Source organism: Dreissena polymorpha, chromosome 2, assembly GCF_020536995.1.
Source record: "Dreissena polymorpha isolate Duluth1 chromosome 2, UMN_Dpol_1.0, whole genome shotgun sequence".
Taxonomy (NCBI): Eukaryota; Metazoa; Mollusca; class Bivalvia; order Myida; family Dreissenidae; genus Dreissena; species Dreissena polymorpha.
Genome location: NC_068356.1, coordinates 149308743 through 149380831, shown reverse-complemented (window position 1 = coordinate 149380831; position 72089 = coordinate 149308743). Strand labels below are relative to the sequence as shown.

The 72089-nt window shown below is 35.2% G+C and overlaps 2 protein-coding genes across 2 annotated transcripts; both read right to left on the bottom strand.

The window, feature by feature from the left end:
• Window positions 1-19903: 19903 nt before the first annotated feature.
• Window positions 19904-23827, bottom strand: LOC127869399 (uncharacterized). Its single transcript, XM_052411946.1, has 2 exons — window positions 21905-23827; window positions 19904-21490 (listed from the first exon to the last, which is right to left on the bottom strand). Exons 1-2 carry the CDS (start codon window positions 21980-21982, stop codon window positions 20153-20155), a joined length of 1416 nt encoding a protein of 471 aa, XP_052267906.1. The 5' UTR covers window positions 21983-23827; the 3' UTR covers window positions 19904-20152.
• Window positions 23687-36755, bottom strand: LOC127870195 (uncharacterized). The gene is made up of 6 exons (XM_052412851.1): window positions 36661-36755; window positions 33912-34537; window positions 33089-33247; window positions 32246-32753; window positions 30779-31755; window positions 23687-23728 (listed from the first exon to the last, which is right to left on the bottom strand). The coding sequence occupies exons 2-6, from the start codon at window positions 34446-34448 to the stop codon at window positions 23687-23689; spliced, it is 2223 nt and encodes a 740-aa protein (XP_052268811.1). The 5' UTR covers window positions 34449-34537; window positions 36661-36755.
• Window positions 36756-72089: the final 35334 nt, after the last annotated feature.

Below are 72089 nucleotides of genomic sequence, written 5' to 3'. Positions count from 1 at the left end.
ACGTTACATCATAAGGATAAATTTTATGAAAATGAATTAGACACAGCTGAATACAATTCCACGAAACGTTTTTGATATTTATATAAATGAGAAAATTTAACAGGATATTTTTCGATTTTTGTGTCAACGTGTGAGCATAAGAGTATTGTTATGTGAATTGGAAAATTAACACATATGATTTGAGAATAATGACATTTGATTGAAAAGAAATCATCAATTTTATTGAGTAGAATAGTATTGGGAATAATTAAATCATTATTTAATGCTATTTTACTAGATCGCATACAATTAAGTTGGACTACCGTATTGAAAAAGACTAATGATTCAGTGAATCCGGTTTCGAATCTGAATGAGAGGAATTATTCCATATTTTATGTATATTGGCCTCTTCTGATACAACTGAGAATGCATGTGCGTAACGTGCCATCCCAAGTTAGATTGTGCATTACGCACAGGCTACTCACGGACAACACTTTCCTTTAAGACTGGCTTTTAGTTTAGGATAGACGTCCTTTAAATGAAACATTCCATAAAAGCTAAAATTGTCGTCCCTGATTAGCCTGTGCGGACCCCCATGCTAATCTGGGGAAACATTATAGACACAAGCATTAAGCCCCGTTTTCTCAGAGCGCGGCTGATATCTTTAAGCTATTGGTTGGCTTGAGGCGAGAACATTGTCCGGCTTATCTAAGGCTCTTGTTCTTGGCCGACGGACAATCACTCATATTAAGTGACCATGTACATTCTGAACTTGTTTTTTACATTGCATTTCTCTCATTAATTAGACACGCTCTTCGACAACGGGGCTTACTATACTTGTATGTGCGTAAAATGTCGTCCTAGATCAGCCTGTGCAAGCCGCACATTCTAATCAGAGAAAACCCTCTCCGCCAACACTGGATTTTTGTAGAGTAGACTTCATTTAAAAGATAAATTCCCTAAAAGCTGCCGTCCCTCATGTGCACGCATGGACATCACAGGCCAATATGAAACGACATTGTTTGAACATTCAATACACCCCGTGCTCCCACAGCGGGGCTCATTTTAATTTGAAACTCTTTATTGTTTGATTTAAGACATTGCAAAAAGGCAAACTTCAAAATATGCTTGAACATGTGAACATGTCTATTTGAGTTGTTGCGAACAGTAGCACTTAAATGATTGTTATATTCTTATCTGCAGTTATTTTAAGCATTGTATTTCCAAAGCTTTTATATTTTATTGTTTCTCAAGATAAAACAATAGATATATGTTGCAAGATCTATGATTGGGTTAATGCAATTCGTACAAGGGCTCGTGCCAACACGATTGAAACCCTGCTAAACATTGGGACATTGGTATCTTAAATTAATGCAATGGCAACATGATCTTTCCAAATCGCAAATTTGGAAAGAGACTCATAGCGCAATTCTGTTAATTTATTAACAGTACTGTTCCGGATGTAAATTAAGTAAGAGTTCGAATTTCAATTTTATTTTGTTCGTGTTCAGGTGTGTTTATTTATGTCCATTTTTATGGATCTATCTTGTTCCCTCATTCTTTCATGAAAGCAGATATTCTCAACATGTTTTGTTTAATCGAATATAAGGTACCCTATAGTTTTACGCGTACTAAATGTTTTTTATTACCTAATGACATAAACGCGACATTTTCTATAGCGTGAAATAAGATCCGGTTTAACATGAATAGAACACGACTAGATTACGTAGAAATGTTTTATGTGTACTTTTATAATTAATATTACCCTAAATAATTTATATTGCACTGTACGTACACAACGAGAGTTTAAACATTATTGATGTAATGCAAACATAACAATAAACTTTGTAATTAATTAAAAACTCTATTAGCATTTTTGCAAGCGTTTTCGAATGTTACGATCGTATTAAAACGTCCTAAGAAAAAGAACAGCCGGAATTCCGTTTTAAGCAAATATTATTATTGAGCTGCGCTCTGGTACAACTGCGTTTAATGCATGTCCGTAAAGTCTCATCCCGGATTAGCCTGGACAGTCCGCACACGCTAATAAGTGACAATACTTTCCCCTAGAGTGGATTTTCGTTTAGAACAGACGTTCGAAAAATTCCATAAAAGGAGATAAAATGTCTGCACTGTACTCAAGTTTCCCTAAACCGACTTATTAGTGAATATACATCTGTTTATAGCTACCGCGAGACCTGTGTATTATCATTCATTTAAACACACCACTTAAATGTGTTTTGAGCAAAAAAACGACTTTATTTACCATTTTATGATTCGTGCAACATCTTAATGAAGCGATATTAGTACTTATATATGTTATATTTATCACATGCTATACCCTGTTTCCTATGTAATACAACCATTACATATTTTGTTATATTACACATGTGTAATACAACATTTTTAAGCGTTTTTATTGGCTTAGTTTTCGTGTATTGACCAATCGCATTTTGTTATTTTGCTGAAATGACGTTGCAACGTCAAATGACGTCACGAAATGTAAACAGCATTCGGGATAAATCATTATGTTTGCGTAACTATTTATTTAATTTGCTCATTTAAAAGCATGTGATAAAAAAGATCTGACACTCGTTGTCATATCATACCATATTTTATTTAACTCTTCCAGGAAATTCGTTAGTAAGCTCGCCAAAGGCTCGCTTGCTAACAAAATTCCTGAACTCGTTTAATAAAATTTGGTATGATATGACAACTCGTGCCAGATCCTATATGTATTGATAATGTGATGTGCTTAACGGTAGAACTTCATTCGCATCTAAAATAGTCATGCTTTAAACATTGCAATTATAATAAAACGTTTTGTATTTTCAAATGATTCCAATATCGACTTTTTTAAATAACTTTACGTGCAAACAAAAAGTCAGCGTAATTTAAAACTAGGCACGACAACGCGGTTTTGAATGGCATTTTGAATCGATAAGAAACAATAGGCTCAATCTAAACTCCCAGACAAAAGACATGTTTACTCGACTGAATAATGTGTCATTGTCTTCAAATATTTTGCTGTTCCAATACTATTTCAATAAACTTGTCGCTATACAAATTTCTCTGCGCATGCACGACCGGAAACACGCCCTAGGCGTGGATCCGGCATATCATGTTTACGTAACTTTGCGTCGTTGTTCTAGAATAGCCTCATTTATTAACGAAGTTACCTATAAATTAAACCACTTATAGATACAACAAATATCAGCTTATACATTTGTAGCATTAACAAAATCAATTTTAGTGTATGAGTACTGAACATTTTAAATTTACAGGCAACCCGGACTATTTTATATAAAAGTGACTTGCAAACATCAGCATGGTATTTTTTGACTGTTTGATTCTTGATATGAACACGCGTTTTTGCTAATATTGAGCTAGACGTATTTCTTAGACAATGTGAATTTTCTGTTCTAGTTTAGAGCGATGACGACATCAGAATAATAGCCCTTTAGTCCAACAAACCAATTCAAATATGGAGCGTTCTTTGAAACGCCGAAACGCTATTCGCTTGCTATAGACGATATGTTTGTTGACAATAAAATAAATAATCGAAAATAAACACAAATTTAAGTTTTGTCACGATGTGCAAATCAAACTCTCGTATTTGAAGATCAAAAACTACATTCAACAAAAACGGCTCTTCAATGTTGTTATAACCTTCTGTTCAAATCAAGAAAAGCTGTAGTGTAATAACGCGATGATTGCCAAATATGCACTTCCGCGTTACGCTGACATTGCTTTTTAACAAATGGTAATACACACAATTCGAGTCATTAGTGTAATTTTAAATCCGTAATACATCATTTGAATAATGTCGTCGATTGTAAAATTGGCTGAAATTTAAATTTAGCTTAAATAATTGCAAATAATATAACCATTGACCCCCATATCACGTGTCTTCACATTTTAATATACTTTTGATAACTTTTATTTAAAGTTGTCGACAACATTAAAACAATAGAGAATTGAACTATAGTATCGGATAATACAATTTATATTAATCACTGCACGTGCGTTAAGTGTCGTCCCAGATTAGCATAGGTTGTCCAAACATGTTTATTATTGACGGGACTTTCAGCTTATAATTATTTTTCGTTTATAAGAGACCTCCTTTAAACGACAGATACTTTAAAGCGGAAAGTGGCATCCATAAATAGCCTGTGTGGGTTGCACAGGCTAATCAGAGACACAACTTTTTACACATGAATTATGCTGTTGCTCTCAGAGCGCTGCTAATATCAGACTGATCATACTTACGTGCGTGAGAAGGCACCACAAGCGCCGCCAGCATAGAAACTCCAACAAGTAAAACTGGCTTCCACATTTTTAACACGAAAAGTTTATTTATTTTTTAAATGACATATTATATAACAAATCCAGATTCAATAGAAATGGGACAGTTTCAAGTCCAATTAATACAAAACTATTTTAAAATATGTCTCTGAGAAAAATAAATATTTTTTCTCCTTAGTTATAAGTTCATCAAGTCCTATAGTCTAGATACCGGCGTCTGCAACTAGTCCGGATAAGCACAGGACCAAGATAGAAGCCCAGTCGCGCACCCAACTCTGTCAAGCGTTCTTCTGCGACTGAAGCCAACGCCCTACTGCCTGCAGGTTTACATAAGCCCGCTGTTTGGGCTTACCCGATATCTAGCTTATACCCGTTCTAAATACCCACACACCCAGACCGCCGACCGCTATTGTTCTGAATTGAGGAATTCTTCATGAGATACAAGACAAAGACAATTACCCCTGGTAGAGTTAAAAACAACCCGTATTTAAACATTTAACTATAACCGATAGTTTGAACAGTAGAAATCATTAATTGAACGGGTAAGGCTATTTTTTGCCAATTACGGTAGGTTTACAATGGTATTCCTAATTAAGCGAGTAGCGCTAATTTCAACAGAGGACGTGTTAAACGGGTTTTGTCACACAGTTGCTTACATTGTTAGATTCCTTGTTCAATAATCAGAGTAGTTGAATCGTTTGTTTACTGATCAGTACAGGTTTCAACACATGAATTCCCCTATGATACTATTTATGTTTTTGCGGAAAATGTAGTTAAAGCGAAATGTTCATAATTAGTTTTGTTATATACATTTTCATTGCTAATGTACCATGTACCATACAGATATAATTGTCAACTTCATACCCCTATATTTTTAGAGAGCTTTGTCGAAATGACAATTTTCGTACTGCTTTGTCAAATTCAAATATTAAAACAGTAAAACAAATACTTCACACCAATAGCAAAATATCGCTATTACAAAGACTGGTGTATGTCAGCACAGGCTAATCAGGCAAAAAATTTGTTGTCTTGACTAAATGTTCGTTCATACGGAGTGTAGTCCCTGAAAACCATGTACGGAATTCACAGGCTTATCAGGGACGACACTTTACGTTCATGCAATAAGCCCTGTTTTCACAGAACGAGGCTGAATTAATATTGATAGAGTACGTGGTTTTGACCGAATATTGAACGAATCACATTGGTTGTGGCCCAAGAGATTGAGTTTCCCAAAATTTAACACATGCCTAAATGTATTAAATTGAAATTATTTTTAAGTTATGATTAATATCGTTGAATATTTGTGTTCACCAGGAGTGTTATGAACATGTTATACGACGTTTCAAACGCTACCCTGTATTTACAGATAATTAAATTTAACGCTTGCGTTATTTAAGTTAAGAATTCAGTTATGATTGCCATCGACACCAACCGGTGTACTGTTTAAGTTCATCTTCGTGAAAATCGCAAAAACGAGACTTTCAAAAGATATGATCATCTTCCGATACAGTAAAGAAAGAAGCTTTTATTTTAAGTTGTTGACTCGACCAACAAAATCTGTTAACGAAATATGTCAGATGATTATCATCAGCGAATCATGCTATCGGATTATCCGTTGATAGGTAATTTAATACGAGACTAACATTGTCATTTAATGCTTTTGTAAATCGGTCAATACACGAGATGCAATTCTGATCTGCTGGAATATGACCCAGTGCCAACGTGTTCGTTCAAGTCATTAATTTATAACAAACAAATATTTATTCGCAAGTTAACAGGGATAAAGGAAAATTTATCTCGATTGTTAGATAATAATATATTGTGTCAAAATAATCTTGAGTTTTAAATGAGATGAACATTTACAGTTACTTGCAAAATGTTTAATTTAAAGACTTGTTTGCTTTGTTTAAATCTAAAAGTTGAAGACATGAAATTGTCTGCATAACCATACTTGAACCAAGTGAAGGAATCGATTCCAATTGATTATAAACACAATAAAACACTTTAATTGTCGTTCGAAGCAATGAAATGTAGTTTTCCTATCAATTATTCATTTAACACAGCTCTGATTTACGGCGGCGCTAATCGGGTTTTATGAAGAATGTGACTACCGTACCAAAGATTGTGCAATTGCACACGAGGTTGAATTTTTCCACGAAACATGTTCGTATTTATTGTGTCGTAAACAAAACATTGTAGTCAAATGAATGTGGCATAGTTAAATACAATTGCAGGAGTGGTCTGAAAGAAGTACCTTTGAATTTATTGCGAATTGTTATTCGCTATATGAGGAGTGTAAAATGAAACAAGAGGAATGTGAGCTTCGCAAAGCTTTATTTTTTATTTCAGCGCTGACTTAAATGGCTATTGGGTCTAGCTTCATTGAGATTTTAAGAGCATCGTTATGGAAAAACTGGGCTTAATGAATATGCGTAAAGTTCTGTCTCAGATTTGCCTGTGCAGTCTACACAGGCTAATATGGAATGACACTTGTAAGACTCTAGTTTTGTTCCTGTTAAGTTGTGCTTATGTATTACATCAATATTGTCCTGATCGACTTCAAAACCGATATCGGTGAATCGATTTTGATCCCTCCTGTTTGAATACCTTATTCGTTCCAAAGTAGATATGCCCTTATAGTTATTGTTCCATCTACAATTATCTTCCCTATTATTAGCAGCAAAGAAAGCGCGTGCCCACGATCTTCTTTTCAAAACGGACACAACTTTGATAATTTAAAAACTATTAACCGGCAGAAGTACCAGAACATAAACGAAATTAGAGTTTTGTAAACTTGGAAATAATTTTCTGCAGTACAATGGTAAATTAATTCATGTACGAAAGACATATGCATTACACTGGTTGGTAATCTCCACTCGTCTTTCCCGATATGATCAAATGACACATAGGCATCATTTTTTAGTTTTGCAACAATTTCAACTAATTGTCGACATTGGCGTAAACGTGTCGTTAAAAGTTCGTTGACGTAATGCCTCAGTCACGAATAATCCGGTCGCCGGTCGATTCATCCAATCTCCAGGCATCAGGAAGACTGGAAAAGTCGGAGCCGTCCGCCGTGCGACTGGAGCATCATCATGTAAATCGGACGACAACCGGTCGACATTCGGACGGCTATCGTCGGGGTATCGACCCAGCGCCGCAAGAATGCCGCAAAGTTTTAATGAGTCGAGCGCTGTCCGGAAGGCAAATTTTGCGGGCAACGGCCGTGCTCCTTGCGGGCGAAGGGCGTACACCGCAAGGTAAGTGTGTCGCGCCTTTTGGAAAATGGTGAAATGTATATATTATACGCGTAGTCCATAGACTTTCAGACTTGCAGGCTATTGAATGGTCATGAACAGAGAGCAGTGTCGGACCGTATTTGGTACAAAAACGAATATGTACAAGTTTGTACCATATTCGGCCGAATATGGTACAACTGTCTAATTGTACCATATACGTATCTGCAGTTTTGGGGTAAAATGCCTGACCGAATATGGTACAAACTTGTACCATATTCGGATGAAAAATGTACCACATTCGTTCCGAATATGATACACACTCATCATCGTAATCATCATCATCATCATCATCGTTATCTCATCATCATCATCATCATCATCATCATCATCATCATCGTTATCTCATCATCATCATCATCATCATCATCATCATCATCATCATCATCATCATCACATCAATTATCAACACCCCAATGATCATCATCGTTGTTATCTTTACCAACACCACCATCATCATCACCATCAAAACCAACATCATCATATCCATTATCATGATCGTAATGGTGATCACAAAAGTTTTTTTTGTGATGATAATGACAGCGATGTTTTCGGTCGATAATGAGGATGTTGTGATGATGACGACGACGATGAGAATATCATCATCATCATCGGCCAATAAACATCGCCATCATCATCATCACAAATATTTTGTTATCATCATCATCATTATCATCATCGTCGGCCGATAAACATCGCCGTCATCATCATCTAAAAACTTATCATCATCATTATAACCATCATCATCGTCCGATAAACATCGCTGTCATCATCATCCCAAAACGTTTGTTATCATCATCATCATCATCATTATCATCATCATCATCATCATCACCACAATCATCAAACCCCAATCATCATAACCACTGTCATCATCATCACCACCACCATCATCATCACAATTTTTTTACCATCATCATCATCACAAATGTTTTGTCATCATCATCATCACATATTCATTTTACATTTTGTATTTTATAATTTGTTTCATTCAAGAGATTCAACAAACTTGTACTTTTTTCATTTATTGGTATACTGACAGGATTTTTCAAAGTAATATTGAAGAACATAGAACAGCATTTAAATTTTAATCCAACTGTAGCATTTTGACAAGACATAATATACATATATACATTCATTTTAGTAGCAGCCAAAATATCCCAAATGTGCTTCGTAAAAAGTTACCAGTAAATGAGCAAATGACAACAAATTTCCGGTAGAAGAACATAATCATCAATCACAAAAATAACATAACAGGTTTCCAAACACCGATATACATGTATATTTCACCTGTAATGTCTGTACATGACATCTATGATATCATACCAACCGATTCCACTAACACGCAAACGCAGCCATGCGTTTGCCCATTTTGGCCCCTTGATGATTTCTTTTATTGCCGAAATAAGACCGCTGTTTCTGCCCGCTCTTGTTAATAGGAAACGAACGCTAACAGGATTTCTGTTACTAGTATCTAGTCCAATATCCGGCCGAATGTAAATTCTAGGTGTTTGCAAACTCATTGACCTTATTAAATCTCTAAAGGGTTTGCCGACCTTCGCCAACACAAACTGGATTGACGGGTTTGATTGTATGCAGAACTTAAAAATTTCAACTTGAATGTGAAGTGGTAACATCAGAAATGGAAAAGTCGTTCGCTTCTGTGCCCTCCTATTGTTTATCATATCTTGAAGCTCTTTCAGGGCTGAACACACAGAGACGTCACCGTTGTCGCCAGAGTCACCGTTGTCGCCGGAGTCACCGTTGTCGCCAGACGCAGCGTTGTCGCCGGAGTCACCGTTGTCGCAAGAGTCACCGTTGTCGCCAGACGCAGCGTTGTCGCCAGATGCAGTGTTGTCGCCAGACGCAGCGTTGTCGCCGGAGTCACCGTTGTCGCCGGAGTCACCGTTGTCGCTGGAGTCACCGTTGTCGCCGGAGTCACCGTTGTCGCCAGACGCAGCGTTGTCGCCGGAGTCACCGTTGTCGCCGGAGTCACCGTTGTCGCTGGAGTCACCGTTGTCGCCGGAGTCACCGTTGTCGCAAGAGTCACCGTTGTCGCCAGACGCAGCGTTGTCGCCAGATGCAGTGTTGTCGCCAGACGCAGCGGTGTCGCCGGAGTCACCGTTGTCGCCAGAGTCACCGTTGTCGCCAGACGCAGCGTTGTCGCCTGACGCAGCGTTGTCGCCAGACGCAGCGCTGTCGCCAGAGTCACCGTTGTCATACGACTGTTCTAAGCGTGATATTATGTCCTTGTACACGCGTTGATTGATACGGATACTAACGTAATGCATGCCAAATCCTTCTGGGAAATACCCCAATGCAATTGTTCCAACATCACCATCGAACTTTCCATCTGCTGACACAATTGATGAGTGTTCTAGTCCTCGGGTAGAAACTACCAGGCACTGCAAATTATATTCTCTCATAAGTGCAATGAGCGTGAGGTTGTCGCCGTATGTCCCATTCTTAGACATATTCTTAACGTATTCATCAAATGTTTCATCATAGACAAAAGTTTCATAGAAATATCTGTTTTCTACAATGTGATGGACTGCTTCCTTACGTAAAGCATCTACGTCTTTGTATATACCAATTTTACCAAGTTGATGCGATATAGCAGCAAATTGACAATTTCCATCCGGATTTGGGTCCATGGCAATATTCACCCCATCCAACAACTGCAGATTTTCATGGTGTGTTAAAACATGATAGTACTTAGTTCTGTGATTTTGTTTCTCTGAGCGGTTCTGTTTTAATGAATGTTTTTTAATTTTTCGTTGTTTCTCTAACGCAACAGTTAGGCTAGTCATGTTTTCGACCCCAACCGATTTGCTTACGAATCCAAGTTCGGGTTTGTTCGGTACTTGAAATGACACGATATAAACACCATTTCGTTTTACTTTTTCTACCTTGCCTTCGATAACATATCTTTTGGTTGGCACCCTGGATTTTCAAAAGGGATAGCGAATTAATACTGTCTCTCCTACTTTGTACTTGCTTGGGGAAGTTGCGTTTTTCAACAGCGACCTGTAAGCCTTTTTATTTGCTCGCCGTATGGTTTTCTTTATTTCACGAGAACTATGACGTTCTTTGGTAAAAACATGACTTCTTCCGTAGTAGGCTTCAAAGGGCGTGAGACCCCCAAGAACTCGTTTGAAACTTGTGTTTATGGCATAGGCTAAATCTTGAAGCCCTTCGACCCAGTTAAATCCACGTTTACTTTTTGTTGCAAATAGAATCTTGGCCTTTATAACACTGTTTGACCTTTCACACTTGCCCTGTGATTGAGGATGATACGGCCTACTATTGATCATTTTGATGTTGTACTTGTTCAACAAAAGTTTCATACTAGGGCCTTTAAATTCCAGTCCGTTGTCACATTGGATGATGTCAGGGGCAAGGTTAACCATCAACACGTCCTCTAATGCCTTTGCAACTTCACGCGAACTCTTCGTTTTCAGGGGTTTTGGCATAACGTACCTAGAATAAACGTCCACGACTTGTAGAATATAACTGTATGTGGACCCCTTGTAGCTAACACTTTGATTTTTCATGTTAATTATGTCAATCTGCCATCTTTTGCCTGGTTCCTCTTCTGTAATTGTCTTTGGCTTTGGCTTGTTTGTAAATCTCGGATACTTCTCATGGTAATACTTGCTATTGTACAGTATTTCAAGGATAGCTTGTTCCGAGAACCCCGTGTAATTTACTTTCAGTTTGTTGTAAATAACCCTTGCTCCACATCCTTTGTTTTCCATGAACATCTTCTCAACAAATCTAGGAAGATCTTCTTTCACAAGGACTTGCTTTCCGCCACACAATAAAGAACCCCGGTCACCAAGCTCGAAGTCCTTACGTTTTCTAATCATGGCCAAACAATTATTCTCTTCAGGTGTCCGTTTCTTCACAGGGACATCGAACGATCCGTTTAAACATCTGACAATAATGTCGTACTTCGACCTGGGCAAGCACCCTAATTGCTTCCTTTTTCTCCTAATTGCTTCCTTCATCTGAAATAATATAATAAGTTATTATACATTTATACTTCATTAGTTAATAGAGCTTGTATTGAACACCGCGTGTCGAAAACGAATGTCTCACGACATGAGCTGAGCTAAAATCACTCGTCTGATAGCTCCGCTAAAATTTACAATCCGAACTTCCGGGCAATATGCGCAATGAAAGTAGCAAGTACTTCATGTAAAGTTTCATTGAAATCCAACCGAATTCAAATTCAGGGGAAAAATAGCGGGCAAACTTATGGCGGTCAACGGACAAACGGTCTGTAGAAACCAATGCTACGTGGATGGAAGGGATATAAAGAAGGGGCCCTGGGGGCCTAGGTCGCTCACCAGAAGTCACGACTAGGCAGGGTTCGAAGGTCAAAGACCTATAAACTCCATAAAATTTAAAATGTTCAAATCTACAGATTACAGGAGCTCGATCTGATTTTGGTGGAAAATACACTTTCGAAAAAATGACTGTAGCTTAAATATTTTAGCAGTTTAGGAGTTACGCACCCGGAAGGAATGCCACGGACAATTGGATAGACGGACGGACAACTGCAAATGCACTCTGAGGGGGGGGGGGGGGGGCATAAAACATAAAAATCAATGCATGTTAAAACATCAATGCATATTAAGACAACTGAAAATTAAAATTATGTACAGTACTTACTGTCAAGAATTCTTTTGAAGTTTGAAGAAAGTTTGGATTTCAATTCTTTCTAGTCGAAAATCACAACTTTTCTTGCCGACCGCCAAGTCAAATATGGTTACTGACTTCTGAGTAAGACTCGTGTGCAAAATTCCCGCCTTTTTAAAGCGGCACGTTATCAAAGAAAAAATCGGAAACTTCAAAGCTTTGTCGGCTTCTCAGCAATATGACGTCGGAACGACAAATCAACTTTACAAAGTAATGTTTAGGAATACAGTCACACCTGTCTAAAGCAGCCAGTCAAACATCCTTATTTTTGGAGAGATATATTCATTTAAAAGAGCTCAAAATCTCTTAAATCGGATTTTGGTGAAAATACACTTTCGAAAAAAAAAGTTTTAAAAATTTGAAAATTGCTATTAATGATCTCCACGAAAGTATCTGGCCCGCCCGGGAATCGAACCCAGGCCGCCTGCATGCCAATCTGACGCGCAACCGACTGAGCTAGCCGGCGACACAGTTACACAACCAGCAAAATCCATGTAAAGTGTGGTTAGGTTAGCTGTTTCTGTTACTGCTAGTTACGACGACGACGACGACGACGACGACGATGATGATGATGATGATGATGATGATGATGATGATGATGATGATACTTTTGTCACTTCCAATATTAGGTTAATACAATGTATTTGAGTTTGAAAAAAAGTTTACACATCGGCAGACTATTTCATTTATTAAGAAATACATAATTTATGTACCATATACGTAGGCCATTTTCATTTTTATGAGTTTTTTTGGTATGTACCAAATACGTTTTGGCGAGCATAGAAAAACTTATTCCAACCGAATATGGTACAATGTTTGTACCATATTCGGTCGAAAATTGTACCATCTTCGGTCCGAGTATGGTACATTTGTACCATATTCGGCCGAATATGGTACAAATGTACCATATTCGTTTTTGTACCAAATACGGTCCGACAGAGCAGCGAGTCACAAGGCTGAGGGAGAGGCTAACAATAGGCAGACACCGCCTCAACATTGTAGTTGCTGATATGGTAGCAATGGAAGAACCATAGCGACGTCAAAGACGATGGTGGGTCAAGCCTTGGATTCAGAGACGATCCCTCTACGGACAAAACGAGATCCTTTCGCATGAACTGCGTCTCGAGAACCCTGCCTATTTGATATGCAAATTCTTGGAGGATTGCGTTTCTCTTCGTACTGTCTATGTAATCCTTGAACGTGAGATCATACATAGAGTGTTTTCTTCAAAGAACTGGGTCATTGCTTCAGTTTGCTAAGGATTTATCTGTTGCTGCGATGGCTCTTCTTTCTCTTGGTCATGCTGTCAATCATCGGGCTGATTCAGCTGATCTACTGTTTAGGATGTGGAATTTGCATTGCTGCGACCTTTCTCTTTGGTATCTTGACTTGAAAATGGAAGCTGTGGGTGTTTGGCGTAGAATCTACCCACGTGATCTACCCACGTGCATTAACCGGAATCTTTCGGCCTCATGACAAGCTCCGTCCCGCAGATGTAAATGTCCCTGGGAAATACCTTGATTTTTCCGATACACGTACAATGAATCCGATGTCGGTTGATCGCCGGGCAATAACCGTGCGTTGATCGTCCGATCATTGTTCGAACTCAACTCGATTTTTTCCCAGGCCCGACGTCGGGTAGAATTTTAGGTGAGACTTAAAATTAACCGGAGGCCGCCCGATTCTACAAAATGATACGGTGTCTGTGCGATGTTGGCCAGCCGCCATCCCGATGAGCGGAAAAATACCTCGTCCGCTGATCGGACGGTGATCGGTCTCTATTTGTGACTGACTTATAAACAGCACTTGATTTAATGTACTATAAAACAATAGTTAATTGATTTTGTTTAACATTGTAAATTTTCATGGTCTTGTTTAAGACTGTGAAAAATACATAAAATTTGACATAAACAACATACATTCTGCATTACTCAGCATGAAAACGTTTGAGTCACGCGCTTCAAATGTTCCCATTAAATTTTGGTTCTATAATTACATTTTACTCACTGACATATGAAGAGGAGATCTTGTATGGCGTGTTAAGAAAATATTGGTTAAGTCATACAACGCGACTTTTTTACGTTTAATTGGTCCGTGCTTTTTGGAAACGAATAATTATATTTTACTAGGACGATATACATGTAATGGAAAGACCATGCTGATTCATAGTAAGCATGTTCGTTAAAAGAAAGAGCACGTTTATTTTATGTTTATGTTGGAGCCTCGTTCTGGAAAAAACTGGGCTAAATGCATGTTCGTACAGTGAGGTCCACACAAGCTAACCAGGGACGACGTTTACCGCTTCTATGTGTTTTTTTGTTAAAAAAAATAAAGTCTAGACGGAAAGTAATGTCCCTGATAAGCCTGCGCGTCCTTCACTTTACGCACATGCATTGAACTCGATAAGCATGTGCGGACTTTACAATCTAACTTGGGACGACGACACCTTTCGCACATACATTAAACCCTAAGCATGTGCGGACTTTACAGGCTAATTTGGGGCGACGACACTTTAAGCACATGAATTAAACACTAATATTCATGTGCGGACTGTACAGGCTAAGTTGGGACGACGACACTTTAAGCACACGCATTAAACCCTAATATTCATGTGCGGACTTCACAGGCTAATTTGGGACGACGACACTTTAAGCATATGCATTTAACCCTAATATTCATGTGCGGACTTTACAGGCTAATTCGGGACGTCAACACTCTACGCACATGCATTAAACCCTAATATTCATGTGCGGACTTTATAGGCTAATTTGGGACGACGACACTTTAAGCGCATGCATTTAACCCTAATATTCATGTGCGGACTTTACAGGCTAATTCGGGACGACGACACTCTACGCACATGCATTAAGCCACGTTTTCACAGAGCGCGACTAACATTCATATTACCCTGCGTTTAACATACAAATCTACTTATTCGTTGTAAGTGGTCGAATATTGGCATTAAGAAGAAATATAACGTATATTAAATCGTTCAAATGTAGTCCCATTTAAGTAATTAAAAACAAATGCAAATCGCCAGCTCATTAATGGTATTTCACTTTCACTACCAATAAAGAAAAATCCTTACAGCCGACAAAAGACATGATAACTTGCTTTAAGAATGCGCCATGGTCTGCAAAATAGCTTGCTATTCCGCTACTGGGGAAACACATTTGGGCTTCGTTCTGAGAAAATGGGCTTATTCCATGTTCGTCAAGTGTTATCCTAGATTAGCATGTGCAAAGCACAAAGGCGAGTGACGACACTTTCCGATTTAATGGAATTGTAAGTAAAAAGGAAGTCTTCTTAACGAGCATCCAAATTGGGCGGACAGAGTCGTCCTTGATAGAAAAAGGTCGTCATGAAAACATACCAAAAGAAAATAGGAAGTGTATTTACTGCAATATGAATGCTATAGAAAGCGAATTTCACTTTTTATTAGTATGCCCCCTATATAAAGAACTTAGACAACAATACCTAAAACCATACTTTCGTCATTGGCCAAAATTGAACAAATTCGAAATGATAATGTCATCAAAATCAACAAAGGAACTAAATAACCTATCAAAGTATGTTTATTTTGCCCTCAAACTAAGGTCAAATGTAACGTAGTATAAAATATATGCTGTTAACGCCACCATTTTTGTATGTCTATTAAAACAGATGCAATAATAAGTGAATCGTATTAACTATGAGTTTCATTTCCGTTTGACTACTGTTTAAAATATTAAGGTGATCGAATGACTGTATTGGATAGAGTAAAAGTGATCAACTTGTGCGATTATTTTATATAATGTTGACTATTTGTAATGAAGAAGATCACTTCTTTGTATGATTTTCAAAATTTGAAAATGAAATTGTATTGTGATCTTTATCAATTAGAATATTCTAAAAGTAATTGTTTTGTTATCATTATCAATTAGAATATTCAATTTACATAAAAGAGACAGCAAACATATGTTTAATGCTAAATGATTAAATAAATCTACTCATTATTTTTTGTAATTTTAACATAAGCATTACGTAATAATGTTACTTTACTAAGTCTGTGTAATTGAACAATTTTTAAATTTTTAATTGTATCCAGCATTGAAATCGATTATTTAAACAATGAGAACTTTTTTTGGTAAATGAAATTCACGACCAAAATTATATATTCATTAAGTAAATGACTTATTGATTCTATTATTTGAATGATTTTGACATGCCTTTTTTCTTTTTTTGTTTTACCCACTATTTGTATACATCATTTTGTGTTGTACTTCTCAAATACATGTACCATGTCTTTGCTATCTCAATCACATCCTGTGTTATGCTATAAATTTGCAATATGCTATTTAATGCCGAATAAACGTTATGCTATGTTATGTTATGTTATGTTATGATTAGCCTGTGCGGGCTGCATATGTGACGACACTTCATGCACATGCATTACGTCCAGTTTTCCCTTTACGAGGCTCATTGGGCGACTTTAAATACAGAAAAAAAGAAATAAAAAGAGCCTTTTGTCACGCAGTGCAAACGAAACTGTCGTATTTGAAGATCAAACACAAAAATCAACAGCGACTCTTGAACAAATATTGTACCCTTCAGTTGTAATCAAGAAGTGTTGTATGGAAACTACGCAATTGTCACCAAGTATTCACTTCCTTATTCACGCAAAAATAGCTTAAACGTTGAGAATAGTAAATTTACCTGCAATTTCAGACCAGACATAAATCATTCTAATAGTATAGTCTTTTGTCGTCGGGTTTGTCACTTGAATAGTGGACAATACATGTAAATGCATAATGTATTATATGACATAGGAGTCCCTTTAATTTGTGCAGCAGATTATAAAAAAAAATGCTGAAAACTGTTGTTTACAAATGATAGAAAGCTTATAACGAAAGCCAATGCAGAAAAATACTATGCAGTATGTGATCGTTGATTACAGCACATAAAGTAATATAATGCATGAACTTCCAGGTAAAGGCGAAATGTTTATCGATCATTGTATTTATGTAAGGAATATAACGTGTTGATCATTTAGAGATGATGATAATGATTAAACTGAAGCTAAATTTACAGAAATATCAAATAAAGACACGAGTAATTATGACTTAAATAAAAACTTAAAACAAACGAGCCGCGCTCTTGGAAAGGGGGCTTTGTGAATTTGCGTTAAGTTTCATCCCAGATTAGCCTGTGCAGTCCGGCTAAGGGACGACAATTTCCGCCTTAATGAAATTTTTCTTTTAAGGAAGTCTCTTCTAAATGAAAATTCCAGTCTAAGCGGAGAGTGTCGTTCCTGATAAGCTCGTGTGGATTGCACAGGCTAATCTGAGACAACACTTTACGAAATGCATTAAGCCCAGTTTTCCCAGAGTAAACATTGTTCGATTGATCCGAGCTGGTGAATTAAATTCTTAACGTAGATCAACTATAACAAAAAGAACAATGACACAGAAAATACAGCAGCCCTCACCGAGTAACTGTAGGAATAAGAACAGGATCTCCAAGATGTCAGAACCCGTACAGCTTTAAGTGATTTCAGGATGCAGAATTTAGTTTTCTATAAATTATGGGGGCAATTTCACTTTACCGGTACGTAAAAAAGAACACAAAAGCGTACCCTAACCCTAGCCCGCAACACCTAACACCTAACGCAACACCTTATAATCCTTTTTATTCTATATATTTCCTTAGTATCGGGGGCTACCGTTTCCAAACCCCCGCTTTGTCGATAGTGGTAAACAACTGCGTACCGGTAAAGTACTGTAGCAACCACAAATTTGGTCCGACGAAAAAAAACGAAAATAACGTGCATATTTACAATATGCAACTAAACCCAAATACCCAGTTTAATCAATAAAACAAAAAACTATTTGACTTATCTCAGGATACAGATTAAAAAGTATATTTGTGTAACCAATTCGGCAGCCATATCAACAACAAAATGGTCTTACAAACAAAGTAAAATTATGTGAAAATTCCCCATTTACATTTTTTCATCCTGGCTTAACTATTTTTTTGAGTTATCGCGCGATCCAGATTTGAACGACCTGAGGGCCAGGGGGACAGGCATACCCTTAATCCTCTCGGGTTACACCGGTGGGTGACTAAAGCGGCAAGTTAATGTAAGTATAAGAACTACACACAGCAGTTTCACTTTACAAAGTTAGGGTAGACCACTTGACATATTCGACTATACAACTTGTGTTACGATTAAAACACTACCATAAAGAGGTGCAACATATTATTGTTATCAATATCATAAAGACGTTATAAAAGTTGTAAAATTGAAAAGATAACCCAAAATGTAAAACTAACAACGCACAACGAGTAAGTTGTCTCCCTTTCGCGCAAGTATATTCAATCTTAGATCGCATTGAAGTTGCACGCTGCATGTATGAAGATAGATTACTACAAACGAAATTCTTTTTTGTAAACAGGCTAGTGTATGACTGCAGCAATGATCCATATGGCTTCAAGAAATAAAATCAGTAAAACAAAATAAATGATTTAACCACTTTTTGTCTGTCCAGCCACTTATGGTAACATCCCTTATGACTTGGTGTCCAACATTTAGAGAAAAATAAACATGCATTGATTTCATAAATTCCTACTGCAGTATCAAGCCAACTTCAATTACTTACATTTTCAGAAAGAAGAAGAAAAACTTGAGAATAGTTCATTGCAAAAAAAACGCGATTCGACATTTACATGAATAAGTGATGCAGTACTGGAAGACAAACTGAAAACAGGCATGTTTAGAAAAGAATGTACTTTTTGCACTTTCAAAAATTATGTTTTGTGCAAACCTTTTTTCATTGCAAAAAAACCTAGACAACAACAATGTGTTATCACAAAATGAAGGGTTAAGCTGTACGTTATGTACATGGGCAATTAACTTGTAAGAAACACATTGATTTACCTTCGTTAGATAAAATCATTTAATTATTATTTTAATATTCTGGTGGTGCTTATAACAAAGTGCTAGGGTAAATTGCTTAAGCAAAACACACATGATTCAATCACTAAGTAATATTCAATTAAAGCTTTTCAGCGTAAAGGATGTTGTGTATAAAGCGGTAACCATAGCAAAAACAAATATGGTCTTAATGTTTTTATATTGTGTTTAAATGCAAAAAAAAAGTTGTTTCCCCATGTTTGTCCATCTGTAACGGATGGGACTTTTAAGACATCAATACTTTTCAAACGAAAATATGCACACCATTTCGACAGTGCTTAGACTCTTTTACATCACATTCATAAGTATATGTACACAAAACCGAAAATACCATGGTTTACTTTCATGAATGAATTGGGCAAAAAAGCCCATGGTAAAACAAATCCCAAAGGAAAACCAAAAATCCCATGCGAAAGTATAAAAAAAAACATGGGAAGGCCAATTTTTAGAAATAAAAAATCAATAATTGATAATATAAATTCATTTTATAGAATTATTTATTAAATAGAAATATATACAAGAAAAAGGGTAAATCAATTGGGGAAATTTCGGGTTCGCAAAGTTTTTCCGGTTAACGTTATTTGTCAAGAGACGAATATGGCCCACAAACTTAATATGATATTGTAATACATGCTACTATTTGGTAATGCACAAATCCATCCCATCAAAGCATTCCACAGAAACGACTTAGATATTTGTCAATTGTTCTTTTATTTGATTGTTTATGCTTTAAAACCAATGACAACCTGGTACGGCATAAATATTGATGCAATATGAAAATGACAATATTATTTTTTGTTACAACTGCATAGAATATAGTTAGTTTGCTTATAGTTTCCCTCGGCGTTAATTATATTTACTTGGCTACCAATGCCAATACTTGCTATGTATTCATAATAGTCGGTCGTAAAAGTATTCAGCTCAACATTCTTTCATTTAAATCCCACCAGTCCTGTACGCCATTCCCGTCCATGTACATCCGCAAGGCTATTTCCCATAAAATATCTTGCTGGCGTTCCTCTATTTTCTTCATATTTCTGTCAGTCAAATCAAGGTCCGAATTCTTATCTGTGCACAGCTCTCTTCTTATCATATCTTTTAACTGAAGCAGTTCAAGCTCTGTCCTCATTTTGCTGTACCATTGCAAGGGTTGCTTGTAAGAAATTATGGCTTTTCTTATTTTCATTAATCGCAGTAGTAGTTTTGGCCCTTCATTCATCATTTCAGTAATAGTTTTTACCCAAGTTTGCTGCTGTTCATCATCTAATCCACAGTGTGCCATCAAATTTCTCTCAGGTATCATATAATATTGTAGTTGTCTAGAAAAAACAACTGCTCGTAACTCGCTCAGCCCTTCATGAAGCCAGTGTAACAAACTCCTTTCATGAAACAAGTATTGTGGGTTGCTCTCCGCTTGCCATAGCACAATATTCTTTACAACGTACAACGACACCTCTTTCTTTTGGGGCTTAAGTACCTCTTTTACGACCATTTTCAATAAAACATATATTTTAACCTGTGTGTCATTTAGATTGCTCACTAATTCATTCTCGCCAGTGTTAAAGCAAATTCTGAACTCTTCGTCTTTATGTTCACTCCCTTTAAAACCTGTCGGGACTAAAAAGGCTCCTTGTGAAACGACTTTCTGAACAATCTCCGTTGGGGGCCAATGGCGTGGTTGTCTTTTTGCCCACCTTTCCAGTATGCTGGGACAGTAACAAGGTATTGCGTGTACCGTATCTTGATGGTACGCTCCAACCGAGACGGGTATTGAGGGCCCCGCGCGTGGATAACTTACGGCAGATGGCGGCATTGGGGCCTTCTGGAATTCAGTAACAAGTTTAAGATTGCTCAAAATTCTGTTTCCACTTGGATCAACGACAATAGAATTGGAAAATGCAGGGTGGTGTCCTGGAGCTATTCTCACTAGGAGTTGTTTACAGTGATCTGCATAGCATGTCCTAGTATCCATTTTGAATATTGAAATATTGTTTGCGATTGCGTTAGGGTCAACACCGGTTTCTAGACACACAACTCTGGAATGTAATATAATACAGTCCGTGTCACTTTCAAAGAAGCTCGTAAGTCCTTCTAATTTGCTCCCAACGGTGACGCACATTACTTTGTCTTTGCTTTCGCGTCTATTCAGCACTCTATCCCTAAATCTGTAACTCTCTTTGCGAAACCGTCTGATATCTGGTCCATATCCTAGACAGTTCAGAATCGTGTTCACCTCCACGGAGAAATTCTCATTCTGAAATTAGAAAAATGGTAAGCGTTATTTATTAGCGGGATATTTTCCTTTATTAAATAGGCATTGATCACTTGCCTTAAATACAGACTTAAGTCAACATTTAAATCATTGTCTGATATTGTTGTATAATTCATTTTTCCATTTTAATTTAAAACTAATAATGTATGACATTAAATATAAAAACATATTTTAAAAAGACAATTGTTAATATTTATAAACTTATATACACTTTCACAGGGTAATCATGGACGACACTTTCCGCCTTAACTGGATTTCGCATAGAAGAGACTTCCTTTAAGAAAAAAATACCATAAAAGCGGAAAAGTGTCGTCCCTGATTGCGCCTTTTTTAGGCGTAAAACAATAACCTTTACTTTTCATGTTCACTGCAATTTGTCAAAACAATACGACTTACTTGATAGCGATTACTGTCAACGCTGTTTTGCCTCTGAAATCGAGAAGACATGTCATGGCTGGAACCACATTCCGCCATTTCGTTTGTTTCTGCACGAAAGAATGTAGCATTAATAAAATGTTATATGTTGTACAAAATGTTTTGCAGCAGTGATTTTTATGCCTTTTTTCCGACACATGCTGCGATGGTATTATTCATTTAACACATTTAGTCTAAACGCCAACGTAATCATCAACGATTTGAACCTTTATTATGCTACTGATACACGTTTGTTAACGTAGCATACGAACGACTGTGAAAAAAACTTTAACACTTCAAGTACCGAGCAATTTGAACGGAAAGTATATAAAAAAATGAATGCATATGCATCTTGAATTATACTTATAATTCAGTGATAAGCTTGAACATAATAATAACTCAATAGTCAGTATAAGTACTGTTCCTTAAATCCAAATACCGATAAAAAGGAAAAGTCTACCACGGACTTACATTTACGCGCTATACCAGATTTTCAAAAATGCTTAACACAGAGGTCCAGGAATTGATTGCAGTTACTTGTATATAAACCAGAACACACTTAAAAACAGCGAATATACAAATTAAAGGGGACTTTTCACAGATTTTGTCATGTTTTGAAGTTTGTTATTAAATGCTTTATATTGATAAATGTAAACATTAAATTTTAAAAGCTCCAGTAAAAAATCAAAAATAAAATTTAAAAAAAGGAAAAAAGTAACCCGCAGCAGGGCTCGAACCAGTGACCCCCGGAATCCTTAAGTAAAAACGCATTAGCCAACAGAGCTATCCTGCCAAGCATACATATGCTGCGTATATTATACCTTATATAAGCAATCTTCGTAGTTTCACAAATTTAAACGACAACAACAGAACTCTCCACATTTTTCAATCGTTTCCCGTTGCAATGCTTTATAATGTTTACGTTTTTTAATCGTCAAAAGATGCATATAATGGCTATAATAGACCATGGCAAATGTTCAGTAACACTCTTTCCTCACAAATATCATAACTAAACCGAAATTTTGCGAATATGAAACAACTTTTTTCAATTTTGTCAATTTACCAAACCGTGAAAAGATCCCTTTAAAGAGAACATTTCATGATTGAAAACCGTCCGTCACGCTTGTAAATTGTAATGAAATGTATTTCAACGGGTCAATAGATATACATAATTGTATTTATCAAAACAACAAACACAAATTTAAAGATTTCGTTTAAAATAGCATTCGCATTCAGATCAACTAGTACATACATATTTAACGGCATATACTTCGTGTTTTTGCATGAAAATCCTTGCTATGTAATACTTGTATTTAATTGTATTACACGTAATTGCATTGTCAGTTTACACAAACGGAATAATTAGAAGTAACAGTTGCTGTAATGCACTTTCGATTTCAATTTACTTGAACGTCCGCAGATAAAACGTAATAATGGAACGAACCTCAATAGACGAAAAATGTCAATATTCTCTTTGGAACGAATTAATGTTAAGACAATCATATTCCGTTGAAAGCATCGATGATTTGTATATCCTGTATTATACAATGTGTATTATTGTGTGTTAATAATATAATTCCAAATCTAAAAGATTACACGCAGTGCTTTTGTTTTCACAAAAGGCCGTGAATTCCCTGTTACTGCTAGTTGTAAGCTTTGTTTCGATGTGCGAGTAGAGTTGTCGTTGCACGCTCTCATATTAACACTCCCAGCAGAGTTGTCGTTGCATGCTCTCATATTTACACCCCCAGCAGAGTTGTCGTCCTATGCGCTCATAAACTCTTCAACTGACTCAATGACAGCAACCTTAATTAGAAGAAACAAATGCATTTTAGTTGCATGTAGATTTAATTTTAGGACTTGAAGCGTAGACATATGCAATAGTAACTTTCAATTCACCATATTTAGGCTCAAATCTGGTAGGTTTGATTGATGCATGATTCAGGAACTTATTTACTGCCCATTTACACAGCCGGCATTCCGCTAAATGCTAATGTAAACAAATGTACAAAGTAAGTGACATAGTGCATTGCTTATACGTATAATAAGTAGAGAGAAGCGACGGGAAGTTTTGTTGGAGTTATCGATAACATTAGGTTCACCGTATTGTTGTTTTACTAGTTGTATACAGAAAGAGCAGTGTTCTCCATTTAATACTTAAACTTCCTGGTAAAGAATAGAATGTGATTAAATCTGTTGTAATGATGACAGTGATTTAATATAGTATAGTTTAACTATAGTAGTAGTCGTTTGCACACGGACCAATTGGTGTCACAGCAGCTTTCCGATGGTTTATAGAGAAAAAACAGTGAATTAAAACTGAGATGTTAATGTTTAAAACAGTGAATTATCGATAATTTTCATTGTTTTACCGTAACTATTTTTAGATATCTTTTGTGTCCCCAGTTTGACCCCCCATTTTACCAAGGACAACTACTCTGCATTGAATGTTTATAAAATTAGCATCCTTTGAACATACATGTCATATTATGTCGGGGCGCCCTACGGTGAATTATATTGTTCGGAATTGCAAACATACAAACATAATCCTCTGTAAGCATACAATAAGAGAACATTTGTTTGATTTGGAGGAATACTCACGTTAATTCACTCGTGATCAAACACAAATATTTTTTTCTCTCGTGGCTGCGCCACTCGTACAAATATCATTTTCTATGATCACTCGTGAATTAAAATCGATATTCCACCAAATCCAACAAATATCCTCTATACGCATGTAATTGTGACTGTTTATAGATCTATGGTAAATGCCAGTACAGGGAAACATACCCATGAGGTAAACCTTTTAGGAAAGGTGCACCCAGTGCGAGGCTCGAACTCACTACAGTTGAAACATTATAAAGGTTATCTACCAATATAGCTAGTTTGCTCATGGATACTACACTACTTCGTTTAACCGTCATTCAGAAACTACTGCCTTTTATTTCAGACAAATAACAAGTAAACCCAGGACAAAATGTGCACTCAGTGTCGGGCTCGATTCCTTGACTGCCAGAAAACTAACATGCCACTTTTCCAGCTGATTTAACCGAGTGTCAGCTTGTTACCCAAGTGTAAAATGTGGCATGTCAGATTCAGCTGCTGAACAAGGGTTATTTCTGAGTGATAATGTGTCCACCATATAATAAGGGCAGGAGAATCATAAAGAATTATTGTTGAAGAATGCGATATTTTGGATGATCAAACATACTTCTTTTTACAATCAACAGGCGCCCATTGATACTGTTCGTGGCTTTTGTCTTTCTTCTACACATCAGCTGCAATTGGGCATTACAGTGATTACATGGATATGTACAAAGATTGCAACCATCCATGATTATAACGAATCTGGGACCCATACGTTAAAATATGAGGTAATCTGCATGAAAATTATTACGCAGTTCTACTAGAGGTAGTGCTTGACAGGTTTTGTACAGATATTTACTTTTAGCGGAACTGTTCACAGACTTAAATTGGAAAACTATATCATTTTTATCTGACAAGACGCATGTAATTGTATTGGCGTTTCAGTATTTGTTTCGCATATTTTAATTTTTGCATTAAACAATAGTTGAACAAGTCCCTTACAATGGTGGCATACTTGTTTGGATATTAACAGAGTCAAATAAAGACGTGGATTTTTGTGGACGGTTCAGGAATCTAACCGTACGTTATCGGGATTATAGTCCAGAGAGCCTCCCAAGGAGCTTGCCGACCCGTATCTTGGAAGCGTTCACGGTGCTTTACTGTGTAAGGTGTATCTGTTTAACCCTTTGCATGCTGGGAAATTTGTCGTCTGCTAAAATGTCGTCTGCTGAATTGATAAAATAAGCATTTTCTTCATTTTTTTCAAAGAATACTATCAGAATAGCAAACAGTTTGGATCCAGATGAGACGCCACGTTCTGTGGCGTCTCATCTGGATCCAAACTGTTTGCAAAGGCCTTTAAAATTCGGTTCCCGCACTGAAAGGGTTAACGAAGCACTGATAATAGCTCATATTGTAAACTGCCCATAGGCATTCTACAATGGCGAGGCTGGCACCAGACTAAATTAATAATGGCTCTTATAGGCAGTTCAATAATCAACAATTCAGGTAGGCAGCACATTTAACTGAACGGGAATAAAAGCGAATTCAATGATGTACATGTAAAATACTAAATTCAAATATTGATAATTTTGCGCAGAGCGATCTTCAATGAAAGTTATAGACAATTAAGAACGGAAATGTATTTTTTGTGTTTTTATTGATTGAATAACTCTGATTTCTGTAGAAACGTTTAGTAGGGCAAACAGTCTTAATACTGCTGGTCATAAAGATCAACACCCTTAAATGATGTTATAATCAAATAATTTACAGCCAAATATATATAATAACATTTTTTTAAACCGATCTATACATTATTGAAAAAAACATAACATCTTCCACCTTGAAAAATATTTATATTTTTATACAATTTATTTTTTAACAATATGATTCATTTGTTTTGAAATATTACATTTTTGATTAAATGAATCGCGCTAGCGTCGAAACTATTATCTTCAAGCGGATGTGGAAAAACTAAATTTTACCCTTCTATTGCATTGCACGACGCATCTATAAACAAAGTATAAATTTAGCTGCCCCACAAATACAGAAATATTATCATTAAAAATTTTCCTAAAATTATAGGCATTACAAAAAACTCATTTACTAGAACAATAACACTTCGAGTCGAGCGGTTGGATTTAATAAATTAATTCTCCGGAATTACTTGTTAAGTAAAAATTATCCAAAGGCGACTAACACTATGTTTTGGATTAGAAGTGCAGTTTCATTTACTAAGAGTAGGTTGTATGTTTTGTACATTACAAAATATCGCACTGTTATGGAAATAAGCGGACACCTTCCCACTGTCATCAAACGTTTCAAAAGACAAGACAAGAAAAACAGGTAATACAATGCTTTAAGAGTTTTAATCAAGGCATCAAACAAGGTTTTTCTAACAACAGTATTTATCGTAAAGTCAAAATTGAAAGCACTACACAGAAAAATGCAATATACACGGAATGAAGATCACAACAAAAACTTAAGCATACGCATCTTAAATGTTTAAAAAATAAAACATCCAAATCAAAACCAAATTATAAGTGAATTATAAAAAGGTATATCAACATAGTCATTGTAATAGGGGAATGGTAATGGCGTGTACATACCTGTGTATTCTATTTGTTGCAAATAATTCTTTTGACGTGCTAGATGTATTATGTTGTTTTGTAACCCTTTTAACAGTACGCTAGTGCTCAGCACAGACATACCACTTTGACCATTTTGTTCGTAATGGCAGGAATGTAAACACGATGAAATTTTATTATTTAATGTCATTAATAATAGTTCAATAAAACAGAGATCATGAGAGGAATAGGCTCACACTCAATTGTTCTTACTGAAAGTTATAATATCACTATCTAGCGATTAAGCGCTTGCAAATTGATATACTAATTATTCGTAGTTTTCAGACTGCTGTTTGAATTCAGAGCGTGTAAAATCGCAAAAAAATGGATGTATGCTTGGTCTTATTTTAAGCAAGTATATACGAGCATCGTTCCACAGTTTTAATAAATGTAGAACGTTGATGAATGAAAAAAATAGAATAAAGGTTCAGAGAGAGTGATACCCGACAATTAACGTAATAAGAGTTCTTTACAATTACAAATAATTCTCAACTGTTAAGTCGAAAACACAATGTACAATGTACAAACGATATGTACACTATAGGGAAATCCCCACGAGTATGTGCAGACACCTTATTGTAAGTTGCAGATCTTTTAATGGCAAGGAATTAATCGTTGTCTAACCCTTTGCATGCTGGGAAATTTGTCGTCTGCTAAAATATCGTCTGCTGAATTTCTAAAATAAGCATTTTCTTCGATTTTTTTTTCAAAGAATACTATCAGAATCGCAAACAGTTTGGATCCTGATGAGACGCCACGTTCTGTGGCGTCTCATCTGGATCCAAACTGTTTGCAAAGGCCTTCAAAATTCGGTTCCCGCGCTGAAAGGGTTAACAGTGATACAGCTTATAGAGGTTTCGATAATATAATAACACTTCATTCTATCGCTGACTGCCTCTCAATACGGGAAATAATCATACGAATAACCTTATTATACCTTGCTGTCCTTATTTATGACAAAGAACCAATTTCCAAAAGTAAAACAACTTAAAGAGGTTTCAAAATCAAAATTATAAGTAATATAGGAATTATGACCATTTAAATATATCATATTTTATTAACTTAGTCCTTAGTGACGTAGAATGTTTGTATCAGACCCAGGGACTGCTTTAGTTCAACGGTTCCGCAAACATGTGTTAACTATTGAACTTTAGTTCTGCATTTATAAATGGATGTTTTAATCTTCAACTAGCTCCTAAGTTAAGGCGTTGTATTTTCCTGCCATTTTTTTGTCACAGTCTGACACCAGATTCGAATTGAAAGGTTTATTAAGTGATGTGAATTTGTGCAAACGTACCTTTACACAATGCAATAACAATTTGGAGTATTAAAATGTACAAACATACATGTACCAAAGCATGCTTTCGGAATTTCAATATAACTTTAAGTTACTTGTCGTAACTTTTCATCAGAACAAAGTTTTGAAAGCCTATTTGTTGATATACACCACCAATACATCACAGAAACCTTCTCTGTTTTCGAAAGACATAAAGCCTACAACATGACCGACTCGTGAATATGTTAAGGAGTCGCTAGTCTCGCTACCTCTGTGTTCATCCACTGTCAATGCACTTGATATTTATGCATTTAATGATTGAAGAAAACATCTGTCCATTATATACTTATCATGGCATATAAATTGTTTATGTTGGCACGTGTATTATAATTGCGTCAAACATCGCACTTAATTCGTGCATAAATACATTTACTTTTAATTCCAATATAACTTAAAAATACAAAATCTTCATCACAATCATCGTTTTCCTCATGTCGGACGTCATGTGCAAAAACAAAAATCAAAGCATTTTAATGCAATACTCGAATATATAGATTTTCCGATCTCCTCTTTTAAAGCCTTGTATTCACCCACCACACGGTCATCATAACCGAAAACAAGCTTTATTTCCAAAGGTTGATTCATGCTATTGACTTTGTGCAACAATGCTTTCACACCTTGACATGATAATACGGAATATGTAAAATATGCGAAAATAACAGAGCGCGGTATCGGAATGTCTATATACTCGTCAAATGTAATTCGTAGCTTTTGAACTGTACTAAGCGTTGCTAGTAGGTTTGTTAATAAACCGTATTTGTTGATATGATACAAAAATAGGCGATGTATATTCATGCCCATCAATGAGTCATAGAGACCCTCACTGTCTCCATACGAATTCACATTTTAAACATTGCTGACACACATATCAGTTTGTGATTCATTAACTCGTTGTTTAACCGATGCCAAATCTTTTTGTTCATCTGCGTTGATTGATTGAATGAAACATTCGTCCAATGTAATGTTAACACAGTGATCGAATAAGGAGAGTTTCTTGAGCAATAGACGCAGCCATACAGACGAAACTGAAATTTTTATTCATGTTATTTTTTCTTTTGAAGATGGCAGGCTGATATCATGACACGCTGCTGAAGTTAGCATGTGGGTATACGGACTAGCTTTTGAAGATGGCAAGAAGATTTCTTGATACGCGGTTGCAGGTGGCAGGTTGATTTCTTGATACGCTGTTGCAGAGGGAAGGCTGATATCTTGACACACTTTTGAAGATGGCAAGTGGATGTCGAATCGGTTGCTCCCCGGGAATAACATTTCTATTGGAAATGTCTCTTGTTCATAAGAACTTCCAAAATATCGTATTGTAATTGATTTCAGTTTCAGCAATTTAGTTATGATGTTTGGATCAGTTATAAATACATCAAGTGTTTTTGCCATGCAACTTTGTATTTCGGTATTTATGTACCATGCATCTATCTCAAAGCCAATTCCTGAGTGTATTATTTTCTTGGTGCTCGTTAATGAAGACAATACAATGTTTGTAAACGTTATGTCTAAGTGTTCTAGGCAATCAGCAGATGATAGAAGAATGTCCTGTAAGTTCACTGTTGAAAGTAATTGATCACCAATTTCAGTTACATAAACACCGTCAGAAATGTCCAACCTTCGAAGGTTTCCTTTGTTAAGCTTAAGGAGACTTTCTAAACAATGACACTCCTGTATAGCAGTAGTGCATACGTCGTCCGAACAGGAGTGAAAGATGTCTTCGATGTTCAAAGGATCTAGATTCATGTCGTATTCAATCTCACTGATTTTACGTTTAAATAAATCTCCATCAATATTGTTAGCCATGGCCTCAATGTAACCCGATATAATCAGTTCCGGATACTCATAGAAATCAGCAGTAGTCACACGGTCGTCCATCACACAAGAAAGCGCATATGCAGCCTCATTGTCAAGTCCGCAAACGAATACAAATGTCTGTGAAATACTGAACATATCATCGGGAAAGTTATCCAGATAATTGGATATGACGTCGTCAATGACGTGTTTATTTCGGACGATGTAGCATGCCGCTAAGAATTCCTGCATGCTCTTGTGTACGAATGAAAATGTTACAACGGCTGAATGTTTCCTTTCAGTTAAAAGTCCAGACGTCAGGGAAAATGTCCTGTGTGGCTCAAATCCATATATTGCAATTTCTCTGTCGGTAAACACTAAGAATAACTCTTTTTCCAAAGAAAACAAGAGAGTAAATGCCAACCTGGAAATTGCATCTACGTGCTCAATATTTTGCTTTACGTAACGTGTGTTTTGAAAACATAAAACTGGTGCATTTGAAAAGAAGCCTACTTCATCGCTGACCTTCTTAAGTAGACCATCTTGCAGAATGCTGTAAATTTTGCACATTGAACCTTCAACACATGTATTAGCCGCCCATAACGAAACGATTATTTTAAGCAATATTGGTTTTGACAACAATTCTTCAAGTTGTTTCGATTTTACGTACTGTTCAAAACAATAATGTAGATGTAACTTTTCCGGAACGAGATAACCCATTACCTTCCTACTAAGGGTAAATACATCTTTTACTCCATCCAATAGATACAACCCGTCAATTTGTGAGTCTCGTATACGTTCGTCTGCCAGTTTCCATGGCCGAGTTGTTATTAACAAGGTGCACTTGTTGTGGCATTCCACCATCAGCGGTAGTATTAGTTTTCCTTTCGTATCTCTCCACTCATCAAGGCCATCTTGAATGACAAGACAGATTTTCTTTTCCATAATTCGTTGAAGAAGAATGTAGGCTTTGTCACGGTCTATATCTGAATATACCATGTCGATAATATGTTCTTTAATCATCTTTGGTATTTCACGCTCATCGAGAGAATCTCTCAAAGTGACGAGAAAGACGAAACTAAATCCAGCCAGTGATGCAAAATCATTAAAATCCGTTTCATCTTCACCAGAATAACATGACGAGTGACTGACCTTGCACCAGTCTAACACTAACTTTGCAACAAACATTGTTTTACCAGTACCTGCGTCACCTTGTAAAAATATTCGTCCATTTAACTTGTCATTAGTGTCAAAAAGGTCCTTGTAAAGACAAATTTCTCTTTCCTTGCATTGGTCATATTTCTTTTGAAAATTTGAGTAACACGGATAATCTCTTTTCAACGTTGGCTTATTCATTTGCATTCGGAATATGTTTGGGGTAGCATATACATTATCTATTGGTGTAGCACTACCGAAACTTGGATTCAACGGCGACAAAGTGACGAGATTTAGAGTATTGTTGTAATGCTGAATTAAACGCCGACGCAGATCTGAAATAAAATATAGACATGCTATTTACTTGGAATATATTTCTACAGTACATTTTAGATTGTTTGTTATGATTGTAGAAATAGTATGTTCTGGTCTAAAAAATCAAGACCTAACTGGTAGAATTTTACAACACACATTAGTATTTTGACAAAAAACAGTTTTATTTTCTTAACGCAAAAATAAATTCAAGAAGTGTGCAATGACTTTTGTTTTTATATTGTTATTTGTCTGTCATTGTGTTATCCAAATTAACCTACTATTTCAAAATATAAAAAATATCTTAATAAGTTATTTTTGAGAATGTCAATACAATTCATTCATTAATACGTTCTCATACAATTCGATAGATTGTAAATCATTTAGCATGCAAAATGTTGCAATATATATGAACATGTTTGATATATACTGCCATCATACAAGATCCATGTTATTTTTGTTTGATCAAAAACAGAATAAACTGCAATTTTAATGGTTATGTTAAAGTGTTACCTTCAATTTCTAGGTCGTTATTTATCATTTCTGTTTCGTTCAGCTTTTGCTCAATTATTTCAATCTTGTTTCCTATTTCTTGTGCTTTTTTATCTATTGTCAGTGTATGTTGAAACACATTTGCTGCGTGTATTTCAACATTGTGCGCTGTGTGTTCTATTTCCTGAGCCTTCTGGTGTACTTCCCGTGCTATTTTTTCTGTTTCTAAAGCCTTTTGTTTAACTTCCTTTTCTTTCTCTGAAATCATTTTAGCGCTCGCTAACCTGTGAGATTCTATCTGTGCTAATACTTCTTTGCCTTCTTTTGAAATTCGCTCCCTTGCTTCATTTTCACTCTCCTCAATTTGTTGAAGGCATTGTTTCATATGGGTATCAATCTCTAATAATACCGTGTCCACTTCCTTTGAACGTCTTTCACTTTGGTCATTTATTTTAACCAGATTTTGACGCGCATCTTTCAGATGTTCAAGTAGTTCGTCTGGAGTGATAAATTGTGTGTTATTTTTCAACTGAAAGTATAAAAGTATCTTGTAATATACCTTTAATTATTGTAGGCATCTACTGTTAACATGTGTACGAATGATAACGCAATATACCATAAGCATAATAATAACCTTATATATACTAATACTGTTAGTAAACAATACATTGAACACACAGCATAACATAACAAGCGTATTTTAGGCATATGGGATTTATTTTTATCTGTTATTGACTTTTTTTCATAGTTTGTCGGACAAAAAAGACCTTGCAATTATATGTAAAAATCAAAACTATCAGTGAGCAGTTTTAAGGATAAAAAGTTTTTCTTCGAAAAGACTATTTGAGAAAAACAAAAGCATACTTTTCTGAGTGTATTTATTGCTGAACTTGCGTTCGGATCGTTTGCAAGGCTGACTGGATCAGTGAGAAGGCTTTGTAATTTCAGAATTATGTTCTTGAGGTCCGAATCTGCTACTTGACAACTCGAAGTGTGGCGAACGTCTCTGCCTATCTGACGAACCTAAAAAAAACAATGAATGAATTATTGAGAAAAACAATTGGCACACCAAACATTATAATATATGTTTCAGAAATCATTCCAAATGGTAAAGATCAGTCCAACATTAGCCCCCATTTCATATGCACAAATAAATGGATTAAATTGATCCTTGATAAGGTTGTTTTGTTCTTCCCACCGAAAGAAAAGCCCGTAACCACCATCATTATCTTAGAATAAAATATACAGAATATACTTTAAACAAGGAAAATACGTTCAGCGTTCGAATATATACAACCATACGTGCTACTTTTTTTATTAAATAAATTGTTTTAAATTTAAAATTATGTAAAATGCATTTAATTGCGTTTCATAATGAACTGTTATAATGTTATAACACAAGCGTTTCAATAATATTCTGAAGTTTAAGATTTAAGTCTTAATAGCGGTTGGCGAATACGGACCCATTACTTCAGTTTGATATTGTTGCATCTATTTGCACGATCACAATATGAAAGGATACGATAAACTAAACTTATAAATGAATCTTTAAGCGAGTTTACGATACTCCTGGACAAAAGTCCGCTTATGTTTAATTTTGGTTTGATATACTGAATGGCATTCGCGTTCTTGCCTATTAATAAATTGCCATATGGGAAACGTTTTAATTAATATAAACCATATGTACCTGTGTCAAAATGCATTCTGGACTTGGAAAACGTGGTGCAATATTGAATGAGAAACACTTGTCAAAATGCGTGCAGTTAAGGATTACACTTATGACGCCATTGAAGTCAGTGTCCTGTACTGACGCTACATCAATATACCCGTCCGGAGGAAGATAGCATTTGGCGATCTCCCAGTGGTTTGCAGCCCATAACTCAGTTCTTGTATTCTTCCAAGAAGGATTAGAATATCTGTGATGTGAGGCGATATTTTGTTTCACTTGATCACATATATTCATTGGACAGGGACAGGGAAGTAGTCCTGGTGTATTGTGAAAGCTACAACTCTTTGCGTTTCTACATACACCGTATGTTGGGCATTTTATTAAGTTCTCTGTAAAGCAATTTCCACAAGCTCTTCCAACATTTGCGTGCAGTTTCTGTATTTCTGAGTCAACAAACTTTTCTAGTCCTTGCTTGGTGATGATCAGTGCGATTGAAGCTTTAAACCAGTTACACGTCTCCTTGTTGCTAAACATATCATCCAGGTTTCCAGCCATGTTCTTACAATCTCTATTCTTTTTGGTCGATTGTAACTATTATTACTTTGCTATTATGTACGGAAAAACAACACGCCATGATTTTTTATCTGAAATATATTTAATGTCTTGAATTTATAACGTAATAGGAATGATGAAAGCAAAAAAAGTTCAGAATATTGAAGTTTGTTTCTCCATCTCGCTCATACACATGGATAATGGGGAGGGGGGTGTATTAAAAATTATGATTTTTATAATCATTTGAGGAAACCTTCAATACGTAATTTTAGGCATAATGTTTAAAAAGCATTTTTTTTTTAAATTTAATTAGTAATGGGGGAACATTTCGGCCCCAAATATGACCACATAAAATCACTGCTTTATTATAGTAAACTATTGTCACCGATGCAACTTAAGATGTATAAATCTAGTAAAATGTTTAACATAATAGTTATAAATAACTCTTATTTCGTTTTACTGATTACGAGAAATGATGAAGATTTAAAAAACGTTTAATTAATACTTATAAATGCATTTTATGATGATATCCACATTTTAAGCTTGAATAATTTATAGGGTAGAGCTATTTATAACCGTTTTTAAAGGCCATATGAAGTCGAACAATTACTATATTGCATAATTAATAATATTAAATGACAGAATGCGTTTAAATACATAAAGACACATGGATTAAATGCAAAACCGAATATAAAAGCACAATCATTAATTGAACTTAAGACTTAAGATTTTGGTGACAAAATACAATTATCTATCAAACTGCGCTTTCGTAACTGGGAAAAATATCGTTATATCAATAAACTATTCCATTGATTTTTCGTTTGTATAAAGTTCCCTCTAAACGAAAATCCTGTCTCTAAGGAAAACGTCGTCCCTGTTTAGCCTGTACGGGCTGCAATAAGTTATCTGGTAAGACACTTTACGCACATGCATTAAGCGTTGTTATCCCAGAGCGACTTGTATATCTTTGTTTCCTTATTGACAGCCATATTAATTTCCTGTACGTTATAACTTCCTCGTCATCGTCAGTTGGGCAATTTTCAAAAACGACAAAATTTGTGTTTACGGTCCATCGTGCAGACCCTTGTAAATAATATCTTTTGAATTTAATTAATCTTCAATTATGAGAATTTCGCTTTCGATTAGATAACACCATCAGCCATAGTACATATAAAATATTGTTGGTTTGGTATATAATTAATGCAGATTCAAACGTGATTTTCTCACAAGCATCATTTTACGAAGAACCATTGGAAATACGTTCTTTTATATCAATTTCGGACGTCTTAAAGATAAATTATTGGTAACCAGATGGATATCCCCCTCCCACGATTTGTGGATATATATATATAATTATTTATTTATATATATATAACGAATGACGATGCTTCAACAGATCAATGCAATTCTGTGTATTTTAAAATGTATTAGATAAAAACAATAAACAATAAAATACAAAATTAACGCTTAATATACGAACATCGATATGGCCATACATTGTGCGATAAATGAAAGTGGTTTAAACAGTTTTATGCAAAACTAGTTGGCATTGTTAATTTTAATCTTTTTTTTTCTTCCGTGTTACTCGAGCAGCCTCCAAGTTTGTAAACACGTTGTCCTTGAATTGATGTCAGTAATACACATAGCGTTATACAATATGTAGGAAATGTATACGGTCTTTGTTATCAGAAAATTGTTTTCAACGAAATATACTCGGAATGTTTATTTTCTTCCATGCACAGGTTTGGAACAGACTTGATATTTTTATTAGAATGTGTATTATGTTCGCGACTGGTTATTCATTAAATTTTACATACAAACTGTATATTTAAGTTGAAAATTCTTAAGTGTTGTTTCGATGTAGTCTCTATTAGTCTCTGTCAGTTACATACAATAAAGAAATTTTTATATACAAACATGAAAACATACACAGTTACATTAAAACATAAGCAAAATACACATTTGGACAACGTATTGCCATAATGATAATGAGAACTAGAGCCAATAATAGTTACATATAACTTGTTTTTTAAGTTTTATGATAGTTTAACTATGAAACATTAAATTTAATTATAAATTAAGACGATGCAATATATAACTTTATAACTTTATAAGGTTTTGTTTTATCAAAGAAGTGAAGCAACTCAATTTAGCAATAATTTTAAATCATATTGAGATACCACACAAAACTACTATAAAATAAAATAAATCTTACCGACTGAACCCCTACATTAACCGTCCTTTCCCGCACTACAAATAAAGCGAAAACACAATACACAGTTATGTAATGGGCTAGACAGTCGCGTGACAGTGGCGTAGCTAGAACGTTAAGTACTTGTTAGCAAAGTTCCCGTATTTAAAACGCTTCTCAAGAAACCTTTCTAAATTTTCATACATAAATACTAGTTCAAAAGTTTGTGTCTAATGCATGTATACAATGTTTACATTACAATTATTATAACAGGTCCATATTAAAATTATGCTAAGCGTTGATTGTTTAAAAAGCCATCACTTCACTTTCACTTTCACATAGAAAGTTTTGATCAGAAAATGTCAACTTAAAATTTCCATACGCGACATTATGCTTACCGGCCCCATGCAAGTCACTGCTTGATTTAAAACATGCAATTTGACTAATTGTAATGCATATAGGTGGAATAGTAAATATATTGTTATCAAACATTTTCACCATGCTATATAAATTTCATGATTTAGGTTAATGCTTATCAAGGCCGACTTAAGCGCAGACAATGTGTGACTATATGTGCATGTGTGCATGTTCTTTCATTTGTTGTTAATAAGTATTTAAGTATGATTTAGGTTTTTAGTTTCAATTTTTTGTCTGTAACAATGGCAAACGTTCACAAATAAGTAACATATCCTAACATATACTTACGGCATTACATTTCAATAGTTTCAACAAGTTTTCTTTTTTTTATGCAAACGTATGTTACCGGTCGCTTTAAAGTATCATTAGTAAATTAGACCAGTCGACGGCTATTGTTTGTCAGAAATATACATGCCAGTTCAATACATTTACTTGTATTCCTCATTTCCTATATAAAGGACCATAGATAAATTACAATGTAGACAGCCAAGTTGAATTTAGCTTGTGTTTCCATGAATATTCTTTTCTTTAAGAAAAGGTAATGTACGCATGAACTCAAAAAATTTCAAAGCATTCAAGAAGAACTAGTATGTCGCTGTTTATAGTTATTCAAGTTATGTGGTTAAACTTAAAGTATCAACATACGCTCTGATACTTAGTAAAATAAGAAACTTTTTTTTCCTACTTTTGTGTTGTATCAGGCTATTGTTTTTATAAATATAACCAAATCCCTACAGTTGTATTGTGATAAATCTACATTGACATTATGAACGATTTGATTTCTCCAATTCATTGCCCAATTTGCAATGGTGGGTGAGCGCGCATCACGTCCAATTGTGTGTAACGTTTAGATTAGTGAGCATGCGATTTGGTTTATCTGGTTATTAACCGCACTGCATACTATTTCCGGGCACATTCGCATGTTTACGACATTTTCTTTCTTTTGTGTTATTGTCTGAAGCTATTTTTGGGCAGTTGTAACAGTAATGTGGAACATCTGACTTTTAAACAAAAATAGAACTACGCTGGTAGTTCTATAGTCCACCTTGCTCTCGACAGAATACGAGTTCGATCGAAGTATGCGAGTAGCATTTTAGCTTTATCAATTTACACCATGTACCAGAGAAACATAATTAAAAATGTCTTAGCGGGTTTCGATAAAAGTTAGTATTAGTATTTTTTATCTTTCTACAGCCTTGAGTCTTACCTGCGATATTGTAGAGGTTGGCGGGAGACAGTCGTCAAAGCACTTAGGAACTTTTGCAAGGTGCTCCAGTCGTCTGGATAGTCCACACAGAAGTAGCTTCGCGGTCACATCGTGTTGCGGAAGTGATGCATATTAAGAGGCCAGATACATGTAAAACATTTTAAACCATAAATAGTAACTAAATAAAAAGTGTTTTCATTTAAGGTTTAAAGAGCTTATACAGCAAATATAAAAATGAAAAAAAAAAAAAAAACATTTTGACAGCAGTTTACATTTAAAGTAATTTTAGGATATAAAATATGTTTGAAATAAATTATCTGAAAGCTTTCCGTTTTCTTGGACGTTGGGATGGGCAAACGGAATGAGTTTTTTTATACATGTACTCCCACAAGTATACAAAACATATTGTGTATTGGAGCATTGATAATGCTTGCGCGCGGCATAAACCATTGAAAAAAAATCCAAAAACCCAACGCTAAAAACACAAAGTACATTCTTGGCCAAGTACCTATAAGTGAAGCACGGTCGATTACCTGTGTTATAACGGAACTACAGAGGCCGGTATTACATTCATATGGTCCGTACCCCTATGACTAAACTCACCTTCTAGGCTATGACTATTTCCGACATTTACTACAGGTTGATAAATCGGCATGGTTACACACCATAGATAAACACTGGGGAATGCTTGCCTTATTTTAGACACATGCACACCTGCTCAACATTAAAAGAAAAAGATACAGGGGACGCGGTTAATCTTCCACGATATGGATGATATTCGTTGCCAAACATCCAGCCATGCTGATCTGTGTTAAAAATCTTGTTTCCTGGTGACTTAACTGACCTTCAGGGCATGGCCGCTTTATATCCGACATTTACTACAGGTCGATAAATCGGCATGGTTACATACCATAGATAAACACTGAGGAATGCTTGCCTTATTGAGATGCATGCACACCTGCTCAAAAGTAAAAGATAAATGGGGACGGGGATTAATATTACCATGAAGCGAAGCAATTGTGTATATGTTATGTGACTTCTTTATCCTTAAATCGTGCGACTCTCATCATCCCCTTCCAGCGTTCGATTTGTATTGACATTTTGGGAATTTTTTATACTTGTGAGAAAAGTAAGTATAAGTGTTAGTAAGTGCAGGTCGCCGTGGTGTAATGAATATGGTGTCCGCCTAGCGACCGGGAGGTCACGGGTTCGATCCCCACCGTGGGATGAATTCAATTTGTTAACCGTCTGATTGGGTTACAGATATAAGACGAACAGGTAATAAATACAACGCATAGAAATGTTGAGTCATAGGATAATTTATACCTTGACCGATCCGAATGTATATTAATAAATCGCATGGAGAAAAAAACGCTGTTGTAAAATAAATAAATCTTGTGTCAAATTATGATTTATGCCAAATATGGAGTACATAGTTTACATAGAGTCGACAATAAGCTTAACTACTTGGTAACATATATATCGCTAAGATTGCATATACGAAAATAGAGCTCGAACATCGAACCCCCGATCCGTTGGCAAACTCTGTAAAGAGAAGGCCACGGGGAAGGAAAATTAAAACGTTAAAGAGAATGATGATGAAGCTGTCCGGTGAGCGCAGTGGTTGGCTCACGTGCTTTTCACATAGGCAACCCGGGTTCAATCCCCGTTCCTGAAAGAATGTGAGGTTTGGTTGATGGTCATCACAACGAACTTATTATGTTTCCTACGGCTTCCTCCCCCCCCCCAGACAACACCACTCAAAAATTGAAGATCTTTCAGTAACAACTAAATAGCTTCAAATTTGCAGCTATAGTTCAAAAATTAGCAAATCTAATAATTTAAAAAGGTGGGATTGCGGAGCACAGACTTCGTCTAAATATGATACAGCCTCAGGGGCGGTAGGACCTCATAAACATTCAAATACACACACAAAAAGGGCCCTTACATAAAGGCCTCCGTCCTACCGTCACTCTGGGCGAAGATATTGCTCTTAGTCTAAACTAACTCGCACACATGGCATAATCATGCGTGTTACTTGTAATATTCTATTTAGCAAGTTGACACTCGATTAGATATAGTTTATAGTAGTTTCATTGACAATGAGTTGACCAAAACTTTTTGTACATTTACAAATATCACCCTGTTGTCATGGAATCAAGCGGGCACCTCCCCGATGTAATCAAAATGTTCGAAAATATAGGACAACAACAAAGGTAATTAAATGCCTCCTAGTGTTTAAATCAAATGCATCGTATTTTTTTTCTCAATAATTATGTCGAAATTAAAACATCCAAAGCAAAAGTATTATAAAAGGGAAAAATAGTTTTATGTATTTGCATTGTATTGTCATGTTTATAGGAGAACGGCATTATTCATAACGGAGTATACATAAATATTTGTTCTTCAAATTGTATATTTGACGATCTAAATGTCTTATGTTGTTGTGTAACCCTTTTAACACTAAGCTAACGCTAATTATATACTTGTCAGTTTGACCATTTCCTTCATAATCGCATGAACGCAACCAAAATGGAATTCAATCCTTCAATTGTATTCATAATATTGTCTGTAAAACAGGCCTTATTAGATGAATATGCACACACTATATGTTTATCACTGTAATATCTATAGTAATTTATACCATGTAATTCTATCCACCGCAGTACTGGCATAAAGTTAAAAAAAAAAGCTTTACGTGTCTAGAGATATAATATTTCACTTCTTTTTTACTTCATGAAAATAACCTCAAATTAATGGTATTTCTTTATCATCGTGAAAAGCGCATGCGTAAAAACGGATGTTGGCAAATGTTTTGATGTTTTGGTTAAGTAAACATGTAATTCGCATGGATCAAAATGGTATGCAATGTTCAGCGTTGGATAATGTACGTAATATTAATTAGTATGCGCCCGCATGTAATTTCATTATATCGCTTATAACAGTTAACATTGCTTCACTGTTTACCGACTGCTATTTAAATTTAAGATGATTAAACTTTACAAAAAAATCGATGAAAGCTGTGTTTAAAGCGAGTGTATACCAGCTTAGTAGTACATTTTGGAATAAAAAAAAGGGTGATGAATATGAACTTAACTCATGGTTCGAATAAGTCGTACCCGACAATGAACGAAAAAATATAATCTAATATTGCAAATAATTTTCCTTTTTTTCATTATTAATGCAATTAATACAATCGATTTATGAACAGTAGAAATAGTGTCAGGAGAGAAGTTATTGTCGCAATCAGGTTGACATTATAGTTTAACTCAAGTTTTTAATTAATTATTATATAATTATCAATTATACAATACATGACAATAGATATAATACACACATGTACACAGTAAAACGTCATTTGCACGAGCAGGAGAGAAACCTTCAAATACAAGTCCGTACTTTATTTTTGGCAGGGACCCAATTTCCAAACATTGAGAAGCCTTAGACAGGTTTCGATAACACGTAACTCTACCACCGAAAGCCTCAGAAGACGTAAAATATGACAATATTGATGATATTTAATAAATGTTACGTAGTCTTCAGCAAGGTAGAATGTGTGTACCAGACCCGGGGACTGTTTCAGCAAAAATGTTGTAACTATTACACCTTAGTGAGGCATTAATCAATATATGTTTAAATCATACACTTGACATTCCATAACAATTTATAAAATTTTGAACCTCCTCTTGGACATATACAGAGCCAAAGACGTGATAGTACATATGGAAACGTTTTGATCCAATCGCGCATACGTTCAATCAACAATCTCCTTATTTTAGGCCATGTATTCTCCTCCCATGTTTTCATCACAGCTTGCCACCAGCTCCAAATTCAAACGTGTATCCAGTTATGTGCCTTTGAACAAAAGTACCTTTACACGTTGCAATAACAATTTGGAATATGTAAAATGTGAAAACATACCAGAGCATGCTTTTCTAAATGTCAACATATTTTAAAGATATTTATCCTAACTTTCCAACAGAAAAAATAATTTTGAAGCCTAGTTGTTGATATCATACAAGAAATGACTCTGTGTATTCGACCCCAACAATACATCACATATACCATCCCATTTCCCATACGACAAAAACCTTACAACATTCCCGATACATTAATATGTCTTAGATTCACTACCTCTGTGCTTATTCACTGCCAAATACGCGTGTTATTTCGCATTGAATGATTAAAGAAAACATCTTCCTATTATATACGTATGATAAAACTATCGTAAATTCATAATATTGGCGCGTTTATCATAACTGCATTAACCATCACACTTAAATCGTGCATAAATACATTTATTTTTATTTGTAATTCCAAAAAAACGTTAACATTAATAATTTTTATCGCGAACATCGTTTTCATCATGTCGGACGTTATGTGCAGATAATAAATCAAAGAATTTTAATGCAACATTTGCATATTTCAATTTTCCAAACTCATGTTTTAACCCTTATCACTTAGATACGTTTTTTAGACATTTGTTGTCCCTTAGAAAGTTAAATTTAATTTATGACCTGTCTTAACAAATTCAAGTTTTAAAGGCTTCATCCCCAATCCTTAGGTAATGATGAGTGGCGAACAGCATAAACCTGAACAGACTGCAAGTTACTCGCAGGCTGTTTGGGTTTATGCTGTTTGCATATAGCCATTTTTACTTTGCTTCTGAGTGGGAAAGGGTTAAGGCTTTGCATTCATACCCCGCAAATAAAGAAGTAAAACTCCAGCTGCTAGAGCAGTATTCCATTCTTATTCTACACAATTTCGTGGTCCTTTATTTAAGGGATGTGACCAATTGCCAAAACAGTACGGCACAATACGAAACAACATGCATACATAGTAGAATAAAGCTGAGGTCACCGCCTTGAAACTGTCCATGCCAAGCACAAGGGGGGGGGGATAAACCGGTTTAAGAGCGCTCAGTTTCACATTTGGCCCAGCAATATCCATGATACATATAACGCCCATTCTCATTTAGATAGTACAATTAAGGATTAATTAGGTATCGTCGTATCGGTATTTCAAGATCAATTAAAAAAGTTATGTAGCTAAATGTACGACGTGTGTATAAGTATTTTATGAAAGACCTCGATCATCAATTTAGTTCTTCCAATTTTTCTGTACATTGAATTCTATATACTAAAATCCTCTAAAAGGTTTGTTACTTATTGGATACATATTTACAACTAAATGATTTCAAAAGACAAAGCATTTATTTCAAGCTATACAACAGATTACAGAATGATGAAATGTCAGAACATCAGAAAGTGGGACTTTAACAATAATTCGCACATCTTTTTTCATGCTGATTACAATATAAACACATCGAAGATTTTAATTAACTTAACAATTTCACAGAACGTTTTTAAATTTCTATTAGATAGATGACTGGTATATGACAATAAAGTTCAATATGTTTTGTTTTCAACTATTGCAAAAACACATCATAACAAAAATATGTTAATATAACTTTAATAGCCATTTAATGACATAAGTAGCAGAAAAGGCAACTGCATCATTGCAACTATTTGGTAACCTTTCAACAAATATCTTGTTATGATTTAAATTAAAAAAAACATACATGCCACAAACAATGAATGATTTTAGAACAACAATTAAGATTCGTACTCAAATTCATTCGTATAAAATTCTAGAAAGACACATAATTTGTACGTTTAATTTTAGTACCTAACATTTTACGTGTAATGCAAATTGACCTGAGCAAACTTTAGCGGTTTGCACAAGTAAAAAACGAATGAGAGATTTTGCCGATTTTTAGGCACACGTTTTTAATGTAATTCAGAAAATCTAATATTGACTTGCTGAATGTCCTCTTCCGCCAATTGAATATAGTTAGAGAAGTGGACCGCTAAACATTAGAACTGACGTGTAAACATGTACAACGAACAAGCATAATAGGCTTCAATTTAAACAAGTGTTCTGGTAAAAAATTAGTAGCTTTTCTTCACATGGACTGGGTTATACGTTTTCCTTACATATATGTATCGAAGGCAATGATACGTGAAGTTTTCAGTGGTAAACTTAAATCATGATTTTGGGCAAATTATGCATTTATAATTTTGGCATTTATACCTGCTCTAACTGCCACGCTTAAAATGATCGCATAACCTGAAAGCTTTAAAATGATTACGAAAATGATCACTATTATAGACTTGTATAATCAATTGACATATTCGCGCATGTTACTTAAAAAGCGTCTCAAAGCAAATATTCAGCAATTAATACGACCATGACCTACGAGAATACAATGGCTGTTTATAAAAGTTAGCATGGATATAATGTGATTCACCTAGCTACTGAAAAACACACTATGACACACTATGACGGATAGGCGCTTACAAGTAACAGGATACAAAATTTTAACTATAATGTATTAAAGCATGTTGTTCACGAATGTTCCTTATTTTTGATCATACAAATAGTTTTCCGAAAAGGCTCGGTGTATAATACAATGCATATTGCAAACATTTACAATGACAGGAAAATAATATGATAGGAAGAAATACGTATTAAATATCCTTGTATAATAACACATCAGACCACCATGACATGCAACTGTTTGTCTGCCTGCTGGTATGCAAACTATATGAATGTAAAGCAGGCTTGGCTGGGATATTGTTTCATCAGACCGCTATTCCCAGGCGTTGTATCAGATTGCAAAGATACAATGCGTATCAACTGTTTGTTTGAAAGCTAAGGGCGCATTGTCATGTTTTCAGCTTTAACATGCACGTAGGCCATGCTTAAGTACGGTATACTTTTTCGCAATGAAATTGAGGCCTTGACATAAATTCTTGCATTTATAAGTGGGTTTTAACATGCGCTTTAGTTGCAGTTTCATAACATGTAACCGCTGCGTGCTGTAAACATGAAGCATGTAATATGATCCGCGGGAAAAATCTATGCCTGTTAAAGGGAGCTTACACATTTGAATGATATACGAAAACGAATGAGGATTATTGTCAATATATGAAGGTTTGTTCCCCCATTTACATGTGATACTACATGTTTGTGCTTTGTTATTCACATATCCATAATACTTTTAATGCGTATATGGAAAAGACGATCATATAAAGAACAACATGGTAGATAATAGGACGAGACTTAATGTCATTTGCAGTACATAGGACCGACACATTTTTATGAAAAAGACAACAACAAAAAACAAACAAAAAATGCAACAGGAATTCAAAACCATAAATAAATATAATTTAAAAATGTTATGTGTTTCTATTATAAAATTACTCGATTTTATTAGGCTCGTTTCAAACAGAAAATGATAACTCAGCGCACTTAATAAGTTATCGCATCCTGTTACGTGTATATACCAGTAAAGCATGTCTCATTGGAAAAGAATATAAATACACATCTTAAAACCTTTAAGTGAACTATCAATAACGTAAGTAATGGCCAGCTTGTATGGGAATTTTCTTGTCGTTTGTTTATTTTAGAGTGTGCAAATCTAGTATCAGTTTAACGATCTGTATGTCCGGTTCCGAAAATTGGAATAACTAATTTATAGTTCTTATTGATGACGTAATACGATAACATGCAAAACAAATTCTCACCCTTCTTCCAAATATGGCCTATTTGCATGTATTTTTAAAACCCGGTAACGAACCTGACATAACAAACCTTTCAGTCAACTACACTGACGAAATTAGGAGAGCGCTCAATTTCACAATACAATGATTTTGTTTAACCGAATTTAAATGGTTTATAACTTAATCTAAATTACATTTAGGTTTATAAGCATGCAGATTTAAGACTTAAGATCAGATTAAGAGTAACGAACCTTTCAATGAAAAGTCAAAATTCGTAATTTGAAGGAACAAACATACATTAATTGCGTTTCTTTGCATTTTTCAAGTTTCTTGTTTTATCTTTACAGGGAACATGATCAGTACGTACACGTATTTCAAAGTTTAAATAGGTATTGATGTATACAAGAAAGAAACTGTTCCTTTCCAATATAATATAACGAACCTTTCTTCTTATTTACAGACAAACCGTTTTTTATATGCTTGTAGCAAAAACAACCATTGTCCCCTTTTTTAATTTAAGGCTATTTACAATATAAATTGCGTATTAAAATTATACCATTTTTATAGGTGTACTTTATAAAACGTTAATATGGTCTTGTTTAGTGTTGACAGGAATACATTACAAGACTTTTGTATTTTTAGTTATGTAAGTTGGTACCTACTTTGGACTACTCTATTATAGGTTTATTTTCTTAAAGGATTTCAATAGGAATTTTTGTTTGCTTCATACATTGTTCTGGAAGCATTTTTAAGTGAATATATGGTATGGATTTATAGTTTACAATTCTATTTACATCTGTACATTTGTAAATTTATGCATTAATACGAACGATATAATTGTGAATTTCATCTCAGCTGATTATCTTAGTATTAACATTTATTGATATAGTGTACTGTTTTATGGTTTAAATTAAAGTTTTCTTTGAAAAAGTATATATATATATATATATATATACTTAATGCAATGATGCAAGCGCAAAACCGACGCGGGATATGTTTGTGTTTTTGTTGTTTTGTAGTGTTCTGCGACATGAGAAAAACGAAACATAAACAAATCATGTCCTTTGACTTAGCCAGGGCTTAAGTAAAAAATTGTATAGCTAAGTCGATAAAAGATCACCTTTATTATCTAGTGCCATGACGCGAACACGCATGAAACTTTGTACAATGTACTTTCAATAGTTCATTCACTACAATAGTTTTTTGCAAATTTACAGCAGTTTTTCATATATTAACATATTTTGTATGTACGATGCTATTAGATTTTCAAGTTGTATGTGTTTCATTAATTTTTATATTACACTTAGATACTAAACGTTTGGGTTTGTTATTTTTCTTCAAAAACAAACCAACATATACACGAATATGTTAACATTAATACAAATCCATTAACTAAAAACATTATGTTTACTTTGTTACTAAAGCAGGTACAGAAAGATAGATAACAGTATTGCAATATTTATTCATCTTTAGGACGATCGTATCGAATATGAGGTTACATGTCCATCAAACGTCATCAAACGTTCAAAGAAATAAGACAACAACAAAGTTATACAATGTTTTAAATGTGTTTTAATCAAGGCATCATACAAGTGTTTTTCTTACAACTGTAAAATAAATATGGAGAGCACTACACAGAAAAAATGCAATATAAAAGGAATGAAGATCATATTAATATAACAATGACTAAAGCATACGCATCTTCAACGTTGTTATAAATAAAACATCCAAAGACAAACCATTATATAATTAAATTATATAAAGATATACCAACATAGTCATTGTAATAGGGGAAGGGTATTCATTAATAACTTCATGTACATACCTGTGTACTCTATTGTTAGCAAATTATTCTTTCTATATGTCTTTTGTTGTTTTGGAACCCTTTTAACAGTAAGCTCGCGCTAAGTACAGACTTGTCAGTTTTACCATTTCGTTCGTAATGGCAGGAACGCAAACACGATGCAATTCCATTATTTAATTTCAGCCACAATATGGTCAATACAACAGAGTTCATGATATGAATAGGCTCACACTCATTGTTTCATACTTAAAGTTATAATGTAAATACCTAGCTACTAAGCGATTACAAATTGATATAATAATCATTAATAGTTTTCAGACTACTGTATAAATTAAGGACGTTTAAAATCGCAAAATCATTGAACGGATGCGAAGTCATATTTAAAGCAAGTTTATACGATCATCGATGCTCATTTTTAATACATGTAGAACGTTTATGAATAAAAAAACTAGAATAAAGTTCCAAAGGCAGTGGTACCCGACAATGAACGTAATAAGAGTTCTTTACAATGCAAATAATTCTCAACTGTCGAAAACACATGGATGTACAAACGATATGTACACTATTGGGAAATTCCCACGAGTCAATGCAGAAAAGACATCTTATGTTAAGATGCGGTCCTTTTTATGGAAAGAATCGTTGTTTTATAGTGAGACAGCTTATAGAGGTTTCGATAACATAATAACACTTAATTCTATCGCTGACTTCCTCTGAAGACGGGAAGAATTACCTTATTATACCTTGCTGTCCTTATTTATGGCAAGGAACCAATTTCCAAAAGTAAGACACCTTAAACAGGTTTCAATATCAAAATAAGAAGTAATTTAGGAATTTCGAACCTAAAAAAATCATATTTTTAAAGGCCTAGGCGTAGTCCTTAGTAACGTAGAATGTTTGTATCAGACCCAGGAACTTCTTTAATTCAACTGTTCCGCAAACATGTGTTTATTATTATACTTAAGTTCTGCAGTTATAAATGTATGTTTTTATCTTCAATGTGGTACCCCATAATGATAAATAAATTCACCAACCTCCTTTTAGAAATATACAAAGCCGTGGACAGCAGAGCAGATATGAAGGCATTTTTTTTTTAATGCGCATATGTTTATTCACCTAGCTCCTTAATTAAGGCTATGTATTCTCCTCCTATGTTTTCATTACAGTCTGACACAAGCTTCAAATTAAAAGATTTATCCAGTGATGTGAATTTGTGAAAACGTACCTTTACACGATGCAATAACATTTTGGAGTATGTAAAATTTACAAACATACCAAAGCATGCTTTCGGAATGTCAACATATTTTTAAGTTAATTGTCGTAACTTTTCAACAGAACACAGTATTGAAAGCCTATTTTGTTGATATCATATAAATATAATCTTATGTGTTCAAGCCCACCAATACATCGCAGAAACCTTGTTTGTTTCCGAAAGACATAAATCCTACAACATAACCGATTCCTGATTATGTTAAGGTTTCACTACCTCTGTGTTCATCCACTGTCAAATGCACTTGTTCTTATACATTGATTGATTGAAGAAAACATCTGTCCATTATATGCTTATCATGGCAGTCACATAAATTGTTTATGTTTGCGCCTGTATTATAAATGCGTTAACCATCGCACTTAATTCTTGCATAGATACATTTGTAGGCATTTTTAATTCCAATACAACTTAAAAAGTCATAATCTTCATCACGAACATCGTTTTCCTCATGTCGGTCGTCATGTGCAGAACAGAAATCAAAGCATTTTAATGCAACATTCGCATATGTAGATTTTCCGATCTCCTCTTTTAATGCTTTGTACTCATTCTCCACGTCGTCATCATACCCGAAAACAAGCTTCATTTCCAAAGGTTGATTCATAGTATTGACTTTGTGCAACAATGCCCTCAAACCATGACATAACAAAACGGAATATGTAAAATGTACGAACACAACAGAGCGCGGTACTGAAATGTCTATATACTCGAAAAATGTGATTCGCAGCTTTTGGACTTTACGTAGCGTTGTTAAAACGTTTGATAATAAATACTATCTTTTGCTATTATACAAAAATAGGCGATGTATATTCATGCCTATCAATGAGTCATAGAGACCCTCACTGTCTCCATACGAATTCACATTTAAAGTATTTGGGACACAAACATCAGTTTGGGATTCAATATCTCGTTGTTTAACCGATGCCAACCCTTTTTGTTCATCTGCGTTGATTGATTGAATGAAACATTCAACCAATGTTATGTTAACACAGTGATCGAATAAGGAGAGTTTCTTGAGCAATAGACGCAGCCATACAGACGAAACTGAATTTTTTATTAATTTTATGTTTTCTATTGAAGATGGCAGGCTGATATCATGACACGCTGCTGAAGTTGGCATGTGGGTATACGGACTAGCTTTTGAAGATGGCAAGAAGATATCTTGATACGCTGTTGCAGGTGGCAGGTTGATTTCTTGATACGCTGTTGCAGAGGGAAGGCTGATATCTTGACACACTTTTAAAGATGGCAAGTGGATGTCGAATTGGTTGCTCCCCGGGAATAACATTTCTATTTGAAATGTCTCTTGTTCATAAGAACTTCCAAAATATCGTATTGTAAATGATTTCAGTTTCAGCAATTTAGTTATGATGTTTGGATCAGTTATAAATACATCAAGGTGTTTTTCCATGCAACTTTGCATTTCGGTATTTATGTACCATGCATCTATCTCAAAGCCTATTCTTGAGTGTATCATTTTCTTGGTGCTCGTTAATGAAGACAATACAATGTTTGTAAAATGTTATGTCTAAGTGTTCTAGGCAATCAGCAGATGATAGAAGAATGTCCTGTAAGTTCACTGTTGAAAGTAACTGATTACCAATTTCAGTTACATAAACACCGTCAGAAATGTCCAACCTTCGAAGGTTTCCTTTGTTGAGCTTAAGGAGATATTCTAAACAATGACACTTCTGCATAGCAGTTATGCATGCTGCGCCCGAACAGGAGTGAAAGCAGTCTTCGATGTTCAAAGGATATAGACTCATGTCGAAATCAATCTCACTGATTTTAAGTTTAAATAAATCTCCATCAATATTGTTAGCCATGGCCTCAATGTAACCCGATATAATCAGTTCCGGATACTCATAGAAATCAGCAGAAGTCACACGGTCGTCCATCACACAAGAAAGCGCATATGCAGCCTCATTGTCAAGTCCGCAAACGAATTCAAATGTCTGTGAAATACTGAACATGTCATCGGGAAAGTTGTCCAGATAATTGGATATGACGTCGTCAATGACGTGTTTATTTCGGACGATGTAGAATGCCGCTAAGAATTCCTGCATGCTCTTGTGTACGAATGAAAATGTTGATGACGTTATTACAACGGCTGAATGTTTCCTTTCAGTTAAAAGTCCAGACGTCAGGGAAAATGTCCTCTGTGGCTCAAACCCATATCTTGCAATTTCTCTGTCGGTAAACACACTTAGGATAACTCTTTTTCCAAAGAAAACAACAGAGTAAATGCCAACCTGGAAATTGCATCTATGTGATCAATATTTTGCTTTACGTAACGTGTGTTTTGAAAACATAAAACTGGTGCATTTGGAAAGAAGCCTTTTTCATCGCTGACCTTCTTAAGTAGACCATCTAGCAGAATGCTGTAAATTTTGCACATTGAACCTTCAACACATGTATTAGCCGCCCATAACGAAACGATTATTTTAAGCAATATTGGTTTTGACAACAATTCTTCAAGTTGTTTCGATTTTACGTACTGTTCAAAACATTCATGTAGATGTGACTCTTCCGGAACGAGATAACCCATTACCTTCCTACTAAGGGTAAATACATCTTTTACTCCATCTAATAGATACAACCCGTCAATGTGTGAGTCATGTATACGTTCGTCTGCCAGTTTCCATGGCCGAGTTGTTATTAACAAGGTGCACTTGTTGTGGCATTCCACCATCAGCGGTAGTATTAGTTTTCCTTTCGTATCTCTCCACTCATCAAGGCCATCTTGAATAACAAGACAGATTTTCTTTTTCATAATTCGTTGAAGAAGTATGTAGGCTTTGTCACGGTCTATATCTGAATATAACATGTCGATAATTTGTTCTTTTATCATCTTTGGTACTTCACGTTCATCGATAGAATCTCTCAAAGTGACGACAAAGACGAAACTAAATCTTTCCAGTGATGCAAAATCTTTAAAATCCGTTTCATCTACATCATCATTATATGACGAGTGACTTACTTTGCACCAGTCTAACACTAACTTTGCAACAAACGTTGTTTTACCAGTACCTGCTTCACCTTGTAAAAATATCCGTCCATTGAACTTGCCTTTAGTCCTTGTAAATACTAATTTCTGTACTCTTGCCTTGGTCATCTTTCTTTTGAAAATTTGAGTAACACGGGTCATCTCTTTTCAACGTTGGCTTATTCATTTGCACTCGGAATATGTTTGGGGTAGCATATAAGTTACCTAAGGATGTAGCACTATCGAAACTTGGATTTAACGGCGACAAAGTGACGTGATTAAGTGTATTATTGTAATGCTGAATTAAACGTCGATGCAGCTCTGAAATAAAATGTAGGCTTGCTATTTACTTGCAATATATTTCTACAGTACATTACAGTTGGTGTTATGATAGTAGAATTTTTTAACGCACATTAGTATTTTGACAAAAACAGTTTTATTTTCTTAACGCACAACTTAATTCAAGAAGTGTGCAGTGACTGTTGTTTCTATATTGTAATGTGGCTGTCATTTAGTTATCCAAATTAACATACTATTACAAAATATAAAACAAGAGTACCGCATAACGGGTGCCACGCTCGGCTGCGAAAGCTTGTCAGAATGTGTTATTTTTAGAGGTCACAGTGACCTTGACCTTTGACCTAGTGACCCAAAATGGGTGTGGCGTGTAGAACTCATCAAGGTGCATCTACATATGAAGTTTCAAAGTTGTAGGTGGAAGCACTTTGATTTTAGAGGCAATGTTAAGGTTTTTGTTAAAGTTTTATATTAGAAGTCACAGTGACCTTGACCTTTGACCTAGTGACCCAAAAATGGGTGTGGCGTGTAGAACTCATCAAGATGCATCTACATATGAAGTTTCAAAGTTGTAGGTGGAAGCACTTTGATTTTAGAGCCTATTTTAAAGTTTGATATTAGAGGTCACAGTGACCTTGACCTTTGACCTAGTGACCCAAAAATGGGTGTGGCGTGTAGAACTCATCAAGATGCATCTACATATAAAGTTTTAAAGTGTATATGGAAGGACTTTGATTTTAGAGCAAATGTTAAGGTTTTAGCACGACGCCTACGACGGACGGCGGACGCCGGACGGCGAACGAGCTGGCTATGATAATAGCTCGGGTTTTCTCCGAAAACAGCCTCGCTAAAAATAGCTTAATAAGTTAAGCTTGAGAATATCAAAACAAATCATTCATAAATAGGTTCTAAGAAAATCCGTTAGATTGTAAATCATTTAGAAATCAAATGTTTCATATATGAACATGTTTGATATATACAGCCATTATACAAGCAACGGAATAGAACCTATTCTAAGATCCATATTATTTTTGTTTGATCATAAACATAAAAAACTGCATTTATAATGGTTATGTCAAAGTGTTACCTTCAATATCTAGGTCGTTATTTGTCATTTTTGTTTCGTTTAGCTTTTGCTCAATTATTTCAATGTTGTTTCCTATTTCTTGTGCTTTTTTATCTATTGTCAGTGTATGTTGAAACACATTTGCTGCGTGTATTTCAACATTGTGCGCTGTGTATTCTATTTCCTGAGCCTTCTGGTGTACTTCCCGTGCTGTTTTTTCTGTTTGTAAAGCCTTTTGTTTAACTTCATTTTCTTTCTCTGTAATCATTTTAGCGCTCGCTGACCTGCGAGATTCTATGTGTGCTAATACTTATTTGCCTTCTTTTGAAATTCTCTCCCTTGCTTCATTTTCCCTCTCCTAAATTTGTTGAAGGCATTGTTTCATATGGGTATCAATCTCTAATAACACCGTATCCACTTCTTTTGAAACTCTTTCACTTTGGTCATTTACTTTAACAAGAATTTGCTGGGCATCTTTCAGATGTTCAAGTAGTTCGTCTGGAGTGATAAATTGTGTATTATTCTTCAACTGAAAGTATAAAAAGTATCTTTTAATAGACCCGTAATTATTATAGGCATTTACTGTTAACATTTGTACGAATGTTAACGCAATATACCATAAGAATAATAATAACCTTATATATACTATTACTGTTAGTAAACAATACATTTAACACACAGAATAACATTACTAGCGTATGTTAGGCATATGGGATTTATTTTGATCTGTTATTGATTTTTTTCATAGTTTGTAGGACAAAAAAAGACCTTGCAATTATATGTAAATCAAAACTATCAGTGAGCAGTTTTAAGGATAAAAAGTTTGCTTCGAAAAGACTATTTGAGAAAAACAAAAGCATACTTTTCTGAGTGTATTTATTGCTGAACTTGCGTTCGGATCGTTTGCAAGGCTGACTGGATTAGTGAGAAGGCTTTGTAATTTCAGAATTATGTTCTTGAGGTCCGAATCTGCTACTTGACAACTCGAAGTGTGGCGAACGTCTCTGCCTATCTGACGAACCTAAAAAAACAATGAATGAATGAGTAATTGAGAAAAACAATTGGCACACCAAACATTTTAATATATGTTTCAGAAATCATTCCAAAAAGTAGAGATTAGTCCAACATTAGCCGCCATTTTATATGCATACATAAATGGATTGAATTGATCCTTGATAAGGCTGTTTTGTTCGTACCACCGAAAGCCCGTAACCACCATCATTATATTAGAATAAAATATACAGAATATACTTAAAACAAGGAAAAAAGTTCAACATTTAAATACATAACGGGCACTCGGGCCATTATGCGGCTAGGTCCAATTTTAGACGTCCGGCCCAGCTCTGCCGTGTGTAATCGTTTATATCACATAATTTTATCAAACTTTTTTGGTCCTTCACTAAACATTACACAGGACCAGCCTTCCGTACTTTTATTTTCATTACAATTGATTACGCAATTTATGACGTACCTCATGTGACGTAATTTCAATGACGAAACTACCTAGACTCTCTGTAGTTTATGACAACAATTCGGACGTTGAGGGGTTTTATTTAACAGTTTTATATTTTTTAAAGCATCGAACGATTCCAACACGTATTTCGGATTTTGTGTTTGTCATGCATAATTGGGAGCTTCGATAGAAATAAAATAATATAATCGTTTCAACATTTGATTTCGTAAATCGTGTTTAAGGTGACAGTGTTTTAAAGCATTCGATGCAATCGTTTAAAAGAAAGTGTGATTTAAAATCAAAGTAGATAAACGGATGGAACAACAGAAAATAGAATTACAAATCTTTGTTATTTTATTATTATAAGAACCGGATTTAAGTTGTCTTCGAGGTATGTGTGTCTTTTTCTATAAATGTTACTGACTCACAGTGTTTGGTGATTCTTGTTAAAACACAAATAGAGGCACAAATTAAATGTACAGATGAGTTTCAGTTTCAATCGATATTTGTATTATCTTAATTGTGTGCTACGTGTCATTATAATTATATTCGATTCTTTCGTTGAGTTGTGGCTTAATTTTATTGATCACCGTTTGCTAAGACTGAATGTTGACGCCATTTTGTTCAGTATAATTCGCGCGATCCCATTCTTTTCTGATATGAAAAATCGGCCCGGCTCAGCGGGCTGATATAATTTATATTTGCCCGCTAGATACGAATAACGGCCCGATCGCGACGTCATTTTGGTACTATTTATAGTAACGATATGTGATATAATGTTATTACACAAGCCTTTAATCATTTTCTGTAGATTTAAGTCTAAGTATTGGTTGATGAATACGGACCCATTATTTCAGTTAATATTATTGCATTTATTTGGTCGATCCCAATATGAAAGGATACGATGAACTAAACTTAAATCAATCTTAAAGCGAGTTTACGATACTCCTGCATAAAATTCCGTTTATGTTTGATTTTGGTTTGATATACTGAATCAACTTATGGCAGTCGCGTTTTTGCCTATTAAGACAATGGCATATGGGCAATGTTTTAAATGACATGTGTACCTGTGTCACAATGCATTCCGGATATGGAGAGCTTGGGGCATTACTGAATGAGAAACACGTGTCAAAATGCGTGCAGTTAAGAAGAATACTTATGACGCCATTAAAGTCAGTGCCCTGGACTGATGCTATATCAGTATATCCGTCCGGAGGAAGATAGCATTTGGCGATCTCCCAGTGGTTGGTTGCCCATAACTCAGCTCTTGTATTCTTCCAAGATGGATTGGAATACCTGTGATGTGAGGCGATATTTTGTTTCACTTGATCACATATTTTCATTGGACAAGGGCGGGGAAGTAGTCCTGGTGCATTGTGAAAGCTACAACTCTTTGCGTTTCTACATACGCCGCATGTTGGGCATTTTATTAAGTTCTCTGTAAAGCAATTTCCACAAGCTCTTCCAACATTTGCGTGCAGTTTCTGAATTTCTGAGTCAACGAACTTTTCTAGTCCTTGCTTGGTGATGATCAGTTCAATTGAAGCTTTAAACCAGTTACACGTGTTCTTCTTGCTAAACATATCGTCCAGGTTTCCAGCCATGTTCTTACAATCTCTCTACTTTTTGGTGGATTGCAACTATTTATACTGTGCTATTATGTACGGAAAAACAACACGCCATGATTTTCTATCTGAAATATATTTAATTTATTGAATTAATAACGTAATAGGAATAATGAACGTAAACACAAAAACAATTCAGAATATTCATAAAGTGTGTTTCACCATCTCGCTCATACACCTGGATAATTTGTAGGGGGGGGGGGGGGGTGAATTAAAAATTATGAATTTTTATAATTTTATGAGGAAACCTTTAATATGGAATATTTTTTAAAGCATATAATTTAAGATGTATATATCTAGTTAAATGTTTAAACAGAATAGTTATAAATAACTATAATTTCGTTATACTGATTAAGAAAAGTAATGAAGATTTAAAAAACGTAGAATAAATACTTATAAATGCATTTAATGATGATATCCACATTTTAAGATTTAACAATTTAGAGCAGGGCTATATCTGACCGTTTTTAAAGGGCATATGTAGTCGAACAATTACTACATGTATATTGCATAATTAATAATATTTTATGACAGAATGCGTTTAAATAAATGTAGACTTGTGGATTAAATGCAAAACCGAATATAAAAGCACAATCATTAATTTAACTTAAGACTTAAGATTTTGGTGACAAAATACAACTATCTGTCAATCTGCGCTTTCGTAACTGGAAAACTATCGTTATATTAGTAATCTATTCTGTTGGGTTTTCGTTTGAAGGAAGTCCCTTCTAAACGAAAATCAATTCTCGGCGGGAAACGTCGTCCCTGATTAGCCTGTGCAGACTGCAAATGCTAATTCGGTTACATTACGCACATGCATTAAGCGTTGTCATCCCAGAGCGAGTTTAATATTTGTGTCTCCTTAATGACCGCACTATTTCTTACCTGTAGGTGATAACTTCCTCTTCATCGTCAGTCCTGTTATTTTCAAATACGACACTATTTGTGTTTACGTACCATTGTGCAGACCCTTGTGTAGATATTATAAGTAGAATTTAATTAACCTCCCATTTATGAGAATTTCGCTTTCGACAAGATGGCACCATCGGCCATATAACATGTAATACAATGTTGGATTTGGTAGATAATCAATGCACATTCAAACGTAAGACATTGTCTAACACGCATTATCAGGGTGCAGAATCAACTTGGTTTTCAGGGGTTAACATACGGGCTGGACAGAATGTAAACACTCCGTTAAAAACTTTATTTTTGCAAATATCTCAAGTTATTGAAATTCATTTGAAAAAATCTTAAGTGCTTAAAAGACGGGTTTTCTTGCAGTTTGTGCAACTGGTGGTGTATGGGATATACACTCTCAGTTATGCCGATATGTTAGGCTATAAAAAATAGGCTACATATAGCTGCTGGTCGTGTCATATATCCCAGGTTTAACTCGTCACAAAAATGTCCTATAATTTAAGGATGGGGTTGCATTACAGAGCAAACGTGTGATCATGTGTTATATGATAACTAGCGGTACGTTTTTAATTCAAAGTAAGAAATCCAACACTGATCTACATGAAACGAGCTACACCATACACGAGTCTTCATCTTGCCGATAGGTAAGAAAAAATTACAGCATACACATAAAATGAAACAACTATGAAAATTCATTTATGTGTTATTGCTTTACAAAATAAGTCAAAAGATATGAGGAAATATTGCCAGTGGTTTTATTTTGATTTAATCCGGCGACACCCGAGTTCATCTCTGAAGAGGTAATTCTTAACAATGAAACTGTATATACATTTTCATTGTCTCCTTGTTTGTTTTTAGAAATGGTACATATACAATAAACCAAATAAGCATTACATATAACATTGATACATAACATGTATACCCACATATTGAAAGCAAAATTGTGTACCACCTGATCAAAGATATACAATATAACTCCACTTTCGCTTTGAAAAAAATGTGATTTTTTCCTTATATGTATTGCTTTTTAATATTTTACCGTTTTAACAACTATTTTACGCACACATTTAACTAAACATCACATCAAAAACGCTCGTCCTGATAAGTTGACACTGAAACATCAGTAAACCAGTTAATGTGTCGGTTCTGATATAGTTTACGCCCGAATGTCTAAATTTCAAGCTTAGTAAACATGGGAAGTGTAAGCCCACTGAAGATAATTTGTTATTCGTGGAGGATATGATATGTATTAAGATACATAGATATTTGTTACGCGGAAAATGACACCATCTAGACGCAATATGACACCTGTATAGCGTTTGTGTCTAGCAATATGTGTAAAATTAAATGTACTGCGCAGTCGAAAGTCACATGCATATGCTTGTTATTACTTAATATAAGGAATATAGCAGATAATTATAATACTCTGAATTAAAGAAAACTCCCAACGTTCACATGTTGCCTGTAGTATGTAACATGATTGGAATGACTATCGAACAGTTTAAACAAATATCGCAGCACATCGTATGAGTTCCTTAAAACGTAGACGCGGTTTATACAATTTCTCACTCTTTTTTATGATGGACTTCAATCTGATTGGATAATCCCGTTTGATGGGAGTTGATTGTATCAATTGATGCCAGTTTGAGTTTGTGATTGACTATTCAGATGTGTTTTCACGATTGATAATTTCATGTTAAGATTACATTTTTTCAAATGTGGAGACAATCGTTATCATGGGAAACAACAATTAAGAGTGGGCCAAGATAAGACTAGATTTGTGGCGGTTTATCTCGATTGACGACTAAATCATACCATTCATTTTGGAAAATTAATTTTAATTTTGAAAAAAAAAGAAATATGTTTAATATGACGTCGATGCCCGGGAATTACCATAAGGTCTGATCAGGTTGGATCTTTCATCCAATTTATTCACCAACTTCAGATATGGTGCGATAAGTTATGTAAGACTCTTGCATTTCGTGGCTAAAAAACGTTTTAGAATAAACTGTGAATCATAATATTGATTACCTTACTTGAATCATTTCGACTTCAAACAATTCATTTAAATGTCATTATCCGAGTATTTGAATTGCTATTATTCCAGTATTAGACAGACACATCTAATTGTAGTTAAAGGTACCGTCAACCACGAATTACGAAACAAGAAATCGGTGACAAAAATTTCACGTTGCGTGAATCATAACCGTTTAAATGAATGCACTACACATATAATTGTTTAACATGAAACATTCTAATTAAATAAAGTAATTCTGATGTGTTTTACATTGTCATAAGCAGCATAACAATCTGTCTTTTATGCAGTAGTTGAAATTCTTAAGAAAAAAATGTTTTAAAAAGTTATTCGAACAAATCACCTCTTATCGGTTCCCACAAAGTCGCGTGATACTGCACCCTGATTATTTTGCAAAGCAACAGTTGAAAATATGTTCCTTTATATCAATGCCGGGCGTCTTAAAGATAAATAATTGGTAACCGGATGTATATCCCTCCTCCAAAGATTAAATAAAAAATAACAATGAAATTGCAAATCAACAATTAATATATGAACTTCGATATAACCTTACATTGCGCTATTAATGGGAAATGGTTAAATCAGGTATATACATCACTAGTTTGAATTGTTAAATTATAGTCATGTTGTTGTTTTTCTTGCGTTTACCTTGACAGGTCTCAAAGTTTGTAAACAACTTGTCCTTGAATTTAAGTAATACATAGCGTAATACAATATGTAGGGAATGTATACGTTTTTGATATCAAAAGATTATTTTCAACGAGATATAGGTTTAATTTTTCCGTGCGCAGGTTTCAAACAGACTTGATAGTTTTATTATTATATGTTTTGTTATGTTCGCGACTGGGTATTCAATATATTTTACATACTGACTATATATTTAAGTTGAACAATCTGAAGTGAAGTTTGAATGTAGTCTTCATTAGTCTCTGTCAGTTACATACAATTAAACAACTTTACATACAAACATGATAATGTATTCAGTTACATCAAACCATAAGCAAAATAATCATTTTAGCAACCTATTTCCAATACAAAAATGAGAACTAGACACGATAATAGTTACAGATAATTTGTTTAATGTTCTGTGATGCTTAAAGTATGAACCATTAAACTGAATTTTAAATTACGACGAGGAAAAATATAACTTTAACATGGTTTTATTTTATCATGGAAATAAAGCACCTCAATTTAGCAACAATAGTTTAACAAGATTGAGATCACAAAAAACTACGCCATTTAATAAGTCTTACCGACTAAAGCCCAACATTAACCGTCCTTTCCCACACTACAAATAAATCGAAAACACACATAGTAATATGATGAGCTAGACGTGTTCACGGAGTCACGTGACGGTCGCGTGACAGTGGCGTAGCTAACAAGATTAGTAGTTGTTAGCAAAGTTCCCGTAATCAAATGCTAATCAAGAAATCTTGGTGAATCCTCATAAATAAATAATATTCCCAAAGTGTGTGGCTAGTCCATGTATACAATTTTTGATATGCGTTGTCTGTTTCAAAAGCCATTACTTCACATTCACCTTCACATAGAAAATGTTGATCAGAAAATATTTATGTCAACAGTCAACTTATAATTTTCGTACGCGGCTTTTCATATTGTCCCCATGCAACTAGGTGGTTGTTTTAAAACATGCAATTGGACTATTTGTTGTGCAGATATGTGAAATAGTAAACCTATTGTTATAAAACCTTTTCACCATGCTATATATGCTCCATGATTAATTGTAACACAATTGTTTATTAACGCCGACATAATCACAGACAATGTGTGACTCATGTGCAACATGTCGTTCTTTAATTTGTTTTTTATAACTTCCGTTTTTTAAAGTATGATTTAGGATTTTAGTTCTAAAGTTTACGGTAATACAATACAATAGTTTCAACAAGTTCGCTTTCATTTCTAGAAACATACCATAACCGGTCGCTTTTAAAGGGGCCTTGTCACGTTTTGGTAAATTGACAAAATTAAAAAATAAGTTATTTCAGATTTGCAAATTGTCATTGTAGTAATGACATTTTTTAGGAAACGGTAATACTGAACATTTACCATCCTTTTAATATCCATTATATGAATCGTTTAACGATTTAAAAACCTGAAAATTATAAAACGTTGCAATGCGAAACGATTAAATAATTTGGAGAGTGTGTTTGTTGTCGTTGTATTTTGTGATACTACAAGGATTGCTTATATAAAGTATAAAATACATCACTTGTTGTATGAGGACGGATGGCCCTAGTGGCCTATGCGGTAGACTTTTACTCCAGGACTAAAGGGGTCAGTGGTTTGAGTCAGTTGAGGTTAACTTTGTTTTCTTTTTTTCATTGTATTCTTGTTTTTTATTGGGGCTTTTTAGATCCAATGTTTACATTTATCTTTTTTTTAATTGTATTCTTGTTTTTTATTGGGGCTTTTTAGATCCAATGTTTACATTTATCTTTTTAGAACATTTTATGACAAACTTCAATACATCACAAAATCTGTGAAAATGCCCCTTTAAGTATCGTTAGTAAATTAGACCAGTCGAAGGCTATGGATTTTTAAGAATGCATGCCAGTTCAATACTTTTACTTGTAATCCTCATTTCGTATATAAAGGAACATAGATATATTTCAATGGAGAAAGCTAAGTTGAATTTAGCTTGTGTTTCCATGAATATACTTTTTTTAAGAAAGGGTTGTGCCTAATGCTTTGTAATAGTGAACCATTATATAGCTCCTTCTGCGCTTCAATGTTGCAAGACGCGAGAAGAGTTATATTTTGATTATGCATCAGTGAAAACCCGACATCTCTTCCGAACATTGCTCGCAATTTTTACCACCTTATAAACAGAGTGCAGGATCACGTGACTTTGTCGGGTTCCCCCTTGTAACTTTAATGGATTTAAACACGACGGTTAGTGGTGCTTTATTTTAAATAGCTGGACAGTAGGTTTTAATGTTTTTATATGTACCAGCAACTTGGTTCCATGACGTGACGTCGATTGTGACGTTACTTTAAAGACGTGACGTCGTTGCTTAGTAATTAATGAGAGAGAGGAAGTATTGGATATATTTATTGAAGATCGTTAATAAATTCAATTAATTGTAATACCAAAATCGGGTATTTAGAGTTTAATTTATTCCGGTAATCTGGGAAATCTCCGGAACAATAACTTTTATAAACGATTTGTCTTAAGAATTTAAAGTAGTGCATTAAAGATAGATTTTTATTCGGCTTATGGCAATATGAAATACACCAGCATTATTTTATTCAAAAGCATGTGTTCCTGTTCCAAAATTCTATTCTTACTGCATTCATGTATACGATAATACGGTTTTGCTTCACGCAAATTGAAATTTTGTCACCGATATCAGGATTATTTAAGGATTTATTCTTATACCGTAAGATATCGTCACAAACTGCTAGAAACTGTCTTTTATGCACTTAAGATTTTTGGAAATGTATTTTTAAAACGTGAGCAATTTGCAAAAATAACACTCTCAACGGTGTGTTTACATTCTGTCCAGCCCGTGTGTAAGCCCCTAAAAACCCCGTTGATTATGCACCCTCTAAAGGATAACGGTAGATACTGAATTCAAAAGTAAAAATAATCCAGATCTTGAATGATTTTTAGATTAGTTTGTACTGCATCGGATTTGCTTTCGCGAGTCTCGTCAATTTACGCCTACTGGCAGAAGAGTACATCCCTCGCTATAAACTGAAGAGGCTTACACGAACTAGGGCGTCAACAAAATATTCAAACGGCTGTACAGCTTACTAAAGGCAGTTAGCGACAAATACAGTATACATAATGTATTGTTGTTTTCTTAAGCGTAACTGTTGAACATAACTTTTCGATTAAGCAAAATATCGGTATTCAGTTGAAAAGTTAAACGCAAAAATGGGATATATTTCTTAGGATGGATTAATGTAATGCAACAACTGTTCTATACTTTTCGATAGTCGCTTAGTTGCAACAATCCGATTCCCAGCTACTGGCCCACTGGGTCGCTGGCAGTTGCAGCCAGTAAAGGCTGTCTTCATGTAAACTCGCCGCCTGGAATCAAGGCGTCAGTTTGGGTCGCTGGCAGTTGCAGCCAGTAAAGGCTGTCTTCATGTAAACTCGCCGCCTGGAATCAAGGCGTCAGTTTAATCGGTTATATGAGCCTAACAAACAATTTTCTGGCATAAATACACACACACAGATCATATACATATCCTCCTTGCACAAATTGAAACAACCTACTTGATATGGTGTGCTCGCAGAATAATCATATTAATCCAAGTTTCAAACACGTAAACGGTTCATGAAAATACAAAAACGCAGAGTATTCCGAATTCGGGAATTTGCATCGACTATCTCCGGATTCCTCCGCAAGATAGATCTCGTGTCTTATCATCCTATGAATCTACATCTTCAGTCAAATACCTAGGGGCTAAATTCGATCAAACTTTGTCATTTGAAACTATGATTCGTTCAGTCATTCAGAAGGCCAACTACAGGTTAAAATACCTATACAGAAAGAAAGAATATCACAACCAGCAAACCAAGAAACTTCTTGTCATGTCTTTGATCCAATCCCATTTTGATTATGCTTTCTCAATATGGTACCATAGTCTCACCAAAGTGTTACAAAGTAAGCTCCAAACTACCCAGAATAAGTTATTGAGGTTTGTCCTAGGTCTCGATGCAAGGGCACATATTGGGCCAGAACACTTTCGTTTGCTCAACTGGCTACCAGTCAATAAACGTGTAGACCAGATTTTTCTTGGCCATGTGTTGAAGATTAAAAATGGTTTGGCCCCTGACTATATGGGTGAACATTTTATTCCACAGGCCTCTATTCATTCATACAGGACCAGGTCAACTCAAAAAGGTGCATTTGCTGTCCCCAAAAACAAAGGTTGAATGTGTAACCGTGGCGGACATATTGGTTGTTTGAACAATTATCGTCTGTGTCTTTAGGCAATTTCCTTGATGTTTTGACTTTCTCTCCGTTAGTGTTGGGTGTTGTGTGTGATGTGCGGAAACTAGGAATTCGTTAGTGCGTTGGATTATGTAAAACAATGGACATAAAGGCTTAATTTTGCAAGGAAACTGTGAGTCTATAGTATTTGCAGTATTCTATTTTTAGATTGAAAACATTACCTAAAAATAGCGACAGACTGTGTACCGTCATACCTATTGGGCGTTATTTTACTGTTATCATCGTCACGCTCACCGTCTGCCAAATCTACACTGCTCAAAATTAACAAGTGTCTTAACTACAATGAGTTTTGACACATCAACACCAATTTCAACTAAAGCAAAAAGAACGATCTCAGTTTTATCTACACCCGAGCAAGGTGGTGATACTAAGAAAAATAGATTAAATAGTGTTTCCAGCTCTGAGTTTAATTATACGTTTGATAACATGGCCGAGACGGAAAAAGTTGATGTAAACCTCGACGATAAAACCGTCCTGGCAATAGCAAATGCCATCTAAGACTCCATCCAATCTTCGCTTTCAAGCCAAATGAAAAGCATGATAGAGTCAATCGTTGCTGGAGTAGTAGATGGACTATCAAATCGAATAGCGTCACTTGAAAATGACAACCAGGTGCTCCTGGATGAAAATAGGATGCTTCGCGACCGAGTTACAGACCTTGAGCTCGGGATGGATGCAAGCGAGCAGTACAGTAGGCGAAACAACGTTCGTATCTTTGGAGTCCCAGAAAGCGTTGACCCAAAAGAAAGCACTGATGACATTGTGCTAAACTTGTGCAAGTCCCTGGGAGCAGATATGTCTATCCAGGAAATAGATCGCTCCCACAGAACTGGAAAACCAGGCGGACGTAAACCCCGCCCGATAATTGTGAAATTCACAAGCTACAGAGCCAGGCAAAAACTTTACACGCAAAGGCGCGAACTGAAATCATGCAGTGGACAGGAAAATATGTTTATTAATGAAGATCTGACCCAATACCGTGCGCAGCTCCTGTATATCGCACGTGGACTCAAGAGATCCAAGAAAATTGAAGGTTCGTGGTCAGCCGATGGAAATGTACTGATCAAAATAAGTGAAAACGGCAAATCAATCATCAAACGCATAAGTTGTGAGGCAGAACTTGAAAAATATAAAACCATGTAAATATTGAACTTCATCACTTTTTTGTTCAGTTTAGACTCTTTCGCAGCTGACCTCTTTATATGCACGATAATCACGTTTTCCTATTGCTTTGTGCGTTACCCACTAAGCATTTGATCAATTAACTAAAGTGGACGATCCGTTATCTTGTGACACTGTTTGCACAAAATCAAACTAATACCTGTTCGCATGCGCCCTGAGCAAATTTTAAAGTTTAAAACATAAAATAATGTTCATCTGGTAAGGTATATAAATTGAGATTAAGTACCAGAGTAAGATTTCAAAAATAACTTTAATTATAAAGTTTCTGTTAAATTAAATCATTTAGTTTGTGAAATAAGTTAAACCCAAAATAGAAAATGCCGTATGTGTCCCTTAAGCTGACCTTAAAATGTTCACGCTAATCAAGATATCCTTATGCTATTTGTGTTCAACTATTAAGCATGTGATTGTTTGAGAACAATTATAAATCCTGTTATCACATGACACTGTATGCTACATTTTAACCTTTGTTGAAATAAGCATTATCCCATTATGAGTCGAAATATACATGCCATGGACTGTTATAAAAAATAGAATCCATAGATTTCCTATCCTATTTTCTTGTTTTTGTTCTTTTCTTAAGTAGTATCACATTAATTATTATTATGTGATAAGTACACTTTGAGACTCTAACTTCTCGTTTTCTTTCAGTTAGACTCTCTACATAGTGTAAAATTCTAATTTGCTACCAATACAATGAATGTGGAATTGTTATAATTATTAACCGGTATAAGTCTAAGATTTCGTAAACGTGTACAATTATGCATCGTAATTGTTGTATACTTGTCTGGTATGTGCGCATGTGTGTGCGCGTGTGCATCTGCAAACGTTGTATCTGCGCTTGTGCATTCGCGTGATTGTAAAATTACACATCAACAAACATACATCAAACATTTCTATTGTCTGACTCTATTTGTTGAATACTTTTTTAATCTTTCGATTTGATTTAAACACATGTCATTACACGTACTGTTGTTCTGTACAACATTTAATATTGCTTCATTTTATTGCATAACTTTATTTAATTTTTTGATCATATTATTGACAGCGTATTTTGTCTGTGTTTAATGATGAAAACCGTACATTTGTTGATCACTTACTTGTGTTCTTATGTCAGATTGTGTGAGAAGTACACCTTTGAGACTCTAACTTTTCATTTTTGTGTAAGTTTTTTCTTCAGTTTGACTCTCTCCATAGTGTCAAATTATAATATGCTTAACTACCAATACAATGAATGTGGAATTGCCTATAATTATTTACCGGTACGGGTGCATCGTAAAAGTATAAGATTAAGTATACTTGTACAATGATGCATCGTAATTGGTGTATACCTGTATTGTATTTATGCATGTGTGTGTGCGCGTGTGCGTCTGCAAACTTTGAGTTTAAACTTTATTTAAGTTTTTGATCGTATAATTATATTGCTGCACTTTACGAAAATGCCTCCACATTATAATATATGTAAGTGCAATTTTGTGTAAACTAACATCGCTTTACAATAATTTATTATAGTAACTTACAATACCTTTGTATGGTACTTTGGACGTCTCATATTTTTAACCCTACTGATAGTTAGCTTATCTGTTGTTCCTATGTTATAATCATGTACCCATGTATACACCCAACACAACCATACATATCATAATAATGATACCAAACATATTATCATCTCTTACTATTTTCCTTTTTTCCCCTCTATCTCCTTATCTCTTTCATATCTCCATTTCCTTTTTGCATCAGTTCTGTAGCAAAATGCGTAATCAAGTCTTAGCATCAATCATTTCGCAACTTGTGAGCATGGTCAATTGCAACAAGCGTATCATGTCAGCGTTTCTGGCTCATCTCGTATATATTGGAACATATCATTATGATGTACATTAAACAGAGACCAGCAAACGCTGCCAGGGTTACATATAGAGTACCAGCTATGTTTCCACTATTCCTACACTTACTATATGCATGTCAATTATGGCTTAATGTAACAAGCCTCTTTTCATTACATATTTATGTATACATGTCTACACACCGATCATTGAGTGTTGAACATCCACGCAAACGTTTCCTGATAGGAAAAGACATACACAATGACATTCTTTTTCTCAAAAAGCTTCTAAAAGGTATCTGGTGTGTAGGAACATGCTGTTGGATCTCTATAATCTTGTTACGGTCAGGTGATATTCATCCAAACCCAGGGCCTACTATGTCTGATCCATCTTTTAACACAGATTCAAGCAGTTCTTCCTTTTTCAATTCTTCATCAACTAAACACATTAGTTTTGTACATTACAATATTCAAAATCTGATGCACAAACTAGATATTCTTTACACAGGTCTACGCAAGTTTGACGTAATTGGTTTTACTGAAACATGGTTAAACAGTTCTATTCCATCTACTGATCTCCTCTTTGACGGATTCCACCAACCAATTCGCAAGGACCGACCTTCCGATTCACATGGTGGCGTTGCTATATACGTAAACGAAAGTATTGCCTTCAAACGAAGACATGACCTTGAATTAAATAATGTAGAATGTATATGGATTGAAGTGTTACCCTCCAAAATAAATCCATTCTCTTCGGCTTGTTTTACAGACCGCCTAGTGCGGATAGGTCATATATGCAGTTTATTGAAGATTCTTTAGGGCTAGCCAGAGACACACGTATAAATGATATTATTATAACAGGTGATTTTAACATAAATGCTCTCGCTGAACCGTCGGCTCGCAAAATCTCAGATTTATGTCAACAATATGACTTAACGCAACTTATTAACGAACCAACACATTTTACTGAACAAACATCTTCCATAATTGACCTAATCTTCGTAAGTAATCGAAATACAGTACTTCTTTCTGGAACAGGCGAACCCTTGTTGTATCAAACTGTTCGGTATCATTGCCCTGTTTTTGTAACTTTAAAATTTACAAAACCCAAATGCAAAACCTTTTATCGACATATCTGGCGTTATGACATTGGGGATTATTCGAAACTAAAACAATTAATGTCGGATACTAATTGGAATTTACTAAAATGCGACATCGTTGATATATACGCAGAAAATATTACAAAAACAATTATAAAACTAGCAAGTTTATGTATACCAAACAAAACAATTTGTATCCACTCGCGTGATCTCCCGTGGATGAACAATAACATTAAGAAAAAGATTCGACAACGAAAACGCCTTTACCGAAAAGCAAAACGAATCAATAGTGATTTGCACTGGTCAAATTTCCGTCATGTCAGAAATGAAGTTGTATTACTTTTACATAATTCTAAAATTGAATATTTCAATAATATTGTACAAAAACTAAAGTCATCAGACCTTTGCGCTAAAGACTGGTGGAAAACACTTCGAAAATTTATTCCTACTAACACAACTAACACAATTCCACCTCTTTACGACGAACAAAACAATATTTTTGTAGTTGATGACACAGGTAAAGCTGACTTGCTCAACAAGTACTTTGCAAGCCAGTGTTCACTTGATGAAAACAACCATGCTCTTCCATCTATGCACCATGCAAATGCTAACACTCTTCAGTCTATACATATAACACATGAGGAGGTAATTGACTCGATTAAATGCCTGAAGATAGGAAAAGCTTCCGGTCCTGACGGAATAGACAATCGTATCCTCAAAGAGACAATATATCAATTAAGCTACCCTTTTTGTGATTTGTTTAACTCTTGTCTAAATACTTCTAAAATGCCTTCTTGTTGGAAAATTGGAAATGTTTGCCCAATTTTTAAAAAAGGTGATCCATCCCTAACATCTAATTATCGACCTATATCACTGTTAAATCTTATCGAGAAGGTCTTTGAGAGGATATTATACAAACACATTTTTAACTTTCTTCGTGCAAATTCATTCTTTGCACCCACTCAATCTGGTTTCTTGCCTGGTGACTCTACCGTCAATCAGCTCACATATATGTATAATACATTTTGTAAAGCCTTAGACAATGGCCTTGTGGTCAGAGTTGTATTTTTCGATATTAGTAAAGCCTTTGATAAAGTATGACACAGAGGTGTATTATGTAAATTACAACAAGCAGGCATTCGAGGAAATCTTTTATCGTTTTTGTCTAATTATCTTGCTGATCGCAAACAGTTAGTAATATTACCGGGATCACATTCATATCCTATTGAAATTCTCGCCGGAGTCCCCCAAGGCTCTATTTTAGGACCACTCATGTTTTTAGTGTATATAAATGACACTATTGCTGACATAAATGCACACATACATTTGTTCGCCGATGATACCAGTTTGTTCATGATCGTAAATTCACCTAACGCTACTGCAACCGTATTGCAATCAGACATTGACAAAATTTCCAGCTGGGCTGACAAATGGTTGGTTTGCTTTAATCCCTTAAAATCAGAATCAATGCTTATTTCTCGCAAAATAAACAAACCAAGTCATCCACCATTGAATATGCAAAACGTTAATATTCCTATTGTTGATGTCCATAAACATTTAGGCGTTTTTATGTCCAATGATTGTACATGGCATGTACATATATCTTTCATAAAGGAAAAGGCATGGGCACGGGTTCATATAATGCGTCGATTAAAACTAATGCTTGATAGAAACACTCTCGAGAAAATATATTTTTCGTTTATAAGACCACTCATTGAGTACTCGGACGCTGTTTTTGATAATTGTACGCAATGTGAAAAAGATGAACTAGAAAAAATCCAAAACGAAGCCGCGCGAATAACATCCGGATGTACACGTCTAGTCTCATTAGAAGATCTTTATAATGAGCTGGGATGGGAAACTATCAGTCAACGAAGACGAAAACATAAATTAATATTAATCTATAAAATGAACACGAACAATGTCCCAAACTACTTACAGTCCCTTTTGCCCGAAACAGTTGGGTCGAGTAATAATTACTCATTACGAAATTCATCACATCTCCAAACAATTCAAGCGCGAACATCACTTTATTCAAATTCATTTCTTCCGTCCACTGTTTCTGAATGGAATAATCTTCCCGATAACGTCAAAAACGCTGAATCAATCATTTCCTTCAAAAGGCTCATTAACACAAATAGACCGATTCCTAATATTCTTTTTTCATACGGCGAAAGACGATCTCAATTGTTACACACGCGCCTAAGAACAAATTGTAGTGCCTTAAACGAACATCTTTTCAGACGTAATATTATTACATTTCCGCTATGTCTATGCGGACGTCATGAAACGACGTCACATTACTTTCTCGAATGTACTCACTATGTACATATTCTCGGCGAACTTTTTAGCTCAATATCCGTATATTCCGTCCCTTGCATTGAAACTATTCTATAAGGAGACAACACTCGCGACTACTTAACAAATACTAAAATAGCTGATGCAGTTCACAAATTCATTATTAAAAGTAAGCGATTTGATTCGTAATATGCTACAGAACAACTCTCAATCCTTTTTCTTCTTGTTTCGCTTATCAAGTCTTTCACAACTTCTCTTGTTTTCTTTCTAGAACTCTGCCAGTCTCTCGTCTTTTTCTCTTTTCAAATGTCAACCTATAACCTGCTGTTCACAAATGAAACACCATAATCGAAGTTTCTCTTATTATTCTATTTATTTCCGATATTTTAATATTGTGTATTAAAAAACCCAACTATGTTCGTCTGACAACATGTAATTGTATTTGTATAGGGAGAAGAACTTTATAAGACAATGTCTTTCGTTCCAATCCTATTCAAACATGTTAACTGTATAAATGTTGTATGTAATTCTGTGTAAAACAATGTGTATTGTTTGAAATAAATATGTTTAAACTAAAAACAAAGGTTTCGGGTCAAAGTCCTTTTGTTAAACGGGATGCTCATTATGGAACAATTTACCCTCAAGTATAACACAGATTGATAGATTTTCCCTTTTTTTAGTAGTCTTTAAACTCTAATTTATTAGAAAATCTGTAACTTTTATGTGTAGTGTTTGTTTTGTTGGATTAAGGATCATTTCTAGTCATCAATTTTTATCAACAATTATCCTATCTTCCATAAATTTTATGAATTTTCCAAGTGCCACTCTATGTCCTGCCACCAGCACAAAGGACCACAATGGAAATATAGGTTCTATATATCTATCAATCTATCAATCTATCTATCTGTCTATCTGTCTATCTGTCTATCTGTCTATCTGTCTATCTGTCTATCTGTCTATCTGTCTGTCTGTCTGTCTGTCTGTCTGTCTGTCTGTCTGTCTGTCTGTCTGTCTGTCTGTCTGTCTGTCTGTCTGTCTGTCTGTCTGTCTGTCTGTCTGTCTGTCTGTCTGTCTGTCTGTCTGTCTGTCTGTCTGTCTGTCTGTCTGTCCGTCCGTCCGTCCGTCCGTCCGTCCGTCCGTCCGTCCGTCCGTCCGTCCGTCCGTCCGTCCGTCCGTCCGTCGGTCCGTCCGTCCGCCCGCCCGCCCGCCCGCCCGCCCGCCCGCCCGCCCGCCCGCCCGCCCGCCCGCCAGCCCGCCCGCCCGCCCGCCCGCCCGCCCGCCAGCCAGCCAGCCAGCCAGCCAGCCAGCCAGCCAGCCAGCCAGCCAGCCAGCCAGCCAGCCAGCCAGCCAGCCAGCCAGCCAGCCAGCCAGCCAGCCAGCCAGCCAGCCTGCCAGCCTGCCTGCCTGCCTGCCTGCCTGCCTG

Excerpts from the sequence above, each read along its gene's own strand:
- LOC127869399 (XM_052411946.1), bottom strand. The coding sequence starts at position 21,982 with ATGGCGGAATGTGGTTCCAGCCATGACATGTCTTCTCGATTTCAGAGG. Across the intron at positions 21,491-21,904 it reads TTGACAGTAATCGCTATCAA|AATGAGAATTTCTCCGTGGA; the intron begins GTAAGTCGTATT and ends TTCTAATTTCAG.
- LOC127870195 (XM_052412851.1), bottom strand. The coding sequence starts at position 34,448 with ATGGCTGGAAACCTGGATGATATGTTTAGCAACAAGGAGACGTGTAAC. Across the intron at positions 33,248-33,911 it reads CAGAATGCATTTTGACACAG|GTTCGTCAGATAGGCAGAGA; the intron begins GTACATATGGTT and ends TGTTTTTTTTAG. Across the intron at positions 32,754-33,088 it reads CAATAAATACACTCAGAAAA|TTGAAAAATAACACACAATT; the intron begins GTATGCTTTTGT and ends TTATACTTTCAG.